The sequence below is a fragment of the Carya illinoinensis genome, chromosome 11, assembly GCF_018687715.1.
Source record: "Carya illinoinensis cultivar Pawnee chromosome 11, C.illinoinensisPawnee_v1, whole genome shotgun sequence".
Classification (NCBI taxonomy): Eukaryota; Viridiplantae; Streptophyta; class Magnoliopsida; order Fagales; family Juglandaceae; genus Carya; species Carya illinoinensis.
In genome coordinates this window covers 16617659-16689747 of record NC_056762.1, presented here as the reverse complement: position 1 = coordinate 16689747, position 72089 = coordinate 16617659, and the positions used below count along the sequence as shown (strand labels likewise).

The following is a 72089-nucleotide window of genomic DNA, read 5'->3' as shown; positions in this document are numbered from 1 at the left end:
CTGATTACAGTGTATTGTGACTGGAACACTAATGAGGTGCTAGAAGTTAATGAATTCTTTGTATTTTATTGTTCAAGTTTGAGACCAAATGGAGAAGCCAAAGGAGAGCTAGGTAGAAGACTTTTTAAATGAGAAGGTAAGTTAAGATGAAGTAAACAAGCTTGGGAAATCTGCTCTGGATAAATTGGAGAAAGCTAGTGAGGAGTCATTCTTTGGTCAAGGTTGGAAGGGTCTTGATAATTTTTTGAAAAGATTACCATCAAAATAAAAATCTATTGTGGATGGGAAGCTAAAACAGGTCCAACAAATAACGACAGATGGGAAGCTAAAATAGGTCCAACAAATTTTCAGTTTGAGTACTGAAAGGGATGGAAGTGAGTCAAATGAAAGGGTTGCTATTGAAGAAGAAGTACTTGCAGAAGTCCCTATAAATTTCAATAAGCTTAAAACTTATATTAGCTTACTTACAAAAGTGTCAAAATATCCTATTAATTTTGAGAAGATGGTTGATGTGCCATCTATAGCACAACCTGGTACAACCTTTTATGGGAAAGATGGGTCATTAAAGTTAAATTGACCTCTCTATCAATACCCACATTTTCAAGCATGGGAAATTGGATACAACATAAGTCAAGCATTGTTAGACATGGTAATAATGTTGTCCCACCAGCTTTGGGGCACCTTGGCAGCTTATTAAAGAATATCGTTGGGAAGGAATGGAGCTTGAGTTATGTTCTCCTCAGCTCTACTAGCTACTTCTTTTAGAAGGGATTGGAAACTTAATCATAGAATTGTATCACAGCTCTTAACCTTGAGGACAAGGTTCTTTAAAGGGAGGGGATTTGTTATGAACCTAATTGGTACGGCATCGTTGGAGTTCAATTGAAGCAACATCATTTTGGGTCCTTATTTACTTGCCATTTGAGTCTTTCATTTACTTGTCGTTTGAGTCCTTGTAGTAGTCTATTTCTATAGTCTATTATTTTACTTTACACATGTCGTTTGGATATTTGTCTAGTTTGTTATTGTCACAACCCCACCCTAACAAGAGCGAGACCGTGATCCTATACCTATTATTTTTCCTATTATAACAGTAAATTTATTTATAAATTAATTCCCATATTGTTATTAGTATTATTATTTTTTTATTATATTAAAGATAATGAGTGACGATTCGAACGCATCACGCATAAATTCTAATTTCTAACTGAAATAAACATCTAATAGACATACCTTTACATTCCTTTACAAAGGACTCTCAGAGTCCGTCATCCATTTATTTAAGATAACTACTTTAAACAAAAAGGGACTCAGTCCCTTTAGTCATTACAAAAGAAAACTAACTTAAAGCAGGAGGGTTTCCATTACCCCACTATGTATATTATACCCGAAGGTATCTTGTCTAGAAGTTAACTCAATACAACATCCCCGTGTGGGGTCCATTATTCAAACATAAGAAACATATATCATCATAGAAGAAACCAAACTACCCAAGGACTACTAAACGTCGGCCTCTCCCTCCTCAGTAATACTCAGCTCCTCAGTAGATTCGTCTGTACCTGGACGTTTAAAACATAAACACAAAGTGAGTCTAATACTCAGTAAGTAGTACACCATGCTGTTAACTTAAAAAAAACATATAGTACTTTCTTTTGAAAACATGCATCCATAAACCAATACTAATTCTGACAATACTTCCATGCATATACTTTCTTTATAACATCATACACACTTACTTCTTACTATCATGCATATACTTACTTCATACTTTCATACAAAAAAACTTTATTTCTTATTTTCATACATACTTATATATCATATCTTCATGCATACACTTCATTTAATCTTTCACTTTCTTGTGGCCAACACACTATTACGCCCCGTGTGTTGGGGTTAGCGGTCCTGTTGGACCTGGATTCCACCCGTGGCCACAGGTTAGGAACCCCTTTCTGTCAGGGAGCAGCACTGGGTGCACTACCAGTACTACTTACCCGGCATTGCAATCTACCCATTTCTTTGATATCATTTCCTTTCATGTGGCCATTACATACTTTCATACATTAATTCGTTCCTTTTCTTTCTTTGAAATCAACATTTTCAATATCTTCCTTAGTCCGATGAATATGCTTTTATTTTGGAAAGAAACATTTTATGTCATGCTTACATATAAATAAAATCTTAGTTATTTCAAGAAGCATGTATAAAAAAATTTCATGACTTAGGATCTATATGCATGCATTACCATATACACATACAATCAATTATAATCGATAGGATACTTAACAGGGGCTACCAAGAAAGGCTTGTACATAATATAAACTCATTTATTCTTTAATTAGAAGAACATTTGGAAAGAGATAGAGATATATTCTTCCACAAGAGAACTTGGCGTGGGCGCATGGTCATAGCTACTTACCTCGATCCGCTGAAATTCCTTTAACTTCAGAAAATCCTAATCCAATAAATAACAAGTGTGTTAAAACTCATCCAACATCCTTTAGATCCCCTTTTTAACGATGGCTAAAATATTATAAATCTAACGTCGTTTTCTACCCTTAATGTTACTTCAAATAACTACCATCTCGACAAATCCTTACAAGAGTAACATAAGAAGATGGTTAATTTAGTTAACATAACATCAAAATAGCTTCATATATGCATTTAATCACTTAAAACAGAATATAATTATATATATATACAAAACACAACATCAAAACAGCCCTATATATAATTAATCCCTTAAAACAGAACATATATGTAGATATACAAAACATAACATCAAAACATCCCCATATAAATACTTAATCCCTTAAAACAGAGTATATATGTATATATATAAAATATAACATCAAAACATCCCCATATAAATACTTAATCCCTTAAAATAGAGCATATATGTAGATATATAAAACATAACATCAAAACATAAACTAAACAATTTAGTTAGCTTCCAAAATCACATAAAATCATCTTAAACAATTTACCTTAAGCTCTTAGATTCTTTCAAGAGGTCAAGTGAAGGTCCAAAGCTTGAAGAAAGTGAGAGGATTGATTTCTTGAAGAGGAGAAGAAAAGAGAGAAGTGGCAATGGCTAGCATGGAAGAGAGATGAAGAAGACTTGTTCTTCATTTGTTAGGTGTAGACCGATGGGTTTGAAGGGGTTCATTTGTTAGGTGTAGACCGATGGGTTTGAAGAGAAAACTCTTCATCTATTAGGTGTAGACCGATGGGTTTGAAGAGAAAACTCTTCATCTATTAGGTGTTAAAAAAAGATCATGTACTTAATTTATTTTAACAACCCACATAAAAAAAAATAAAAACACACCCATCTAAAATGAAATAATAAAAAAAAATCTTTACATGAACATATTTAATTTAAGAAATAAAATAAAATGACGTAAAGACTCACGTAGTTAGACTAGGGTATTACAGTTATCCATGTGAGGATATAAGGGAAATGGGGGAATTCATTAGGGGATTTGAACTTATTGCTTGAAGCTGGAACTATCTGGAGGAATTAGGAGCCTCAAACTTCCCAAGGTGTAGCCAATTTATCTGAAGTATATTTTATACCATTTATCTCATTTTGCTATTTTACTTGTTCATAAATTTTCCTTTTTTGTGTTCTTCATCCACTCTTCAATTGAGGATCTTAACACAGGCTACTAGAAGTGCTAGTGAATGGTGGCCATTAGTGGCATGTGCGCCTCAAATGCTGCAAAGATATTGAACTCAGTTGTGTGATAACTAGTAAAATGGAACTGTGGCTGTGGATTTGATATGGTAGTGCATGAAGCGATTGAGTACAAAAAAGGAAAAGGCAAATCTAACCTCATACAATCAAGAATAATAATACAAAAAAAAGGAAATAAGACAAAAAGAAAAGATATAATGGAGAAAAGAAGACTAGTTCTAGTAAAGACCAACTCATCAAACAGCTGAAAGGGCCTAGAATGCATTGGTGAGTAGCACATGGCAGCGGTTGCACTCCCAGCTCTCAATTGTAGTTCGGTGAAGAACTATGGTACTCGGTGTGTCGCCCTAGCCCCTCCACTAATGCTACCTGCATTACGAGAAAATGCTATGCAAGCTGAATGGCTAAATCCCTTCTTTCGTCAAAATCTTGTGCGCTCATATGTCAGGCATGCGTTTGTATCCAAATCATAGCAAAATATGTAAAAGTTATTTAAAAGGTATAAGTCAAAGACTAATATTAATAATACCAGAAAATTATACAATAGATGATATTCATTTATGAATGAAAATATCTATAAGTCACTATTCCATCATCTCAAATATAATTACATACCAACGTCAGTTTATCACCCATGTCCAAATATAAAACACCATAAATTGTTATTCGCCCAAGGAATCACCCTCTCAACAATACAACATAATCATGCATCATCATACATATCACCAAGTATGGAGAATCACTCCACCCATTCGAGACTGAGAATCTATTTATCCAACCAACACAAGGAACACACTCACCAAAATAACACGAGAAATCACTCCATCTGTTTGATGCGAAGAATCTTTCTATAATATCTCGCTAGCAATTCAATGATAGAATTTCTATAGGCTTTAAGAAACTTGTGAAAATCACGTAAGTTTTCATGAATCAACCAGTTGCATAGGTTTTAATTTGTCAACATAGTCAGTGTTACCACTCACTGTAGTGCCAGAAGTGTAATTTTAATTATTTGAGATAGTTAAAAGTGTCAAAATGAATTATGGTTGGCGCCATTAGACTCAGTTGAATATTTATGATTTTATGCCGCAATAAGTCCATTTTTCTATTTTCAGACAAAGTGCCTATTTAAAACTTTGTTTTTATTTTTAGGGGCACTTCAGAGTTAACTTTCTGTAAACGAACTTCACTATTAGATTTGTATGAATATTTAAGATTTTACAGTACAAAGTTTATTATTCATTTTTTCTGAGTGAATAGTAATTTTGATAAGCGCACCAAGTGCAGTATTTTCAAAATCACAATGTAGAATGTCCAAATTAGACTAGTGAAGTTTTATTTGGACACTTGGCAATATCTTAGTCACACATGGTGAATAGTATTAGATACTTGGTACCAAGAGGAACCATTTGATGGATTTTGAAGGAATCAAGGTATGAGATCATGCCACCTAAGCAAAACCCTATTCCATTCGACTAATCAAATTGTGCCAAAACAAAAACGATTTACACCCTAGTAAAACCCTTTATGGTTGGAATCTAACTAAAAGTCCAAAAGCATGGTTGAAACTGAAACCCCAAATAGTTTTATCCTAACCCTAAATAGTTTTATCCAAACCCTAACTGAATTAGTTTGTAGCCTTGTATTTAATCACTTGATTAAATCACTTCCACATGCTATTCATCCTTAAAATTTATGTTATGGCATTATTCTCCAATCTTTTTAATCTTGGATATTTGATTGAGCCAAGAGAAATTGGATTTGGGCTTGATAGCAACCCAAATCCTCTTAAAACCCTAAATTAAGGCCCATTTGGTTAAGGCCCATGAATTTGGCCACCTTGGTATTACTTCTTGGTTAAGTATTACACTCCCACACAGTAAACCAAATATGCTCAAGAAGTCCCTAGAGTGTACTTGAAGTGAAGGACTAGAAGCCACCTCACTCTTCTCCTTCTACACGATACTAAAAGAGAAATACCTTGGCCTAATTTTTGTATACTAATTTGGTTGGCAAGACCAACACTCAAGGTCACTCTCAACTTTATCATCTTCCCTCGCTTGTTCAAGAAGCCCTCCAGCCCATTTCACACTCATCCCATCTCTTTTTCCCACTTTTCTTACAAAGAAAACAAAAGACTCTCTCAGACAGCTTTTCTAAGTTCTTTTGCACGCCCATTTTGAAGCTTTTATAAGTGTTTTATCACAAAGATTTTTCATGAAAGTTGTTCCTTTTTTAGTCTAGTTTATGTGAATGTCTTATTTTCTCCATTTAAAGGTCATTGGATCCATCAAAAGTGATTTTAACCACAGAAAGGTCATTCTGGGTGATAAACTAGAGAGTGTGTTATATTTTGGAGTTTTTAACCAAACTAATGGATAGATCTTGGTTAATTTTAATGGAATTTTTTTAACATATATATATGATTTATTGGTTGAGGATTTGTTACATGATTAAAATTTTTAATGAAATAGTTTTTTAGGTCAAGAAACTTAGAAACTTAGAAACTGAAAGAGGGAAAACAATTTTTGTTTTAAGAAAGTTTAGATATTTTATGGTTTAAACTTATTCCAATGATTTTGATATTTTTATTTGAGAATCCTAAGCCTCTTATATACATGTTAAGATATTATTTTGAAGATATTTTGTGATGACACATTTTTACGTATATTTTCACTGAAGGAGTTGTTTTTAATTTAATTAATATAATAGTTCTTTTATTTTAAATTATTGTATTTTAAATTGGTTTTAATTTATTTGATGTTGTGTTTAATTTATTTTAGTCGTTTTAAGGTTTTTAAAATCGTTTTCGGCGGAGAGTGAAGATTGGACCTCATTTCTTTTCTTTTCTCTTTTTTCTTTTTACCTTTTTCCTTTTTCCTTTTCCCTTTTCTTACCTTCTTCTTTCTTTCTTTTTCTTCTTCTTTTTCTCTTCTCTCCCCGCACGCCTAAACACCCCTTTTCTCCCCTTCCCGTTGCCGCCCGTTGACCAGCCTAGACCGCTGCCGTCCGGCTGCCGTGTAGTACACCACTCCCACCAAAATCTTCCCCTCCCACCAATGATCATCCCCACCAATTTTTAGGGCCATCCGTCCAGCCGTTAGCCGCCACGCATGGCTGGAAGTCACGGCACCAGCTCTCTCTTCCCTCTCTGTTGCCGGTTGCTTTCTCAGCCCAGAACCGCCACTCGCCGGCGGCGTGGCCTACACCACCCACCCAGTTTTCTTCTCCTTCCACCGGGGAATATCCCCACCAAGTTTCACCTCCATCCGAGCCACCGTTAGCCGCCCCGAGCTGCTCCAAGCCATACGGTTTTTGAGCTTTTCCAGCACCGTCGTTCCACCTCCGGCAGCCACCTCTTCACAGCTTCTTCCCCTACCTCTTGCCAACCTAACCCACCCATTTCCAGCCTCGATCCATTGCCGAAGCAGCTCCCACGAGCTCAACTTCAATTTGGGCTTTTTCCGCTTCCACCCCATTTCCACCACCATTCACGGCCAAAACTCACTTCCTTTAGCTTCACAAACATCTCGAGGCCATTCCCTATCATTTTCATGTCTTGGTTTGTTCCCTTTCGAAAGTAGGTAATTTATCACCCACGGCTATAGTGTAAAATACATTGTTATGTTGTTTTTCCTCCACCTTTTGCAACGCGCGAGCTTTCAAAAATTACCGTATAGCGTTGTAAGTATTTTCCAAACTCTAAGTTTAGATTTAAATATATTTTTGACTCTTACAATAAATATTTGCTATTGGTTGGTTGATTCCGGACTGAGTCCTAGGAGTTCGGGGGTCGGATGGATTGAGGACGGAGTTGCTTGGTTTGTTGATTTTTGATTGGTTGGTTGGTTTGTGCCTTGTGGTTGCATTTACATGGTGCATGCTCGTGCTTTTTATTTTAATTGAGAAAATCATGTTTTGTTGGCGTAAATGGATTTTTGGGTGTGTGTGTCTCACGAGCCCAAGTCAAGATGGGTTATTATCTCGGTGGAGCTCCTCTGGTCACTCGGGAGTGGATAATATTGAGTGACATCCCCTGGGTTGTCGCAAGGTGACGACCGGATCGCACGATACGGTAACGCTGTCATGTCGACTCCGTGATCCCTAGAGTGGCAGGGACTAAAGGATGGCCTGGCCAGGGACGCGTTGGGCGCGAGTTCTAGGCATCGCTCGTTTAGGTGTCACATGCGTAGACATTACCTTGGTGTGGCACAGAGCCAGGGTGTGCGGATGATCCCTAGGAGAGATCATGGTGCATGCATAATTGGATCGTTTTTATGGTTTTGGTTACGGGCCATTTTCTGGGAAAATAGCGAGGTTTGGGTTGAGGCTATGTGATCCATTTTCTAGGAAAATTGTGGTTTCTGTTTTGGGCCATTATCTGGGATAATGGTGAGGAATGTTTTTAAAGGTTATGTTTTTGGGCCAAATGGGTTTTTTTTGGGTGTGCGTGGAAAAAATATGGTTTTACAGGTCATGTGCATTGGCTTTTCTTTCATGCATGTCGTTGGAGTTAATATATTTTTATCTAGTGGTGTTTAGATTTTACTTACCTACGGCACCATTTTTGGTACCGTAGATTTTGGTGCAGAGTTCGAGGAAGAGGAGGAGGCTGAGCCCGAGGATGCGGCTCCGCCGGAGTTTTGAGTTGAAGTTTAAGCTTGTTGTTGGTTTGAACAATATTTGTAGTTTGTAATATTTTATTATGTATGTTTTGAACAGCTTTGTATTAAACAATGAAAATTCTGGTACTTAGTTTATGACTTTGCTATCTGCTGCATGTTTCTTCATGCATATTTGTTGCTTATACACACACTTGGCACTCATCGATAAGGTGGTGACCCGTGATGTCACCATCCGGACGTCTCGATTTCCTCGTGTCCGTGCGTGGGGATTTGGGGGCGTCACATATTTAACTTTAACTTTAAAGATATGAATTTTTATATTATAGGATATTTTGTTAGGCCAAAAGGATTCATGTTCTTGGCTAAATCTATGTTTTGGTTGATTTTTAACCATGTAATTTTGAGTTTAAAGCTTGGATCTATTTTAGGACACAGTTTTAAACAATGTAATGCTTTGGTTTGAAGATCAAATTTTTGTTAAATCATGGATCAAGTGGTTGATCAAAACTATTTAAGAAACAAAATTATGTTTTTGAACTTAGTAGGAGAACAAAAACTCCAAGTGTGGTTTTGGTGATTTTGATAACTTTATAGATGATTCAAAACACGATTATACTTAGGAATATGTTATGAGTATTTAGAAAAAAAATTTGGTTTAATCATGAGTTTTGAAATTTGGAGGATTTGCAACAAAAATAAGGGGAATAGCCTATGCATGTTTCAATCCTTATGAGGTTTTCATAGTTGTGCTTAGTTTTAAACTTTTCTGAGTTGATATTTGAGTTTAGGAAAAAATTTACATCAGGTATGTAAATTTTGGAATTAGGATGCAAAATCATTAAGTTAGGGGTAAAATGGTCATTTTTGCACATGTAGAGGGTAAAATGCTCATTTTACTCTAAGTTAGTATTTTTCCATATTTCTAATTGTTAATGATTAAGTTTATAACTTTTAAAATCACTACTTATAGTTCCTCGTGCTCATGCTTGAGTTTTTTAAAGAAACTCGAAGATCGAGATAAGTTAACTTTTAACTTACTCTTAGTTTACTATATATGTGTGATGGGTAAAGGAATTACAGTTTATGCGTCTATGTTATCACATATGCCATGCTATGCCACGTCATTACATGTTCATCTGTTATACATGATTTATTCTGTTATGAAATATTTATCGGTTACACAATATATTTTGTCATACATTCTTATATGTTGCAAGTATATCATGTTACTGACACACTTTAAAAAGTGTTTTAAGAGCTACACCCAAGTATAAGAGTTGTCAAGTAGTAATAGGGAAGTCCCTAAGTCATTTTCACAAGGAATGATTAGTTTAAAATGCAAATTCATTTACTATCGAAAATAAAAGAAAATTATTAACTAAGGTTATCGACAATAATATTCACAATGAAAATTGATTCTTTTTGGACATTATTAAAAATGCCTTGTTTCCTTTTGTATAAGATGGTGAGTAAAAGCTAAGGGATATGCAAGAAAAAGTAAAGAGAAAATGTGTCGAAAAAATAATATAATCCTCTTCCCACCTAGTCGCACCCTACCGATCACATGCGAACCGGCGATTTGATCGATATCCATCGCTACACGATGGGGTTGGTGTAATTTTCCTAAAAATCCACTCCCGAGCAGTCGTTCTGGTTCATTCAACCAGAGATGTGGTAAAAATAAAAATGGGGGTGCAACACTAGGACTTCCTAGGAGGTCATCTATCCTAGTACTACTATGGCCCAAGCACGCTTACCTGCGGAGTTCTGATGGGAACTGGTGCATTAGTGCTGGTATGATCGCACCCAAGTTACCATCAAAAAACAAATATAATCCTAGTACAACCTAGTCGCACCCTACCGATCCAATGCGAACTGGCGATCTGATCGATACCGATGGCTAATCAATGGGGCTGGTGCGATTTTCCTAAAAATCCATTCTCAGGTGGTCGTTCCGGTTCACTCAACCAGAGATGTGGTAAAAATAAAAATGGGGCGGGTGCAACATGAGGACTTCCCAGGAGGTCACCCAACCGAGTACTACTGTCGCCCAAGCATGCTTGACTGTAGAGTTCTAATGGGATCCGGTGCATTAGTGCTGGCATGATCGCACCCATCAGGTTACCATCGAGAAAAAAAAAATCCTAGTACAAACTAGTCGTGCCCTACCGATCACCCTCGAATTGGGGATCTGGTTAATACCCATGGCTACGCGATGGGGTTGGTGCGATTTTCCTAAAAATCCACTGCAGGGTGGTCATTCCAGTTCATTGGACCAGAGATGTGGTAAAAAAAAATGGGGGGTGCAACATGAGCAATTCCCAGGAGCTCAACCATCCTAGTACTACTCTCGCGCAAGCAGGATTAACTACGGTGTTCTGATAGGATCTGGTGCATGAGTGCTGGTATGATCATACCCTCAGGTTACCATCGAAAAAAAAATATAATCCTATTAACACCTAGTCGCACCCTACCCATCACATGCGAACCGGCGATCAGATTGATACCCATCGCTACGCGATCGAGTTGGTGCGATTTTCCTAAAAATCTACTCCCGAATGGTCATTCCAGTTCATTCGACCAGAGATGTGGTAAACATAAAAATCGGGGGTGCAACATGAGGACTTCCCAGGAGGTCACCCATCCTAGTACTACTCTCGCCCAAGCATGCTTGATTAGTGCTGGTATGATCGCACCAATCAGGTTACCATCGAAAAACAAATATAATCCTAGTACAACCTAGTCACACCCTACTGATTACATGCAAACTAAAGATCTAATTGATACCCATGGCTAATCGATGGGGTTGGTGCAATTTTCCTAAACATCCACCCACGGGTGGTCGTTCCAGTTCATTTGACCAGATATTCGATAAAAATAAAAATGGGGGGTGCAACACAAGGACTTCCCAGGAGGTCACCCATCCTAGTACTACTCTCGCCCAAGCACGATTCACTGCGGAGATCCAATGGGATCCGGTGCATTAATACTAGTATGATCGCACCCATTAGGTTACCATCGAAAAACAAATATAATCCTAGTACGACCTCGTCGCACCCTACCGATCACCTGCGAACCGACGATCTGATCGATACCCATCGCTACGTGATGGGGTTGGTGCTATTTTCCTAAAAATCCACTCTCGGGTGGTCGTTCTAGTTCATTAGACCAGAGATGTGGTAAAAATAAAAATGGGGGGGGGGGGGGGGTGCAAAACGAGGGCTTCCCAAGAGGTCACCCATTCTAGTACTACTCTCGCTCAAACACGCTTAACTGCAGAGTTCTGATGGGATCCGGTTTATTAGTGCTGGTATGATTGCACCCATCAGGTTACCATAAAAAAAAATATAATCCTAGTACAACCTAGTCGCGCCCTACCGATCACCTACGAACCGGTGATCTGATCGATACACATCACAACGCGATGGGGTTGGTGCTATTTTCCTAAAAATCCACTCCTGGGTGGTCGTTCCGGTTCATTCAACCATAGATGTGGTAAAAATAAAAATGGGGGGTGCAACACGAGGACTTCCCAGGAGGTCATCAATTGTAGTACAACCCTCGCCCAAGCACACTTAACTACGGAGTTCTGATGGGATCTGGTGCATTAGTACTGGTATGATCGCACCAATCAGGTTACCTTCGAAAAACAAATATAATCCTAGTACGACTCAGTTGCACCCTACCGATCACATGCGAACCGTCGATCTGATCAATACCCATGGCTAATCGATGGGGTTGGCGCGATTTTCTTAACAATCCACTCCTAGGCAGTCGTTCTGGTTCATTCGACTAGAGATGTGGTAAAAATAAAAATGGGGGTGCAACACTAGGACTTCCTAGGAGGTCATCTATCCTAGTACTAGTATGGCCCAAGCACGGTTACCTGCAGAGTTCTGATGGGATCCGGTGCATTAGTGCTGATATGATTGCACCCATCAAGTTACAATCGAAAAACAAATATAATCCTAGTACGACCTAGTCTCGCCCTACCGATCCAATGCGAACTGGCGATCTGATCGCTACCGATGGCTAATCGATGGGATTGGTGCAATTTTCCTAAACATCCACTCCCGGCTGGTCTTTCCAATTCATTCGAATAGAGAAGTGGTAAAAATAAAACTGGGGGGTGCAACACGAGGACTTCCCAGGAGGTCACCCATCCTAGTACTACTCTCGCCCTAGCACGCTTCACTGCAAAGTTCTGATTGGATCCGGTGCATTATTACTGGTATGATCGCACCCATCAGGTTACCATCAAACAACAAAGATAATCCTAGTACGACCTAGTCGTAAAAGTCATTTTAGAAAAAGTCATCTTTCATGGCATCATTTAAAGTATCATCTTTCATAAGGACATTTTAAAGAAGATAAAACCATTTAAATTAATTTTAGAGTTTTCAACATAAAGTTAAACCTCTTAATCTTTTAAAACAATTAAAATATTTAATTGAAGTAATTATCCACAATTATAATATTTTTAGAGCTCATTAAAATATTATAATTGCATTACTTTAAAAACAAACTTATCTAATAATATTGGAAATATCTTCGATAGATATTTCCATAATACTTAAAATATCCGTAAGCTTTAAAATGTCTATCTTGCTTTGAAATCCGCTGGATAACTTTCAAAACATACCATCGAGGTACAACTCGTAGGATAAGGCTCGAAGCTCGACACGTAGAACGAGACTCAACACGTAGATTGAAACTTGACACATAGAACGAGGCTCATAATTAAAGAAGAAGAAAGAAGGAGTGGATATCACATTCATATCCTGGTTAATCACAAGATCCGGAACATATCATATCATATCACATAATTTATATCATGTGATCCTTTTCATATCATATCGTACCATATCATATGATTCTTATGATGTGAGCCATATCATATCATGTGGATGCATTGCCTTGTGCTTATAACACATGGATACATCATGACTTCCCTATGCACCACATGTTCCATCCAGTTACCACACCACCAACGGTCCATACACAGTGGTAAATACATCTTAAACATATTCATATCATAATAACACAACTATACTTCATCAAGTTAATTGCCTTAGTCATGGCACCCATTAGTGTTAGGTGCTACCTAGCTCTGGTATCCTTTGAAAAAAGATCCATTTGAGGCATGCCGATGGTTCTTTGTTGAGTTAGGGGTTACCAGTCTATTCTTAAGCACTCCAAAGTGAATAGAGGAGTTCCACTTGGACAACCCCTCATCCTAGCATTTGGGGTCGTGATAAAACATTTTGATTCATTTCTTTTTTTTTAAAAGCTCGTACCCAAATGTATGTGACATGAGACTTAAGACCCTTTTACATACTAGGCATGTGACACATGAGATGCTATGCATGAACTCGTTGATCATAACATCTTCAAATCAAGGCATGTTAACATGGGCATGTGAAACATCCAAAACAACTTCATGAACATAACAAGTATGTCATGGCCAAAACATCCAAGGCATGAAATCTAGGAGTTCTTTACTTAACACATTTCATACTTGAATCATATTGACCATAATCATGGCATGGGTGGATTTAACATGAAATCATGGCCATATCATAGAAATCCGAAGCATACAATATGACAATAGCCGAAACTTCAAGATCAACAACATATCAACACAACAACAAGCAAAACTGAAACATAAACATGTGATTCATGGCATTTTCATCATGGATCTGAGACATATGACATCTTCTTATGAAATTAGACAAGTCGAAGCAATAGATTCATCCAAGCAAAGATATAGAACAACTTACAAAGATGAGGGCAAAATAAAAGATTTACACAAGCATATATGTATGTTAAGTGAACTAGGTTGAGCATATACTTACAAAATTTCTTCGTAAAACACATAACAAATCTGAAAATGCAACATAACATATTAGGAATCATCACTAAAATCCTACATTCGAAAACGTGAGTGAGTTAGAGTCTTGTGGAAATTTCAAAATATTTTTCTCAAGCTAAAAACCCTAGGGCTGAAACATTTGACGATAAAACCCTAGTTTGCCTTCCAATTTAAAACCGAATCATTTCTAACTCTAAATCTCATGCTCATGTATTTAATATATAAAGAACACTTTGGGTAACATCTTCCTTAAAGAGAAAACCCTAGTTTCTAGTGTTAAAGTTGTCGGTTGTGTTAAAAACCCTAAAACCGAAAATGAAGAAACGAGTTCCTTCACTTTGGTCATGCATGAACAACATGAAAGGTTGAAAAGATCCTTACCTCCACGTGCTATGCTCCTACTCGAAATATGGAGGAAGATTTATTGGTGATATATGAAAATGGTGATGAGTATAGTGTTGTTTGGCTAGTGAGAAAATGTGAGAAAGTGGAAACTTGAGAGAGAAAGGTGGTGGCCGAAATACTCTAAGAAAACAAGAAACTTTTGGGGGAAAAAAAGGACTTCCCAATTTTTGTTGTCTCTATATATAGTGCCTCTCTATGCTTTTTCACCAACCAATGCATGTAGGACAAGTGTCACTCCTGTTCTTCCCTCTAGCCGAAAATCTCTTCTTCTTCCACACTCTTGGATTTGCCTTGGGAAGGTGGAAGATCTTCTTGGGCTTGTGGCCCCTTTTTGTCCTAGTTAAAATATCTTTTATGCCCCCTGTTGCTTTATCTAGTTACCATGCATCTTTAGGGTAGGAAATTAATTCTCTCTTCATGTCTTTTCATCTCCCAACACAAGGCTTTGCATGTGTGACACTTGGCATGGGAGTGAGCCTTGCCCTAGCCGTCCATCCCTTTCCAAAATCCCATATGCTCCTTCATCTTCCAATGCCTCTTCCCTAGGTGACTCTTCCTTTCCCAAGAACCTTTTTGTGATCCTAAGGTGATAAGTGGTGAGTGGGGGTGTGCTCTTGGGTGTGGTGGCAGAAAAAATGTGGGTAGATTTGTCATTTTTTGTGGTTGTCACATTCCTTCTAGAAGGTTTTTGCATGATTGAAATGGTTCAATTTCTGAAGAAAAAACCTTGGATGGGCATGCAAATGGGTTTGGCCAAATGCCCCTTGGTCTTCCCTAGGAGATCTTGTCATTTGGTCTTCTAGAAGGCTTCTAGCATGAGTGACAAGTGGCATACCCACTAGGGTAGGCATGCAAGTCTTTCCTTTGGCTTCCCAAAAACTCTTCTCTCCCCCTTAGCTCACTATCAAGATTAGATACATAGTGTCTTTCATGTGTGACACATGGCATTAATGGTAAGGATTTGTATCATGAGCCAAAAGCATCTAGGGTTTATGGACTCGGGCTTACTATGGTGGCCGAAATTCACATGGCTTAATTGGCCTTCTTTTGGACTTGGGTTGCTATTCTACAAAACCAAGGCCTAAGTCTAACTAAATATTCTCATGGCCCTAAAATATCACTAAGGTAGTGAAAATAAACAAGGATGCAGTTCTAGTCAAGTCTCAGGTTATCACATTGTCCAATCCCAAGTGGGGGTTAGGGGCATCACAAAGCGGTGGTATCAAAGCAATTACATCTCTGGGCAAACCCACAAGTTGTCCTAGGGATATATGGTACCCAATGTTACGTTTGAAATCTCATAGTTATAGGCTTTAATCTTATAGCTATAGGTTTGAATCTTTGTGGAAGTGCGAATGGAAGTGAAGTATGAAGTTTAGACTACGATTGTGAAGTGAAGAAGAAGTAGTTCTCCTATGAGAAGAAGTAGAAGAATGTTGGTTTTATGCATTTCAAGAGGAAAACAATTGATGGCGCATGGACGACGTGAGGATGCTTCTCCAAGTTTGAGAGATCAAAAGGCTAGGAACCCTCCATTGGAAGGAGGACAAGCAATAGTGGAAGCTATCCGCCAAATGATGGAAGTAGTACGATACCAGATGGAACAAGGACATAATGTTAGGCAAGAATCACATAGAGGAGATAACCAAAAATGTTCATTTGAGAGATTTTTGGTGTATCAATACTTGAACTTCATGGGTACAGAAGGAGCTCTAAGAGCCAATAAGTGGCTCATTAACTTGGATAGGACCTTCAATATTAAAGGCTGTACAAAAGAGTAGAAAGTCTAGTATGCTGGACACTTGCTTCAAGGAGAAGCTGGTATATGGTGGGATATGAAGAGACAACTATTGGCACGAGAGGTGGGGGATACAATTACTCTCACTTGTGAATGATTTAAAAGAGAGTTCGATTAGATGCCCAAGCAACAAAAGACATTGGAGTTTAAAAATTTGACACAAGGCAACATGACGGTGGAACAGTATGCAACTCTATTTATGGAATTAGGAAGATTTGCCCCTCATCTAATTGGTATAGAGACGATGTAGGACAGAAAATTCCAAGATGAACTACAACGATGGATCCAAAATCAAGTCGCATGTTTATAGATTGAGAACTTCCAAGAATTAGTTAACGTTGCTTCGATGGTAAAGGCCTAGTAGTGGAGTCTAATTTCTCAAGTCCACATGGATCAAAAAAGGGGAATGCCTTACTCTCCGAGAAAGAACATGGGAAAGAAGAAATTTCCCAATACCATGAACAAAGGAAAGGGGAAAGGAGTCGGGAATGTAGTACCCATTATGCCACCACCATGCCAAAGATGTGGATGAGGCATAGTAGTGAATGTCGATTCGCCACAGGAGCATGTTTCAAATGCAATCAGACTGGCCACATGATTCGAGGTTGTCCACAGAACACGCCTGGAGGATCAGCAACTCTATGAGTCAAAGGGAAGACCCCCATGAAGGCCAAAGTTTATGCTATCACACCAGGAGAGGTAGACTTGGAAACCAATAAGGCAATTGATGCCGTAGTGATCATTGGTAATATTTCCAACCCTACTTTTGTTGGTAGTGATAAGTGTGATTTTTATTACTCTTTTATTTATAGAAAGTGTCAGTTTTCCTTTAATTATATTGACTTTATTTTTTATTTTTCTATATTTTCTTGGATTTGAAGGAATAAGAAGATTTAGTGCAAAAGAAGAAGAGACTATGAATCCATATCGACGAGAGGCAACAAGATCTGAAGAAAGCTGAAGAGATTCAGGCCAGGAGATCCAAAGGTGAATAGACTTTCCTCTCTATAGGTGAGGAGACTTACTGCTCGGTAATTTATCATCCCAGTTAGGAGTCTTTCATCTTGATCAGGAACCTCACATCTTGGCCATTGGCTGAGTAGACCAGTTCTATTCAACACACACAACATCTACCCAGTGGCATCCACCCGAGATCAGAGCTTCACAAATCAAGCCACCTATCACTGAATCTTCCATTTTTGATAATCTCATTATTCTTGGGATACTTTTCTCTTTTCTTAACATTTATCTTTAGAAACTATTTTCCAGATTCTCAGGCTAGATTATAGTTGTAATTCTCGGATTCCATATTTCAAATTCAACATCTATTTAATCCCGACTGGTAGGATAAATAGGGGATCGGGGGAGTCAAATGTTTTTTTAGTCTAGAGTTCGACATCCAGTTCTTAGTTTAGTTATTATTCTTTAAAGAGGAGGCGGATCTGGAGAGCATAAGAGAGAGTCACATGATTCATCTACCGACTCCAACGAAGAACACTAATTTTATTTTATTTTTCTTTTCAATTTCATTATGAATTAATTTTATTTTCTAGGGCTTTGATATAGTCTGGCATTGAATACACGATCTCTATTCTAAGTTATTTTATTTTCAATATTTCCATGATTGAGTGTTTATTCCCTGTTATTAATGCTTGCAATTTTCTAGCAAGTTATTGTTTAATCTATTGAATTGCAATGAGACCGAGAGGTGATTTGTGATTAGAACTGTAAGATTAAGCACCATTAGTTGAGCAGAGATACTTTATCGCAATTAGTGTGATTTTGAAGAAAAAGCCAAAGAACTTTATGAGTCACCAATTAGTTAAATTCACATAGAGATATGAAGTTATTAGTTTGAGATATTTTTAATATTATTCAAGAGAAAATATTGAATAGTTAGTGGATTTTCATCATCAACTTGGAAAATTTGGAATTTTATAATGAGGAAAAATAAATTGTGTGGGATTTTTTAGGTGAAATCAAATGCTCTAGATATATTCTTAGTATCTTTACAATCTTAATTTTAATACTCTTTTCTCCAGTTTAATTTAGATAATCTATTATTTAAATTTTGGTTTTCCAAATAGTAATTAATTTAGTAAATTTCAGTACTCAATAGCATAATTAATCTCTGTGAGTTCGATATCCATTTTCTTTAAAACACTTTACTGCTTGTTACGATTCTGTGCACTTGTATCTTCATGCGAACAGGTAGCTTGTATTTGTTGAGAATTCTTGAGTAACCTTAGTTAGCCTTTTAGGTTAGGTTAAATTGATGCAACACGTGGCTTGTGCTTTGTTTGACTCTGGAGCATCGCAATCTTTTGTGTCTTATGATTGCATGCAAAGGTGTAAGTCGAGTGTGGAATCCTTGTCCCAAAAACTTTTAGTATCTATTCCAGACGGGAAGATAGTTGGATGCACCGGTATAGTTAAAGACTGTCCATTGGAAGTCGCGGGTTTAGCCTTAATTGCGGATTTGATCTTTTCTCATTTAATGGAATTTGATTTAATTTTAGGAATGGACTAGCTATCAAGGCACTATGCCAATATAGTATGCCAAAGGAGGGAGGTAATTATTGATTTACCTTCGAATGATAGAATATGTTACATGGGGGAAGTAATTAGATTATTTACGTCAATGGTAATGGCGGGATGTGTGATAAAAGTATGATGAAAGGAGCTACCACTTATCTTGTAGTTATAACTAGTTCGACAGAGGAGCCTAAAGGAGTTGAGGGAATTCCAGTGATAGAAGACTTTCCTAAAATTTTTGCTGATCATTTACTTGGATTACCCCCTAGATCAGGAAATGGAGTTTGTGATTGAGCTAGAGCCAGCAACGGCTCCAATCCACAAGGAACCTTATCATATGGCCCTGACAGAATTAAAAGTATTGAATATATAGATTGAGGAACTCCTTCAGAAGGGATTTATTTGCCCTAGTTCATCTTGTTGAGGTGCACCAGTCTTATTTGTGAAGAAGAATGATGGAACCATGAGAATGTGCACCGATTATCGGTATTTGAATAAAGTAACTATCAAGAATAAATATCATTTACCACAAATTGATGATCTATTGGATTAATTACAAGGAGCATCGGTATTTTCTAAGATAGATTTACGATCGGGTTATCATCAACTTAAGATTAAGGACCAAGATGTACCTAAGATGTACCTAATATGAATGCCCCAGCAGCAGTCATGGATTTAATGAATCGAATCTTTAGGTAGTGCTTAGATAGATTTGTGGTAGTGTTCATAGATGATATACTGATATATTCTCGAAGTGACAAGGAGCATAGGGAGCATTTGAAGATAGTGTTGGAGGCTTTGTAAGAGCACCAACTTTACACCAAACTAAGTTTGAGTCTTGGCTTCGAGAAGTGAAATTTTTAGGGCATGTCATTTCTAGCGAAGGAGTGGCTATAGACCCTACCAAGATAAAGGCTATGACAGAATAGCAGAGACTGACCAATGCCCACAAGATACGTAGTTTCCTTGGTTTGGCAGGATACTACCGAAGATTTGTTGAATGGTTTTCTAAACTCTCTAGTCCATTGGTGGAATTGACAAAGAAGAATGCCAAGTATGTTTGGCGTGGGGAATGTGAAAGGATGTTAACCACAGAACAAGTATTGGCTTTAGCGGAACCGCATAAGCCATATGTGGTTTACAGTGATTCCTCTGAGATGGGATTAGGATGCATGCTGATGCAAGAGGAACGACTCGTCACTACTGCCTTGCGATAACTCAAGGATCATGAGCAGAATTATTCTACTCATGACTTGGAGTTAGTTGCTATAGTCTTTGCATTAAAGATTTGGAGACATTATCTATATGGAGAGAAATGCGAGGCATACACAGATCATAAAAGTCTCAAGAACCTGTTTAGTCTGAAGAACTTGAATACGAGGAAAAGAAGATGGGTTGACATAATTAGTGACTATCAGTGTGAGACTAAGTATTATCCTAGAAAGACCAATGTAGTAGCAGATGTCCTTAGTCGCAAGACTCAGGTCGATATGCCATCACTATTGGTAGGAATGATGAACTTGTTGATCAGAAACCCACCAAGAGATGTTGTGTTGACAATAGTACAAGAGATTGTACCGTTAACCAAGGAAGAGATCATAGAAGGGTAAAGTGAGGATGATAAGCTGGAAAAGCTTCACCAAAGGATTTTAAGATCTGAAGGACCACAGCATTTTACGATTGGAAAATGTGGAATGCTATGTTACAAAGGAAGGAAAATAATTCCTAATGTCCCAGAACTGAAGGAGAAAATCTTGAGTGAAGCACATTGTATCCCTTATACTACTCATCTTGCTAGTATGAAGATGTATCAAGATCTGAATGGTTAGTTTTGGTGGGAAGGAATAAAAACGGATGTAGTGGAATTTGTTGCAAAGTGCTCAGTTTGCCAACTAGTGAAGGCTGAACATCAAAGGCCAGTTGGAGAATTGCAACCACTATCGATCCTAAAGTGGAAGTGGGAAGATGTGTGTATGGATTTGATGATAGGTTTGCCAAGAACGACTTCATGGAAGAACTCAACTTGTGTCATAATTGACAGGCTGATGAAGAGTGCACATTTTCTGCCCAAAGCTAATGCCAACTTTATGGATAAGCTCTCTCGAATTTATATTAAAGAGGTAGTTCGATTGCATGGAGTACCTTAGTCCATAGTGCAATAGCCCACTAGAAATTCATTCTTGGAATTTGTACTGACATTAGGAATCTCTTGAAAACCCCATAAGTTTTCACAAATCGACTAATCGCACAGGCTTTAGACTGTCAACATAGTCAGTGTTATCACTCACTATGGTGCCATAAATGTGATTTTAATTCTTTGAGGTAGTTAGAAGTGTCATAATGCATTATACTCTATGCCACTAGACTCAGTTGATTATTTAAGATTTTATAGCGCAATAATTCATTTTCATAATTTCGGACGAAACGCCTGTTTGAAACTATGAAATTATTTTTAGGGGCACTTCGGGGTTGAGTTTTGGTAAACGATTTTCATTTTAGGTTAATATGAATATTTAGGATTTTTTAGTAGTAAGTTTATTACACATTTTTTTGGAGTAAATAGTAACTTTGATAAGAGTACTAAGTGCAGTATTTTCAAAATCATAGTGTGGAATGTCCAAATTAGGTTAGAGAAGTTTTATTTGGACACTTGACAAGATCTTTGCCATACATAGTGAATAGTATTAGACACTTGACACAAAGAGGAATCATTAGATGGATTTGTCATGGAAGTCAAGGTGTGAGATCATGCCACCTAAGCAAAACTATTTTTCATCTGATCAACCAAATTGTTGGAATCCAATTGAAACCCGAAAAGCTTGGTTGAAAACTGAAACCCTAAACGGTTTCTCTAAACCCGAAAGTTGGCCTCTAAGCCCCTTTTGATCCGATTTCTAACATTGTGTTTAATCACTTGATTAAATCACTTTCACATGCTATTAATTCATCAAATTCTTGTTATAACATCATTATCCAACCTTTTAAACCTTGAAAATTTGATTGGGACAAAAAAAATTAGATTTGGGCTTGATAGTATCTCAAACCCTAACCAAACCCCCTTCAAACCCCAAATTGAAGCCCACTTGGTTGAGGCCCACGAATTTGGCCACCTTGGCAAAGCTTCCTGAAGAAATTTCCTCTCCCATATGGCAGATCATCCACTACCCTTGGCTATACCCAACAATGCCTTGATGTGAAGGAGAAATCCACTTCATCAACCTCTGTACCTCACCACTTCTGCAGGCAGTCCTTTGCCTCTCACTATTCTCAACTTTATGTCACATAGCCACCTCCAATCAAGGGTCATTCAAGCTCATATCTCCCCCTCCAGAAGTCTAGAGTCGTGTAAGACACATTTCACTCTATTTCATCACTTCTTCACCCCATTCTTAGAGAGAAACGCAAAAGAGCTCTCTCGGGCAGATTTTTTGGTATTTTTGCGTGGAGATTTTTGACACTTTTTAGGTATTTTCACATGATGAGTCCCTACAAAATTTGTTCTTCTTTGAGTATAGTTTACATAGATATAATATTCGTCTCATTTTATGGTCCTTTGGTTGGTCAAAAGTATTTTTAACCATGAAAAAGTCATTCTAGGTGTAAAACTGGAGAGTATATTATGTTTTGGAATTTTTGACCAAGCTAATGAACATATCTTGATCCAAAACTTTTATGGATTGTTGTTAGCATGTTTTTATGAGTGTTCATTGAGGTTTTGTTGCATGACTAAAGCTTTTGATGATAGATTTTCTTAGATCTAGAAACTTGAAAACTGGAAGTGGAAAAACAGTTTTTATTTAGAGAAAGTTTGAATATTTCATGGTTTGATCTTACTCTAAAAGCTTTGATATTTTTATATGATGATCCTAAGTCTCTTATTTTCATGTTAGGATGTTAGTTTGAAGATATTTAGTATTAGTTTCAAAGATATGGTTTTTCTATGCAAGAGGATTTCAGTTAAGCCTAAGATTTGATGTTTTTGGATTAGATCCATGTTTTATTGACTTTTAGCCATGTGATGAATTCCTAAAAATGTTTTGATTTAGGGTCAAAACATCTATAGAAGAGACAGGTGTATTTTGGGATGATGTTATGTGTTTTCAATTTGGGGTCTGGAGGTTGATTAATACTAATTTCTGTCATCAATCAATAGATGTATTTTTACGGAATATTGATTTTTGATTAGGGCAGCGATGGCCAACTGAGGAATGAGTGGAGATTTGTGATTTTTGAAGGTATATTATTTTCTATGGAAATGTGATAAAGGTTTTCTTGTAATTAGGTGTGGATTGAGCTTGTACTTGATGATATTAATTTATGAGGATATAACCTTAATGTATTTTGACGAGTTATCAGAATGCGTGCGAAAGCATGATTTTTGGAGATATTTAGAAATTCAAATTTTGTATTGATTTTGAGAAATTAGTAGTGATTCAAAGTTTTAATGGGAGATTAATCTTTTGGTCGTGCAAATTTTGGTTATTGATGGTTAACTTTGGAAGTGGCTATTAGGTTACCAAGTTGGAATAGGATGAAAGTTTGGAAGGTAAAGCAAAGACGTTGATATTAGCAATTTATGGTGTGAAGATTATAACTATTGGAATTTTTTGGGAGTTGTCGATGATATGTATCTCTCAATTATGTTCGGAGTTGTATCCTGTATCTTATTTTGGCGCTGATGTTTGACCTCACAAATTTCGAGAACGAAATTTCTTTTTAAGGGGGGGAGGATGTGACATCCCGTTTTTACGTATATTTTCACTGAAGGAGTATTTTAATTTAATTAATATATTGGTACTTTTATTTTAATTTATTTTATTTTAATTGATTTTATTTTAGTTTGATGTGGTGTTTAATTTATTTCAGTCGTTTTATAGTTTTTAAAATTGTTTTCGTCAGATCAGTTTTTGGACTCTAGATGTGAGGATTGGACCTCATTTCTTTTCTCCATATTTTCTTTTCTCTTTTTTTTTTTCCTTTTTTCCTTTTTTTTCTTTCTCTTTTCTTTCTTTTCTTCCTTCTTTCTTTTCTTTCTTCTTCTTTTTCCTTTTCTCCCCCCGTGCGCTACGTCCGCTCCCTCTCTCTTCACTAACGTCGTCCAACTTTGGCCGCCGTCCTGCCGCTGTGCAGTGCACTGCCCCACCGGTTGACTCCCCTCTGGCCAGTGATCACCTCCCTCAATTTTCAAGCCAACCCGTGCAACCGTTAGCCACCACGCACGGCTGGAAGTCACGACACCTTCTCTCCCTCTCTCTGTCGCCGGTTGCTTCCTCAGTCCAGAACCGCCGCTTGCCGGTGACGTGGCTAACACCACCCATCCACAACTTCCCCCTCTGGCAGACACACCTCCCCACCAAACCTCACCTCCATCCGAGCCGCCGTTTGCTGCCTAGAACCCATCTAAACCGCACGGTTTTTGGCCATTTCCACCGCCGTCGCTCCACCTCCGGCCACCATCTCTTCACCACTTCATCACCTACCTCTTGTCGTCCTAACCCACCCATTTTCGGCCCCGATCCGTTGCCGGAGCAGCTCCCACGAGCTCAACTCCGATTTGCCCTTTTTTCGCTTCCACCGCCATTTCCACCGCCACCCACGGCCAAAACTCACTTCCATTAGCTTCATAAACATCTCTAGGCCATTCCCTATCAATTTCAAGTCTCGGTTTGTCCGCATTTGAAAGTGGGTATTTTACAACCCATGGCCACAGCGTATTTTACACTGTTACGTTGCTTTTTCTCTGCCATTTGCAACGCCGTGATCCTTCAAAAAATGCCTTATAGCGCTGTAAGTATTTTTCAAACTTGCTTGAAGATTTAAATGTAACAAATAATTGTGATTGGTTGGTTGCCGAACTGAGTCCGAGGAGTCGGGGGTCGGATGGATTTAAGGATGGAGCTATTTATATTTGGTTGTTGTTGATATATCTTGGAGATATTTGTGCCTTAATGTTTTCATTGTATAGTGCATGCATGTTCATGTTTAAAAAGGGAAAACCGGGTTTTCGTATAGTTGCATGCATGTACATGTGTTTGTAAAATGAAAACTGGGCTTGTAAGCAAGAAATGATTTATGGTATATGTGAACGGTTGGATTAACTGGTTTGAGTCAGAGGCACTTGTAGGAATGGTGGTAAGCAAGGACGATGGTAGAATCCCGCCTGAGGTTCCTGTCTACGGTGCACGCGGCGTAGGGATGGTGGTAAGCAGGGACGGTAGTAGAATCTCGCCTGTGATTCCCACCTACGGTGCACGCGTGGAGACGGTGGTGAGCAGGGATGGTGGTAGAGTCCTGCCTACGATTCCCGCCTGCAGTGCTCTGATGGTCTGGTTTTTGGGCCATTATCGGGGATAATGGCGAGGTTATGTTTAAAGGATATGTTTTGGGCCAAAATGGGATTTTGACATGCGTGGAAAAATGTGGTTTTATGGGCTATGTGCATTTGCATTCTTTCATGCATATTGTTTGAGTTTAATATGTTTTTATCTTGTGACGTTTGGATCTTTACTTACCTGCGGCACCATTTTGGTACCGTAGATTTTGATGCAGAGGTCGAGGAGAAGGATGAGGTTGAGCCCGAGGAGGCGGCTCCGCCTAAGTATTGATTTGAAGTTTTATGCATTGTAGTTTAGTTTGAAACGATATTTGAGGCTTGTAATATTTTATTATGTATGTTTTGAACGGGTTCATATTAAACATAGAAAAAAATTCCGGTACTTAGTTACAAGACTTTATTTATCCGCTGCGTGTTTTTGTTGTACACTTGTTGCATGTACACACTCTTGGCACTTGGCGATAGGGTGGTGATCCGTGTTGTCATCATCCTGACGTCTCGATTTCCACGTGTCCGTACGTGGGATATGGGGGCGTCACAAATTTAGTATATGTGAATAGTTATGGATAAGTAGTGAAGTTTAGGATTAGTATTCTGGTACTTTATGTATTGCTCAAAGAAAACAAAAAATTATCCGTTGCGAATATTGCATATTATTATATGCATGCTAGGTGTGTTGCATCTTTAATTGTTATGAACAGTAGAATGTAACATTGTGTTGCATGTCTCGAAATTTCAGAGTCCGTTCAATTCCAAGCAAAATCTGAGGGTGTCACAAAGTAGAAGTGGGGAACTCTTTTTGCAAAAAGAAAAATAAATATTATTTTTCCATCAACCAAACACACTCTTTCTCTCATGGAAATTTTATTTTTTTCTTTCTTCATTTAATACTTAGCATGAAACAAAGAAATTGAATTTAATGATTCAACTTTTATAAAATAGATATAAATAGAAAAGTTAGTATGGGATGGATTAGGAGGCCAATTCTAAAATTAAAAAGACCAAAAAGCGAGAGAGCTAATTATAGTCTCTTTTAATTGAGTGAAAAATTAAAATCCCTTGGAGATGAGATAGGATCAGGTTCTAAATTAAAAAGCCTTAAGGCATGCTTGGAAAGTGAGATGATCTCTCATCTTAAAATTTCTCATAATTTTATTTCCAAACATCACTCAAATACAAAAATTTTTTATCTTTAAATTTTCAACTTTTTAACTTTTTTATCTAATAATTACCTAACCATTACAAATATTTCTAAATTCCTAAATAAAGCACAAAAAGCGATACTACTTTTATAAATTTTAAAACAAAAATTATATTCTAACTAGGGTTGTTCATGCGGGCCTAATTTTATCCGGCCCGGCCCGGAATCTGATTATACCGGATTTCGATTCCGGTTTTTGGCCCAGGTCAAATCCGGGCCAGAAACCGGATTGAGAAAATCGGATTAATCCGGTCCGGGTACCTCATTTTAAATCCGGGACCCGGGTTTAAAATCTGGTACCCGTTTATAAACTGAAAAAAAAAAAAAAAAAGGAACCCTAATTCTACCCCTCCCCCCCATTTCAGATCGATCTCTCTCTCTCTCTCTCTGCGATGTGAAGTGGGTCTCTCCCTCCCCCAGTTTCCTCTCTCGCGCCAAACCGTCTCCTACCTCTCTCATGCCGAACCCTTTCTCAGTCTCTCCGAAACCATAGCCATCGTCCCTCTTTGAGTCTCTCCGAAACTCTAGCTTCTTCATCCTCGTGCCTCATCATCATCCTCGTGCCGATATATGTAAGTAGATGCTTCTATAATGTGTTTGTTTAGCTTAGACTACCGATAGGATTCGGGTTTATTTTCTTCTCTTTTTTTTTTCTTCTCTGCCGATAGCATTAAGGGATTTTTCTTCTTATATGTTGCCTTTTTTTTTTTCCATCTGTTTGGGTTTTCTAGAAATAGAGGTACCAGATGTATGGCTTTGGTACATGTAGTATTATTTATTTTTTGTCTCTGCTCATTTGGGTTTTCTAGAAATAGAGGTACCAAATTTTATATTGGCTTTACTTGAAAAATGCATCATTTTCAGTCCCAGTTTATGATCTCTGTCATGATTGTAATTTGGATTTGTGACGGTGGCAGAGTAGATATGACATGATGAGTGAGAGCCATGGACTTTTTTGTAGTGTCGTAATTGACTTAGGGAAGCAGTAAATAGAATCTTTCATGCTTGCTAGGACCAATTCATTGGTGGGTACTGTAAAATTGTTAGGGTTTAGTGTTTGGAAAGATGCAACAAACGGCTTAGGATTTAGGGTTGACATCTCTATAAAAGAAGCCAAATTCAGAAGCTGTTCTGGTGCTGTGGACAGCGCCCCAAAACGGTGTTTTTGTGGTTGGTTGTCTCTTTTTTCAAGCTCGTTTTTGATAGGTTGGAAGGGGAAAGAGAAAGGATAAGAGTTAGAAGATAGTATTTTAAGCATATAGAGGTAATTATCTTCGGATCTAAGATCTTATGTCTCCCTCAACACCAGTCCACTTCACTTTTACCTAGCCTACAAGTTTCATCTTTGAACCTCTCTGTTCATTATCAATCATGTCACACAATCTTTAGCATTTCGTTATAGAATAAACAAAATGAGAAGATACCATAAAAATTTAACTTTCTTCATGGTTGGGAACTTCCATCTTTTTCTTCTTTTTGTGATATCCTTAGTGGTATTTGATCTTCTTGCCTCTATAGGTTTCTCCTTGCACACTGGGCATCACACCACCCTTGGTTTGATAGGTTCGGCTTAGATCACATAATCAATTTGTAGTTTCCATCAAGTTGTTCCAGAATTCAAAAAGCGTCTTCCATTGGCTGTTTGTCAATCTCATTTGCACATTGACATCATTATTTAGGCACGAGATTATGTTGTACTTCTCTTTTGCACATTGACATCATTATATCAATGGAAATAGTTATGTGATGATGGATCAGCAGATTAGTATGGGCATCTTTCATTCTCATGAATCCTGCAGTAGAGGATACATTGTTGAAAATAGTTCTCAAGCATGTTTTTCTTGCTAACATTACATGGAAATTGCGGAGATTGTGACATGATTTGTAATTGTAGTCTATGATTGGTGATGGGAGTTAGAGATGATTAATTCTGGATAACTTGAGCACACAGTCTTGGTCAGTACCATAGACACTCTTTGGCTTCCAGTTACTGATGCCTCTGCAGATTTTTGTTGTTTTGAATGCTGGACTGGAAGTTTGGGCGGTATAGTATTACTGACTACTGAGATTTGGAATGGCTGTACCATGCCTTGGGTTGTGAGTGTAGGGAAAGCAGTAGCCAAACTTCTGATGTTGTTGGTTTCTATGGGAGCTCAAGCTCATATTTTTTAGTTCGCTTTTCGATTGGATGAAAGTTTTGGCAGATTATCTTTTTCTGGATTGCAACTCCTTGGGTTTTACCGTTTTATACCCGTGCACTATAGACATGCCTTTTCTATTTTCTTTTCTGTTTCATGCTATCTTTACTACTAACAAGATCGCTTAATGTTTTCTTAATAAGCAATTAGATCTCTAAATGCTGGGGCCTGGGAAGTGTATAACATGGCAAACTAGCATTTCTTGTGTTTGCTTGTTATTGTTGTGTTTTAATTAGTGCTTTGAGAAGCACAATGGCAACCGATTAGGCTTTGAAGGAACATGTGAACATTGGGCTTGAAAAACATTTAGCATGCTTGCGCATATATATTTGCCTTATGAGCTAAGTTCGTAGGACTTCTTGTTTCTCTGTTGATAGCTTTGAGCTAAGTTCCATGAATAATTTGTCTTGTGATTAGTTGGGTACCATAGCGCTATTAGGTTGTACTGATGTTTCAAGATGCACTAAGATATATGTTCAATTTGGATGTGTGACTGATTGATGAACTCCATTATGATTTATGACCTACATGTCATAAATAATAGTTGTTAGAGCTTTCATTGGTGTTGAAGACATGACGTACCAGTTTTTTTAATCATTGTCAAGTGTCTAAACATGCAGGATGGAGATTTTTGCAGGCTCACTTTCAATAGATTACTTGAAGTTGCTACTTGGTGTGAGATTAAATCATTGATAGAAGACCACGCCAATGATGTTGTAGTTCATATTTTGTATTTTGTAATGTAACGTGTAAATAACAAAATAATGTAATATTTAGTTGGCTTGTATGCATTTTATTTTTTCATTTTTATATATTTTTATTAATATGGAAAATGTTAGTATTATGTTTTTTAGTGATTTAGAAAAGCTTTCCACATAATATAGGCTTTTATAAAAAAGTATGATTTTCAATAATTTTTTTAATTTTTAAATAAATATAGCAGAATTATGCTTTGCAACATTTTTTTATAAATATGGGTTTTTATTAATATTAGATTAAATGTTTGAAGAAAAAAATACTAGGCTTTTATTTTTTAAAAAATAAGCTTTAAAAACTTACTTCTATAAGAGGGAGAAATAGGGAAAGAGGTGGGGGGGGGGGGGGGGGGGGGGGGGGAAATCCGGTATCCGGAAAAAAATCTGGGTTTTTGAAATCTGGATTCACCCAGGTTTCGGCCCAGGTCCAATACCGTGTATACTTAGGCCGAAATCCAGACCGGTTTTAACATCCTAGTTCCGGGCCGGGTATATCCAGATTTCCGGTCCGAAACCCGGATGAACAGTCCTAATTCTGACAATATTTTAAATCAATTTTTTTTCTCTCATTTCCAAAATCTAGTAAAACATTTTAACTCAAATAATTTCACTACTTTTCATAAAATTCTTTTTTCATCTCACTTCTCAAGTGAGGTCTTAGAGTTTAAAACAAAGATAATTAACTCGATATCTAGCAGCAGTACCTTTGAGCATTAGTAAAATAGATAAACATTAATATTTGATAAAATAAAGAAAAGAAAAGAAAATTCAACTTTTTTATTTATAAGCATTCACATCCGTTTTCCTATAAGTTTTTGAGGCTATGTTTGGTTACTCAACTCATCTCATCTAATCATTACAATTTTCACAACTTCCAACACAAAATAGAATAAAAATTTTAACTTTTTCAAATTATAAAATAATAATAATATTAAAAAATAATATTCAAATAATATTTTATTCAACTTTTATCACAACCAAACTCAACTCAATATCCAAACCAGCTTACACACTTCTTAAAACTTTTTCTTAAATTTTACCCATCTTTAGAGCTTTCACATTTGGTTCCCAATAATTTTTCCAAAAATTTGGTTATAAATCACACTTCATATAATTTTCTTTTAAATTTTACTCATCTTTCAAAAACTCTCACACATCTCATTTTCTATATTTTCTCTATTCTATTAAAATAATTTATGTCTATTCTTTCTTTATAATTTTCTTCTCTCACTTCCTTTTATATTCTTTCTTTATATTCTATTAAAATATAAGTTTGGAAAAAAAATAATAATTTGGACAGCAACCGTACACATCCTAAAATCAAAACTTCATTTAGGGAATTGGATGTAAATGAGTTTACTTCACTTTTCATGTTTTTTTTTTCCCTATAATTTGGCTAAAGATCATTTTCTATCATTTCTCTATTATATTAAAATAAGAAAAAAATCTATTCATTTTAATTCTCATCATTCTCTCGTCATCATATGATATGGCATTAAATGATAAGTTTACAAATGAAATATAATAAATAATCTTTAATCATCAAATGTCAAATCATAGGATGATGGAAGGATTATGAGAATTAGGATGATGAATAGCATTACTCTTAAAATAATATTTCTCTATTCTTTCTTTATTATTTTTTTCTCACTTTCATTTATAAACTTAACTACTATCTGTACATCTTTAACTACTAATTTTTTTTGTCTTTCAGGGAAAGATCAAAAGAAAATTTTTTAACTTTTTTTTTTTAACATTTTCGTAATTATTTAATTATTTTTTACTCATGTTTTTGATTTTTCATCTATAACGGTTTTTTTAACAACTTATCTCTAAACAATAATACTTTGAAAATACGATGAGCCAAGCAGAGAGAGAGAGAGAGAGAGATAGAGAGAGAGAGAGAGAGAGAGAGAGAGAGAGAGAGAGATTTCAATATCCCAATTAAATACGAAGGAGCCGTTGGCCATATTCTAAGAATGAAGCCATGGCACGTTGAACAATAGCATGGAAAGATAACTAATAACTAGTGCTATCAATTCTCCTCTAAATTCTCTCTGAGAGAGAAAATAGGTGGAGTGAGTACTCTTGGTGCTCGTGGAGTGACTAAGGAAAAGCTTCTCCTTAATTCTTGTAACTGAATTAAGGCGGGAAGGAATGGAGGACCTGGAAACTCGATGGGATCAATTCAGCTTGACTGAAGATGAGAATTCAGTCATAGAAGTGGACTCGATCGACTTGGAAGATGCTGCACAGAAGGAAGAAAGGAGGTTGGCTTGTAAGTTGTGGTCTGATCGTCGAGTGGGAAAAGAGGTGGTCAGATCGACTATGGCTAAGATCTGGAAGGTAAGTAGCTCATTTTCTTTCCAAGAAGTGAGTACAAACTTATTTGTGATTGTATTTGAGTGTAAAGAGGATGCACGACGTGTATTGAAGGGTAGGCCATGGCTATTCAATAGTTATGTCCTGGTCCTCAAGGTGTTTGATGGATTTACTCATCCGAAGCAAATGAATTTTGACAGTGAAGACTTTTGGATCCAATTGATCAATCTACCTCTTGTTTGTATGAACTGAGAGGTAGGGAAACAGATTGGAGATTCAATTGGTGTGGTTAAGGAGATTGATGAGTGGAGAGATGGATCTGGTTGGGAGGGCATTATGAGAGTCAAAGTTGAATTGAATTTAAAAAGAACTATTGCTCGTGGAAGAACTATGAATCTACTTGGAAAAAAATACTGGATTCCTCTAAGATATGAAAAACTGCCTAGAATGTGCTTTAATTGTGGAGTGATTGTTCACGGGGGAGAAGGATGTCCTAAGCCAGGTGTTGGTGCAAATGAAAAACAGTATGGAACTTGGCTTCGGGCTAGCAATCTGATGGGGAGAAGGAGTGGGATTCCAAGTGATGATAAATTCGGTTCTGGCTATGTTAATCATGAAGCTGAACATAGGGAGGGGAAAGGTTATAAAAAGAATGAGGGGGAAGGGGAGGATGAATCACATCCTGATAAATCTGAGCCAACAGGTAGTGATGAGGTGTGTGTTGCAAGTGAGGGGGTTATAGAGCAGAGTAAGCATGCTTTGAAGCCAGAACTGGAAGAAAAAAGGACTAGTATTCCAGTGGTCAATAAAGCAATTGATGAAATGACTGAGAAGCTGGAAAATGAAAAAAGTGAAGGAGGTTTGTGTATGTTAATGGCTAGTAATGAAAGGCCATCAGAGACACTGAATGATGTGGAGGTAAATGAGAGTGGTGGTGTATTAAACAAAGGAAGATGGAAAAGAAGGGCCAGGGTACTCAGAAACTCTGACAGGATTGTGGTGTCTTCTAAAGGCAAGCGTGGTCTACAATTGCTTGATGAGGATCCTGATTTGGAAGAAAACCAGGTGAAGAGAGGGAAGTATGAGGGGGACTATGGAGAGAATATGGTTGCTAAGGACTTGGCGGAGGCTGTTAACCAGCCCCACCAATCATTATGAAAATACTAAGTTGGAATTACCGAGGGCTTGGGAACCCTCGGACAATTCAAGACCTATACCTTTTGGTAAAGGAAAAGAAGCCCGAGATAGTCTTTCTCATGGAAACAAGGCTATTGACAAAGAAGTTTGAGTTTATAAAAAAGAAAATGGACTGTGAGGGTTGTTTTGTGGTGGATGCTAGAGGTAGTAGTGGGGGGCTGGCTTTGTTGTGGAAAAAGAATGTTAGTGTTGAAGTGACTAATTTCACTCAGCACCATATTAGTGTGATGGTGGGGCAGGATGTGTCAAAGACAAAATGGCTTTTGACTAGTTTCTATGCCCATCCCAAGACCTCAAAAAGGAAATCAACTTGGAACATGCTGTCAAGTCTGAAACCAGTGACTAATCAAGGATGGTGTGTGATTGGAGATTTCAATGAAATTGTAGCACAATCTGAGAAAGTGGGGGGGAAAGAAAGGCCAGAGGGACAAATGGATGAGTTTAGACATTGTTTGGAGGGTAACAACTTGTATGATTTGGGGTGGAGGGGAATGAAATTCACATGGTCCAATAAACATGCTGATGAGTCTTTTACTAAAGAGAGGCTTGACAGAGCAGTTGCCAATCCTCAATGGATGGATCTGTTTTCAGATAGGAGGGTGGAGACTTTGATTGCTAGGCAATCTGACCATAAGCCAATTTTGTTGATAATAAAGGAGGTTAATTGTTTTGCTGGTCCCAGAAGAAGATTATTTAGATTTGAAGCCAAATGGACTCTGGAGGAAGAGGGAAGAAATGTTGTTGAAGCTGCTTGGGCAAGAGATAATGCAGGCCAAACACCATTAAAAGAGGTCCAAGGAAAATTAAGAAGATGCAGGGGTGAACTAATTAAGTGGAACTCACTAAGAGTTTCTGAAGGGGAAAAGGAGATTTCAAAGCTGAGTGAGTTGCTGGAAAAAGAGCAGAAATGTGAAGGGGCCCATAATGCATTGATCATAAGAAGATTACAGAAGAAGCTTGGCTTACTTCTTGAAAAGGAAGATTTAAAATGGAAGCAAAGGGCAAAAAGAAATTGGTATAAACTTGGTGATAGAAATACCAAGTTTTTTCATGAGTGTGCTACTCAGAGAAAGAAGAAGAATTGTATTTCTGAAATTCAGGATGCAAATGGAGTAAGGGTGGCTGATCAAAAAGGCATTGAGGAGGTGTTCTCTCAGTATTTCAGAAACCTTTTCACTTCTTCAAATCCATCACCAGAAGATATTGAAGAGGGATTAAGAGGAGTTGAAAGGAGAGTTACTGATGCTATGAACTCAGAACTGCAGAAGGTCTTTGTATTGCTAGAAGTTGAAGCTGCACTTAAAGAAATGGGGCCCCTTAAGTCTCCTGGACCAGATGGTTATGGAGCCTGTTTTTACCAGACCTACTGGAGTGTCGTTGGGCAGGAGGTATGTCAAGCTGTCCTATCCTTTTTGAATGGCAAATGTGAACTTGATTGTAATATTAATTTTACTTATATTGCCTTAATACCTAAAGTTGAAAAACCTGCTGTAGCTAGTGAGTATCGTCCTATAAGCCTATGTAATGTGCTATACAAGATAGTGTCAAAAGTGCTAGCTAACAGATTGAAGAAGGTGCTGCCGGAAGTGATCTCAAAGAACCAAAGTGCATTCATCCCAAGCAGGCTCATTACAGACAATGTCATGGTTGCATATGAAACTTTGCATACCATGAAAACAAGGCAAAAAGGAAGGGTTGGAAGTATGGCTTTGAAGCTGGACATATCCAAAGCCTATGACAGAATTGAATGGGGGTTTTTGGAGGGGGTGATGAGGAAGCTAGGCTTTGGGGAAAAATGGATTAAATTGGTTATGGATTGTGTTACTTCAGTAACATATTCTGCCTTAGTAAATGGACAGCAAAGCAGTATTATAAAGCCATCAAGAGGAATTCGTCAAGGAGATCCTATTTCTCCTTATTTGTTCATCCTTTGTGCTGAGGGTCTGAGTTCACTTGTGGATATGGCTGAAAGAAATGGTGAAATAAAGGGGGTTGCTATAACCAGAGGAGGTATAAGAGTAAATCATTTACTCTTTGCTGATGATTCTGTCATCTATGGAAGAGCAAAACTGACAGAGTGGTACAAGATTCAAAAGCTGTTAGGCACATATGAAAGGGCCTCGGGTCAGTGTTTAAATAGACAAAAAACCACCATTTTCTTTAGCTCCAATACACCTATGGCTGTAAGAAGACAGATTCAGGAAGTGGCAGGGGTAGCTGTTTGTGGCAATTTTGAGAAGTATCTTGGTCTTCCTTCTATTGTAGGTAGATCAAGATATAATGCTTTCAAGCATTTAAAGGAGAGAGTTTGGTTGAAAGTAAATAACTGGAAGAATAAGTTCCTTTCACAGGCAGGGAAGGAAGTGCTGTTAAAAGCTGTGGTCCAAGCAATACCAACGTATTCTATGAGTGTTTTTCTACTCCCAAGGAAATTATGCAAAGAAATAACTGCTGTAATGGCAAGATTTTGGTGGAGTCATATGCAAAATGATAAAAGAGTCCATTGGAGGAGCTGGTCAAAGATGGGTGATGCTAAAGGTAGAGGGGGGTTGGGGTTTAGAGAGCTTGAATGTTTTAATAAAGCCATGTTGGCCAAGCAAGTATGGAGGATCCTGAATAATCCTCACTCTTTGGTGGCAAGAGTAATGCAAGAGAAGTATTTCAAGGGGAAGAGTGTTCTAGATGCTAAGTTGGGATACTCTCCATCTCTGATTTGGAGAAGCCTTTTTTCTTCTGTTGGATTGATAAAAGATGGCCTATCATGGAGGGTTGGAGATGGGAATGTGATAAAAATATGGAAAGACAGATGGGTACCTTCATCTTCTTTCCATTTACTGCAATCTCCTGTGGAAATGATTCCAGCTGAGGCAACTGTTAAGCAGTTAATTAAGGAAGGCAATGGTGAGTGGAATAAAGAGCTTATTAGAGAGATCTTCAACAAAGAAGAGGCTGAGGCCATTGGTAATATTCCTTTAAGTAAGATGGGTACAAAGGATAAAATGAGATGGGGCTGTTCTCAGAATGGCTTATTTTCTGTAAAAAGTGCATATCACCTGGAACACTCACGGATAAGGGCTGAAAAGGGTGAATCCTCAACTATGAATGCAGATGAGTTTGGATGGAAGTCGATATGGAAGCTGAAGGTGCAGGGTGTGTTGAAACAGTTCCTGTGGAAGGCTTGCCATGACTTACTTCCAACCAATCTGAACTTAAAAAGGAAGAAAATAGGTGAAAATAGCCTATGTCCTATCTATGAAAAGGAAGAGGAGACCATTGCACATGCTTTATGGTGCTGTTCAGCTGCTTCAGATGTCTGGGCAGAGAATGGTAGTCCAGTTCATAAGTGGGCTTGTTCTGCAGGTCACTTTATGGAGCTATGGAAGCAAATCAACAGCTGTTTGAAGGAGAATGGGGTAAGTCTTGTGGCTTGCATGATGAGAAGAATATGGTTGAGAAGAAACTCTTTTATTTTTGAGAAAAAGTTTGAGAGTCCAAAAGCTTTAATTCTTGCTGCCATGCAGAATATTGAAGATTTTAATACTATAAACAATTCCTCAAAACCTGATCGAGTTGACAGGAGGCTGGTTAAATGGGAGAAACCTGAGGCTATGGTCTGCAAAGTTAACTGGGATGCTGCACTGGATGTAAAAAACAAACAAGTGGGAATTGGGATCATTGTAAGGGACTCGGAGGGTGAGATTCTTGCCTGTCTGTGTTCAAGACTTTCTGTTGTTGTTAAGGTTGTAGTGGCTGAGGAATATGCACTGAGAAGAGCATTGTTTCTCTGTTTGGAGCTGGGACTGCAGAAAGTGTTGTTGGAGGGTGATTCCCAGGTGGTAGTGAAGGATACAAACAGTGATGCTGTTATATGGGCAGATTATGGTGTAGTAATTGAGGATGTTAGAAGGTTGTTGAAGAACAATAGGTGTTGGTCTGTAAATTTCAGTCATAGAGAGGCTAACAATGTAGCTCATTCATTAGCCAAAATGGCTCTTACTTGTGATGAAGAAATTGTATGGATAGAGGAGGGCCCTCCACAGATTATGAATGCTGTGTTGAGGGAGAAATATTGTAATGATTGATTGTTGATAAATGAAATATACATGTTATACTTTCAAAAAAAAAATAATAATACTTTGAAAATCAGTGCTTTCGTAACAATAATATTTTAAAAGAATCATATTTACACAAATGGTCAGTCAATTTAAAAAATTAAAAAAGTAGGAGGATTATTTCAATGGTGACAGTTTTTCAAATTTCAACTATAACAAATATGAGCATAAGCCAAATTTTAACTCATTTTCCTTTTAAATTTTCTTAACAATTCAGTTATTTATCTTTCTCTTTGTATTTTTATTTGGACTATTAATCTCTAATATTTTCAAAATTTATTATTTTTAATGATAATATTTTTTTCAAAAATCATTTTTTTTTTTCATATTCTAAGATTTTATATATATAAAAAGTTTAATGATTATAAATGATAAAGAAAGGCATGAGAGTGGGGATGTGCAAGAGAATAGAAATGCAGAGGAAATCTTCTCGTGAAAAGAAAAGAAAAAAAAAAGAAAAAGAAAAGAAGAAGAAGAAGAAGAAGAAGAAGACTATTTTGATCAGTTGGATGCAGGGCCGAATTTTACAAAATTAGTCCCAAAATGATTATAATTTAGCAGTTCTGCTATGTACAGTCACGCTGTACAGTCGCCATGCAATCGGCACGCCACGTGAGGTACTTTAAAAAAAAACATTAAAATAGAAGGCAAGACAACGAAACCATTTCATCTTACTATCACCCCTTCATCTTCTCCAAAACAACTGTAGCATACCAATTCTTTTTAATCTTTTTAAAAAGCTTTAATCTGCACATCAGACCTCGATGTCTTTGGATCAGGTTGGGTCCCTTCACCCAAATGAATCTGTAGCGTATCAGAAATCCTCTTTCAAGAAGTAGGACTTTCCACCGTTTCAGTTTCTTCAATCCAGACCTTTCGTTGAGAAATGTAGGAAAGCAAAATAAAATTACTTTCTTCTGTCCAGACCTTTCGTTTTAGCAAAGAAAAAATATATATATTAATTCTATTTAAAAACAAATTCAAATCCTGGAATTTAACAAATCAAAAATAAAAAATTTCTCACCCACTACCATGAATTATTTGTCAAACAACAAAAAGGGAAGATTAGTTCTATTAAAAGCTTTTTATTCTTTTTACATAAAGAAAAATGGTTTTGTGAAATAATTTTTGTTGGCCACGAAAATCATCTCAAATTTTGGGAGATTGAGGGTTTTTAAGATTTTTGGGGAAAAACAGGCGAATGTATCAGTAGCTTTAAGAGGGCAGCCTTGATGCCATTTCTCAGACCAAAACACTTTTTGGGGTTGCGGGTTTGATAAAAAAATGTTGGATCCTACTTGGCATCCTCTTGAAATGAGATATGGGCATGCCCTTTGTGATACTTAAAATGGGTACCTATCACTCGGGTGCTTGAGATCAAAAAGAATTCGACTACCTATTTGCAGTTTTTGTGCACAGGCCTAAGCAGAGGATGGCCTACCACCAGCATCAACACTTCTCCAAAGTTCTTATACCTTGATCTTAGAGCGATAGCTGGATCGACTAGTTTCACTACTGGAAGAGGAAAATGTCACCGGAAACTGTGCAGATCAGGAGCACCAACACAACAATCGATAACCTCCCCACCATTCCCTTCACCCCTCCTTGCTTCATGTGCGGCCTATGATGCCCTTTGCCTTCTCATTTGGAAAGAGTTTTATTCAGAATTTAGCTTTTTTCAATTTCTAAACTGCCATTACTTCTGAGACTTATCACCAGAGACTGAAGTGATTCAAGTGAAAGCGTGTGTGGGCAGGAGGGACAAAATGCAGCGTTGAGTTTTTTGCCAACTCAGCAGCCGTTTACACAGCGCTTGAGGCAGGCGACTACCTTAAGCATTTTTCATAATTTAGACGGGGGAGTTTTGATCAACCAGATGCTAGTGCTCTAACCAAGGCAAAAGCACTGTTTCATTAAAGTGGACTCACCAGATGCTAGTGCTCTAACCAAGGCAAAAGCACTGTTTCATTAAAGTGGACTCGTAACTCCAATCTCGATAGCTTTAGGTCCAACTAGGTTCATGCATGACTGCTTGACCAAAATCCACATAGCCTACAAAATATTGATATGCGTAGAATGGGTCTATTATCAAATAATATTGAAGTCAATTGAGGCCTCCCACTTGAGCTTACTTAAAAGTCGAATGGTAGCACTTGCTGGCACGTAGTTCATGCCTCTCCACACCTACCCAATCAACAATGTACGTTCTACAAATAGCAAGGGAAAAGATTGGTAATTCATTTAAAGTAAACAACTTCAGTATTTACTTTTTTGTTTCTAGCAAGCTTTTTATATAATATTCAACCGATAGAGGAATATATGATTAAAGAGTGGGGGACTTCAACAAACCCCACTTTATAACAAGTATAGTACAAAAAAATGATAAAAAAAAAGGGGCACTGAGAGTAAATAAATATTTCTTACTGTTCCAAAAGCCCCAACGTCCAAGGGAAAGTCAAACAAAGTGACGATTTTTGTACAATCTAATAAGCTAATTGTGAACCTACTTCTGAGGGCCATGGTGATTGGTATGGCTGCACTTTATTGTTCCTATGGTAAAGTAGGACAACTCTTATATTAAAAGGCTAGTTAAAAAATCTAAACTCCATTTATTATATGTCATCACAAAACCCCCACACTCTACCAAATGAGTACAAGTAGAGGCGAAGCCTAGTTTAGTAAGTAGTCTCTTGATCCAGAGTAGTTCACAAAGCCCTTTTGCCATTCCACAAAATTCTGCTTTGGCACTGGAAAGTGCTACCACCTTTTGCTTCTTGCTTCTTCATGTAACAAGATTCCCACCAACAAACATAAAATAACTTGAAGTAGATCTTTTGTCTAAGATATTTCCAGCCCAGTCTGCATTTGTATAGCCATTAATTCTTAAATTACTGTTCTTTGAAAACATAAGTAAGTCCCTTCCCAGGCAAGGACTTCAAGTAACTTAGTATCTAGGTTACAACATCCATGTGATCTTCACTAGGATTATGCATGAATTGACTAACTACGCTTATAGTATATGCAATGTCTGGACGAGTATGTGAAAGGTATATAAGTTTGCCAACTAACCTTTGGTACCTCCCTTTATCCGTTGGTGCTTGATCTAAGTATTCTCCAAATCTGTGGTTTTGAACAATTGGAGTATCCACTAGTTTGCACTCCAACATTTCTATCTCAGTTAACACATCCAACACATACTGTGACACCCCCAAATCCCCACGCCCGAACACGGGGAAATCGAGACGTCCGGATGGTGACAACCCGGGTCACCATCCCATCGACGGGTGCCAAGTGTGTGCAAAGGCAACAGATGTGCACGAAGAGACACGCAGCGGATAAGCAAGTCAATAAATAAGTACCAGAATTTTTTCTTGACGTAATACAAAGATATTCCAAAACATACATAAATAAAATATTACAAAACACGCATATAATAAAATATCAAATACAAAGCATAACTTCAGCAACCCGGCTGAGCCGCATCCTTGGGCTCAGCCTCCTCCTCCTCCTCCTCGAACTCTGCACCAAAAGCTACGGAACCAAAAATGGTACCGCAGGTAAGTAAACCCAAACACCACCAGATAAAAACACATAGAACTCAAACAACATGGATGCAAGAAAAACCAATGCACATGCCCCGTAAAACCACATTTTTTCCACGCACGCCAAAAACCCATTTGGCCAAATAAAAACATATTCTTAAAAACCGCGCCTCGCCATTATCCCAGATAATGGCCCAAACTACCATTTTCCCAGAAAATGGATCAAAAGCCTCAAAACCAAAACTCGCCATTTTCCCAGAAAATGGCCCGCATTCGAAAACCATAAAAACAAACTGGTTATGCATGCACCATGATCTCCCCTAGGGATCATCCGCACACCCTGGCTCTGTGCCACACCGCAGGTAATGACTATGCATGTGACACCTAAACGAGCGATGCCCAGACTCGGTCCCCGCGCATACCTGGCCAGGTCATCCTCTAGCCCTCGCCAGCGAAGGGCCACGGAGTCGGTGAGTAAAGCGATGCCCAGACTCGCGCCCCGCGCGTACCTGGCCGGGCCATCCTCTAGCCCCGCTCCCGTCGTCGCCCAGCGACAACTCAGGGGACGTCACTCAATATTATCCACTCCCGAGTGACCAGAGGAGCTCCACCGAGATAATAACCCATCACGGCTTGGGCTCGTGAGACACACGCACCCGAAAATCCAATCATGCCAGCAAAACAGGGTTTCTCAAATAAAATAAAAATACACGTGCATGCACCATGCAAATGCAATTATCAATGCACAAAACAAACAACCAACCATAAAACAATAAAACAAGCAACTCCGTCCTCCATCCACCCGACCCCCGAACTCCTCGGACTCAGTCCGGAATCAACCAACCAGCAGATTAATTAATTGAAAGAGCAATATATATTTAAATCTGAAAATAGGGTGTGGAAAATACTTACAGCGCTATATGGCAATTTTAGAAAACACGAGGCGTTGCAAACGGCGGCGAAAAAGCAACGTCACAGTGAAAATTCACTGTGGTCGTGGGTTGTGAAAAACCCACTTTTGAACGGGGACAAACTAGGGCTTGGGATTGATAGGGAATGGTCTAGGAATGGTTGTGAAGCTATTGGAAGTGGTGGTTGGCCGTGGGTGGCGGCGGAATCGCCGGAAAGTGGCCGGATTTCCCAAAAAGGAAAGCCAGCTCGTGGGAGCTGTTCCGGTGGTCGTTGGAGGCCGGAAATGGGTGGGTTAGGATGGCAAGGGACCGGTGATGAAGTGGTGAAGAAATGGTGGCCGGAGGTGGAGCGACGGCGGCGGATCGGGGCAAAATCCGTGCAGCCTTTGGAGAGCTTTTTCGGCCAAACGGCCGGCCGGATGGGGGTGGTTTTCGGTGGGGAGGTGCGCCGGAGGGAGACGAAGAGGATGGTGCCGGCGGTGAGCCACACGGTGGCCGGACGGCGGTAGATCGGGGGTAAGAAGTTCCGACGTGAGGGAGAGAGAAGAGAGAGAGAAACCGGGGGGTGCTCGAGCGGGAAGAAAGAAAGAAAAAAAAAAGAAAAGAAAGAAAAAAAGAAAAAGAAAGAAAAAAGAAAGAAGGAAAAAGAAAAAAGGAAAAAGGGAAAAGAAGAGAAAAAGGAAAAGAGATGTAAGGAAAAGATGAGGTCCAATCCTCATTCCGGGAAACAAAACTAAACCGCCAAAAAGAGATTAAAACCCACAAAACAACGAAAAGAAATAAAACACAACATCAATTAAATTAAAAATAATTTTAAAACGCAAATAAATTAAAATAAATAACTAAAATATTAATTAAAATAAAAACAATTATTTCAGCGAAAATACACTCAAAAGCGGGTCATCACACATACTTCCTTTCAGAAAGAAATATTCCTTGTTTGGACTTGGCAACTTCAATTCCCAAAAGTTACTTGAGTCCTCCCAAGTTCTTCATCTCAAATTCGGTGGCCAACTCCTTCTATAGCCTGGATATTTCTTCTTCATCATCTCCTATGATAATCATGTCACCCACATAGACTATCAACACGGTTACCTTGCCCAATTTGTGCTTCAGGAACAATGTATGGTCTGAGTTTCTTTGCTTGAGCCTGTATTTCCTCATTGCCAGACTAAACCATCCAAACCACACTCGAGGTGATTGTTTCAACCATAGAGTGTGACTCGTGGTCGAATGTGCTTCCAAGTGTAGAAGTGTCGAGTTGTATCAAGGATAAGTCCAAGCTCGTATTCCACAGGGACAATGGGTTATCAAAGCGTATAAGAGATTTGTGAGTAACAAATGAATCAAGTATGAGATATGAAAATAAAATTCAAATGCAATGCAAGAAGATAATCGAAGTTGAAATTAGAGTTTCTAAAACAAACAAATTAACGAACACTTGGGTTGGGTATGAGACTCTCTTTATTTTGGATTCTAGATAATTTTCTCGATTAACAATCCAATCAAGGCATTGCTAATCGGAAAGTACAAATTTAAGCTCAAGTTTTGCAATATTTTCCTAATGGATTCTCTACTTTACTAGTCAAACACACATTAACAAACAACTGAGAGAGGCCTTGATAGTTTTCAAGCTTTTGTTGTGCCTTACGTCAACAACAAAACAAGAGCAAGAGCCGCAATCTATTTTCAATTTATATCCGACTAGTAATATGGTGAAATCAACAATCAATCACAAAATATTGCATTAAACTAGAACCTAAAATAAATTAAATCTCGTTCCACAACCCAAGTCTTAGAAATTAGTTACACATGATATTTCTAGCAATAAAAATTAATTTAAGTTGAACCATGATAAAATCTAAGAGAAAATTTCCAAACAAAATAAATCCTAGAGATGCTGCAAACGTAGAGCCTGAGCTTCGTCCTTCCGTAAACGTCCAAACTAAAAACAAAAAAAATAAAAAAAATGAGAGTGCAAATGAGCTTCCGTCTACTCACCCCGGGACTAAAACATAAAATAAAATAAGAAGCAAAACTGAAAGTAAGAACCAGCCACTCCCATGGTCTGAACCGAAGGAAATATTGGAAAAAGAAATAAAACTAAGTAAGAATTACTGAAACAAAAGCTGAAAAGAAATGAAAAAAAATATGAAGAGGACGCCGTTTCCGTCTGAAAATGTTAGAAGAGAGAAAAACTAAAGACTGTTGTAGCCAAATGAAAACCAAAAGAAAACAGCATGAGTAATCCAAAGCAAGCCGCCTACCTCCTAGAAAGAAAAGAAAAATGTTGAAGATGAAGACTCCCAGTACACGAAAAAGGAAAACCAAAAAAAAGAAAGAAGCTACGGAAAGAACATGCAACATCCACCATGAAAATTTTGTTCGTCTGAACCAAAAATAAATCCCAGTCACCTACTATCTACCCCAAGAACGTAAAACCAGGTGAAAAATAAATATCAAACCAGCTACCTCCTGTCTCCAAAATTAAAAGAAGAAGGAATGAAACTCTAAGCTGCCTAGCATCCAAAGCGAAAAATAAGAAGTAAACAAACTGCTCCACTACTCTACTCCAAGTCTAAACGAAAAAGCAAGAAAAAAAAAACTTCAAGCTCAGCTACTGAACTGTCCCTCCTCCTCTCGGTGCTGCTGCTTCCAAAAGCTTTCTGCTGTTGCTGCTTCCCGTCCACATGAAAAAGAAAAAGAAATAAAAAAAGCTCTGCTGCTGCACATTCAACTTCCATGTGCAGAAGCAAGAAAGGTGAAGTGAACAGCTTCCCTTCCAGCCATGTGCTTGGTTCTATTTATCTTGCAATGGTCAGCACGTGTGGTGTGCTGCTATCCGAAGGCTTTCTGCTGCTATACAACGTGTGTGAGCTGGTGTGAGTGGCTGCTCTTTTTTCTGCAACTTGCTGTGTTCCTGCATGTGTGAACTGTATGTGTGAATGGTCTGCATGTTTGAGTCCGAATGCTCTGCTGGTCTGCATGTGTATTGTACTTTTCTGCATGTGTGAATCCAAATGCTTTGCTGGTCTGCATGTGTGAACTGGTCCGAATGATGCTATCTGCTGTAATGTGCTGCATGTGTAAGTCTACTGCATGTGTGTGTTGCATGTGTGAGTCTGAATGCTTTGCTGGTTTTGCATGTGTATTGCATGTTGGTCTGCATGTGTGAGCTAGTCCACGTTTTCTGCATGTGTGCATTTCGAATGATTGCTGTCTGAAGTGGTCTTTTTCTGCATGTGTGATTTGCATGTTTGAGTCCGAAGGCTGCTGTCTGCTGTAACGTCCGAGTGCCTTTCTACATGTGTGAATGGGTTTCTTTCTGCTGTTGTACAGCGTGTGTGAGCTGGTGTGAGTGGTGTCCGAATGAGTGGTTGTTGTCCATGTGATTTTCTTTCTTCATGTGTGAGTTGGTGTGATCCGAATGATGCTGCATTTGATCTCTATTAGATGAGATTCCATAAAACCATAATTAACTTCTCTATTTTCTCATAGGTCTCATTCTTTCTTTCCTTCCATAAAGGCCCTACAATATATAAATGAAATGATATTATAGTTTAAGTATTTCAAGGGCAAATATGAGACTTTGATGTGCAAAAATATTGGCATCAATTAATTTGATATTCAATATTAGAATTTGATGCATAATTAAGTATTCAATCCTTATTTGATAAAATAAATCACTCATTTAAACGACTTAATTATGCAATTCTAACCCTTTATCACACCCCCCCCAACTATCTCTTTGCTAGTCTCTAGCAAAAAGAGTGAAAGAATTCATGCAAATGTGAGATTACCAAATGCAATTTCAGAAAATCCAAGAATCACATGCTATGAAATAGACTTGTTAAGTTTAAGAACACTGGAGATAGATTAATATGAATTTTGCATCAACTGAGAGATTTATACACAATTTAGTTAATCAACCAAGGGAATTACATGTAACAAAGCTTGCTTTCTCTCAAGTGCATGGAAATGGGGTTAGAATTCCAAGATCGACTACCAAGAGACATTAACAGTTTCAATCACAACAACCAATCTGAGAAAACCACATGGTCTTACTCTAATTCAAAACCATTGTAGTGGCGGCTTTCACGCCATTACACTTTGAAAGGCGCTTACTTTTTTTTTTTTTGTAAGGACCCCGGTAATAGGCAGCCTTTTCCACTACACAAATGCAATTTTTGTTTTTTTTATATTTTTAGATTTCCTAGTGGGGTAATCGGACCTATGAATGTGCGCCTACCCACACTTTCACAAGTCAGTCCTTACCACTAGTCTACCTAAAGGATTTTTTTTTTTTTTTTTTGGATCCCTGGCTTGTCCATTTTCTCATTTAATTCATTTCAGATTTCTTCCTAAGCCATTAGGATATGGTTCATTAGAGTCTCAAACAATTGAAGTGTAAATCAACCAACAATGACTCAACGTAGTCTTACTAGGCCTTCCGGGTATGTGTTGTGTGTGTTTTAGCAAAACTTTTAACATCTTTCCCTTGGTTTAACAACTAAATAAAATGGATAAATCCGTCTTTTGACATATACTCTTATTTGCACTATATTCCACATGTTCCATGACCTCAACAAATCTCCTTTTTTTTTTTTTTTTTAAGTGGACCAAAATATGTCTAAGGCATGCAAACAGAGAAATAAATTCTCTTCCACCCCCCAACTAGATTGTAGCATTGTCCTCGATGATGCAAGAGAAACGAAAGAATTTATACAAAGAGAGTAGTTAAGGGGCAAAACAACTAATAGAAGAACCGAAAATTCAAAGAAAAACTGAAGGAAAGAGGAAAAGGAAGTACCTGGATAGCTTTGAAAGGAATGCAGCCAAAATAAAAATAAAAACTGAAGAACAAAAGAAAACAAAGAAAAGAGATGGATAGATCAAGAACCATCAATTAGGATCAAACAAATGTAGAGTAGATTCCTCAGGTGCAAAGTTAGAAATAAAAGGCTTGAGCCTTTGACCATTAACCTTAAAAATGTTACCATTGAGAGGATTCATTATCTCTATAGCACCATGAGGAAAAACAGTTTGTACTACATAAGGCCCATTCCATCAAGACCTTAACTTACCAGGGAACAAGTGTAACCGAGAGTTGTACAATAACACTTTTTGATTCGGCTCAAAAGTCTTATGTTGGATGTGTTTGTCATGGAAGTTCTTCATTCTTTCTTTGGACAACTTAGAGTTGTTGTACGCATCCTTCCTCAACTCAGACAACTGCAATTTTCTCACACAGCCAGCTTTATCAATGTTAAAATTGCATTGCTTAATGGCCCAATACGCTCTATGTTCCAACTCTACAGGCAAATGGCAAGCCTTACCATACACTAGTCTATATGGAGACATGTCCAAAATGGTTTTAAAGGCTGTTCTATAAGCCCACAAGGCATCAGACAATCTCAAAGATCAATCCTTCCTATTTGGGTTAACTGTTTTTTCAAGAATGTTTTTAATCTCCCTATTTGCTAGTTCAGCTTGTCCATTGGTTTGAGGATGATAGGGAGTAGAGATTTTATGATGGATACCATACTTCTTCATTAAGGCCGAGAAATGCTTGTTACAAAAGTGGGTGCCATTATCACTGATTATGGCTTTAGGCATGCCAAACCTTGCAAAAATGTTTTCTTTCAAAAATTTTAAAACAACTTGATGATCATTAGATTTGCAAGGGACTGCCTCAACCTACTTAGAAACATAGTCAACAGCAAGCAAAATGTATAAATAGCCATAAGAAGAAGGAAATGGTCCCATAAAATCTATCCCCCAACAATCAAAAATTTCAATCACTAGTATGGGTTGCATAGGCATCATATTTCTCCTAGTGATTCCTCCTAATTTCTGACAAGGTTCACAAGTTTTACAAAAACTAAAGGCATCCTTGAACATGGTTGGCCAATAAAATCCGCTTTGAAGAATTTTGACCACTGTTTTGTGGGCTGAAAAATGCCCACCACAAGCTTCCGTATGGTAAAAATTTAAGACACCAGAAATTTCATTATTGGGCACACACTTCCTAATGATTTGATCTTAACAATACTTCAAAAGGTAAGGATCATCATAGAAGAACGATCTCACCTCATGCATGAATTTCCGTGTATCTTGAGCGCTCCAATGAGGTGGTGTTTGTCCTGTCACCAAGAAATTTACTATATCAGCAAACCAAGGCAAATTTTCAACTAACATAAGATGTTCATCAGGAAAAGAATCAAGAACAGGTGTCGGTTGTTCAGTTTCAGCAACTGTGAGCCTAGACAAATGGTCGGCTACCACATTCTCTACTCCTTTCTTGTCCTTGATGATAATATTGAACTCCTGGAGTAAAAGTATCCATCTAATCAACCTTGGTTTTGCATCTTTCTTTGTCAATAAATACTTGAGAGCTGCATGGTCAGTAAAGATGACTATAGAGAACCAAGAATATATGCATGAAACTTCTCTAAAGCAAATACCACAGCACGTAATTCTTTTTCAGTAGTAGAATAATTTTTTTGAGCAAAATTCAAAGTTTTACTTGCATAGTAAATGACATAAGGAAGTTTGTTCCTACGCTGTCCAAGAACAGCTCCTACAGCAAAATCACTTGCATCACACAGGATTTCAAAAGAAAGTGACCAATCAGGAAGTTGAAGAATAGGAGCAGTGGTTAGCAAAGTTTTAAGCCAACAAAAAGTTTCTTGACACTTGGGTGTCCAATCAAATTTTACATCATTCATCAATAGCTTACATAGAGGCTTAGAAGTAGAGCTAAAGTCTTTGATAAATCTCCTATAAAAACCCGCATGCCCAAGAAAAGATCTAATGTCTTTTATTGACTTAGGTGTAGGAAGTTTTGAAATCAACTCAATTTTTGCTCTATCTACTTCAAGTCCTCTAGATGAAACAAGATGTCCTAGAACAATGCCATGTTGTACCATGAAATGGCACTTCTCCCAATTAAGTAGCAATTGCTTCTCTTCACACCTGGCCAAAACAGCTTGTAAATTGGTTAAACAACTCTCAAATGAATCACCAAATACAGAAAAATCATCCATAAACACTTCTAGAGTATTCTCAATCATGTCACTAAAGATGCTAAGCATGCATCTTTGAAAAGTTGCTGGTGCATTGCATAAACCAAAAGGCATTCTCCTAAAAGCAAAAGTACCAAAAGGACAAGTAAAGGTGGTCTTTTCTTGATCCTCTGGTGCTATTTCTAATTGATAGTAACTGGAGAATCCATCTAAGAAACAATAAAAGGCATGTCCAGCAACTTTTTCTAACACTTGATCAAGAAAAGGCAAAGGAAAATGATCTTTCCTAGTGGCGGCATTCAACTTCCTATAATCTATACACATGCGCCAACCAGTAGGAATCCTCGTAGGAATCGATTCATTTTGTTCATTTTTAACAATGGTAAGCCCGGATTTTTTTGGAACTACATGAATAGGACTTACCCATTTGTTATCCGAGATGGAGTAAATGATACCCACATCAAGCAATTTCAACACCTCACCTTTAACCACTTCCTTCATTGTGGGATTCAACCTTCTTTGCATTTCGCTCGAAGGCTTTGCATCATCTTATAAATAAATCCTATGGATACACTCCAAGGGACTTATACCTTTTATATCAGCCATTGTCCAACCAATAGATTTTTTATGCTTCTTAAGCACATCTAGCAATTTATCTTCTTGTTCACTAGTTAAGTGAGAAGAAATTACCACAGGGAAGGTGCTTTGTGGTCCTAAGAAAGCATACTTCAACTCCAATGGAAGAAGTTTGAAGTCCAAAGTTGGGGATTGCTCCTCCGAAGGTTTGAGGGTTGATGTCAATGGTGGAAGTTGCTCAAATTTTGGCCTCCATGGTGGTGTAACTTGCTGACCTATTGAGGAAACAAGAGATGAGTTATTATCAAATATTTTCAAATCTTCTTCAAATTCCTCTAAAGAATCAATAAGTTGAAAGTAATGTGCAGAATTTTCATCAATGAAATTTTCCAGCAAATTCACTTCATGAACTTCTTCAACTTCTTGCAGTTGCCTGCAAAGATTAAAAATATTTAGCTCCAAGGTCATATTTCCAAAACTCAACTTTAAAACTCCACTTCTACAATTTATGAGTGCATTAGAAGTAGCCAAGAAGGGTCTTCCTAAGATAACAGGTGCTTGGAAAGTATAATGATTAGTCAATTGCATGTCAAGTACGACAAAGTCTACTGGATAGTAGAATTTGTCTACTTGAACCAAAACATCTTCCACAACACCCCTTGGAATCTTAATAGACCTATCAGCCAACCGCAATGTGCTAGAGGTCGTAGACTTGAGAAGTATCACTGCCATCAAAATAAGTCATAATAATGGCATCCCAAACCGATTTTGCATTGGGAAATAAGATGAAATTGCGAATGAGTGTTGGATCCATAGTTTATCAACCATCATTTGACAATGCCATTATCGGTACGCCATTTTTGAAAGGATGGATTTGTCGGTGATGGTGGTGAACAATCACCATTGATATAGCCCAGTTTGTCTTTGCCTAAGATGTACATCTCGACAACCTGGGACCAAAGGGCGTATTTGGAACCATCCAACTTGATGTCGATTGGGGTGGTCGAGTTTTTGATTATCAAAGTTGGGACCTAGATTTTGGATAAAGCTTCGGTCATTTGGTTGGTAAGGGTGTTGAGGATGGAGTTGGTATGTGGTAGAGGGTCACCAGAGTTGGTGGTAATGCCGGTGTCGTCCATAGCTAGAAAGCACGAATCAAACAAGGAAAGATAAGAGTTTTTTCAGTGGACGGGGGCCAAGGATGGGATTCCTTGCTCTAATACCGTATCACAGCTACACTTTCTGTTATTCATTTCACTTTTTCTTCTGCACTGCTTTACATTGAGAGAATACAAACACATAGAAACTTGCAATTCTATTTTTGCCTATACAGATATCTTGACAAAGATCATGTCATACCTTGTCTGGGATAATTCTATATTTACATCCATAGCTATATCTTTCCTCGGTCTCTGACAGCTAATCTATATTTACGTCTATAGCTATATCTTTCCTAAGTTGGTTTCTAATAGCTCACGCCAACACATTTGTTGTTGTTGTTGTTGTTGTTGGTGGGAGCATTTAGTTTGGTTAGCACATTTGTTTTGTTGTTGTTATTGAGTTTCTTTTGTTGTGGAAATGGGAATTTAGAAAATATTTATTGTAGTAGTTGGTGAAGGAAATATTATTATGATGGATGATGGATGTGAATGATTTTGGATGCGAATGATTTTGGGCATTAATGTTTTGCAGTAGTATGGATGATTTGGATGTGGATAGTTTTGGGTGTGGATGGTGGATATTATTTATTTTTAGATTATAATTTTTTTACAGCTAGCATGCATGCAATAAATATTATGAATTATTAATTATTGAATTATTTATTTTTAGATTGTAATTTTTGAAAAAATTAAAATTTGAAAGCCCACACAATTTGTTTTCTAAATAGACCAAATATGAAGCTAAAAAAAATAAAAAAATAAAAAAAATCCAAAACCCAACTCCGGTCCAATAAGTCAGAGTTAGAGCAAATGATGCACGTTTCAAAGTCAGAGATCAGATTCAACCTCCGACAAAGTTAGAATCGGAGTTAAAGGTAGGTCATACCAACTCCAACTTGATTGGTGCTCAGCCCCCAACCCTACATGTAATGTGCCAGTTTCAATTTTCCTTAAAAATAATAAATTAAATAAAAAATCATAAATTAATTTTTTATAACCGAAATTATTTTTATTTAAAAAGGGAAATAGTAAATCCTCTTTGTATTTAACAACTCAAGTTTCGGAATTTCTGAAAACAAAAACTGTTAAGGTGTTTAACATATGGCAAAAGCAGTTCTTGCTCCGAAGAAGGGGCGAGTTTAGCCGGCTTGGAATCTCCAGAGATTTCATGTGTACAAAAGTCATCGAGTTAACAAGGTTTATAATTAGATCTTTCTACCTCCAATTTACAATTCGATTGTTAGTCCATCTCTTACTTTCGAACTTTTTCTGTTCCGCTTTTTCATTTCTTCTCTTTTTTCAAAGAATAAAAGTTGGTTTTAATAACATAGCACCCGCAGGAGAGCACCACATATTAATACGGAAGTAAAGATAGCCAGCCTCACGAAGTAGTAAAATAACCAGGAAAATCAATTAAGTTCCAAAGAGCCAGCCACTATTATTAAAACAGGGAAAAAATTGTTATTCAACTGTGACCGGCAATTAACAGAGACCAGCAAATCGAATGCAGAAAACTCGGGTCAAATTTAAATTCAACAGAAAACTCAAGACTTGTATGGTCGGTCAATATACAATGGGTCTAAGATTAGAACATGCATTGGCAGAAAGCTTTAAAAAAACACACACACACACACACACCCTAATTACACCACAACCAACCAGTAAATACATGTTCCAGAGTCTTAACAGCGTAATTTGTTCAGGGTATTCTCAGCATCTTTCAAGAAGACCGGCGACCAAGCTACTGCTAAAATATTCAATCCCTCCTTTTCTTCTTCTTCTCACTCTTGTCAACGGAATTCTTCAGCTGCAAAACAAATAAAGTCATGCAAGTATCCTTATCAAAAAATAAGCAGGTAGCAAATAAATGTGATTAAAACAAAGGAAAAAAATGGTTCAGACACAATTCACTTTAACTAAACTGACCATAATGGTGAGAATTCGGACAAAGACGGCAACAAAATCAGTGAAAAGTAGTAGTGCATGATTCACATAGTCTAAGTCACCACGATGTGCTTTCTCAATTATATCCTGAGTGTCGACAACTATGAAGCCTACAAACACCAGAAGCCCAAAATACAGCTGCACAAGTAATCAAGAAAGCAGAGTAAGAAAAACTGCTAGTAGCCACCTATTCCGATCGCCAAAACAGAAGATAACACTATCACATAGAAATATTTCTAGTTACAATCTCGTTACCTCAAACTTGAAGATGGCTGCAGAACCTCCAAAGATTGCAGAAGCAAAGTGCAGCCACAACAGAATGCTGAGGCCAGAAGAAAGCAAGCCACCAAGGTATAGGTACTCCCTACGCCGTGCCAACATGGCTGCTAGGGAGAAACAGCCAAAGGCCACCGCCGTCCCCACAAAGGCGCTAACCAAAATACTGGAAGTAGATAACAAATCTTGTAAAACCATTAAGAAGCAAGCACAGATACGAGTGGTAGACATGATTTATCAAACTAAGATGCATAAATACATCCCCATAATGTGAACTAAACAATACATCGTTATCATAGATAGATAAAACAGTTTAACAGAAATTTACAAGTGTCAGATACAACCATTAAACAAAGAATATGATATCAAAAATATGATATATGTTCACACACCTTGGGTCAATCTCAATCGCTAAATCAATTAGAGGACCGACTGAAGCCCCCTCAAAGAGAGCAGCCACCATCAACAGAGCTACCCTTTTTTGCTGCTTACCAAGAAAATGCAATCCCAAGAAACACAAAATTAAGCAACAAGAAACCAGAAAAAGTGACTGCTAAACTGAAAAAACAGAAGGTAGAGCAAAAGACAAATAATAGGCGATACCTCTTGATGATGAGGGGTCGAGAGTAGCCAGATCATGCTTCCCATGCATGCAAACGTGGTAAGAAGGCCCCCAATGTTCCAGAGAAGATGCAGGTACACCCCCGCAGCCGAAGCAATCAAAGCACAGCATAAAGACAGGTAGACCTGCAAAATATAAGTTCTTTAATAAAATTTTTAAGAAAAATTAACAGTAGTTTAAGCTTCAAATTTTTCTGAAGTATGATAACTGAATACCAAAATCAATTGCTAAATCCTGAATAAATCAACAAGTCAGACAACAGAATTCAAAGAAAATCATTGAACCAAACCAATAAATCAACTCAAACCAAGAAAAATAAGAGAGCTCAATGCCTCAAAAAACCATATGTATTTTCCTTATTATCATTTCAACCCCACAAGTTCTTAGTTACAATTACTGTTCTTCCGTTTTACACATTTATTTCTTCAATCCAAGAATCGTAACACAATGAGAACCGAGACTAGTAAAACCTAACAGAACTAAACTTTGAAATTCAACTAGATAATCAAATTATCTACCAAAAAGTTAAAAATGAAAGACGAGAAAAACACTGCAAAGAAACTTCAAATTTCAATGGTAAAAACACATTTGCAGACAATAATGTTTTCATGTATTTCACTCACTTCTTTATCCGAATTTTCTTAAAAATGAACAGTTCCAAGAAATCGATGAGTCATTCTCACTTTCACAGAAAAATGAAAGCTCTTACATTAATACCAACGATGCCTCTGAATCTCTCAGATTTTTCCGAAATCAACAACGGTTATTATTAACCTCCACAGGTAAACAAATTTGTAACCATGACAATCACACAAAACCCAAAAGATTTTCCCTTCTCATCTTTTCTTTCCTTTCTTCCTTCCTATTATCCCAGTATCAAATAAATTACGATTCAGTCCAACTATTGACAGGACAAAACACAACTAATAGAGCAGAGGTCCATAAAAAAAAACCACACCATACTTCCATTTCTCTTCCCTTCTCACTGTATTTTCAAAACAGAAGTTTGGAAAAAGCTGCATCCAACGCGAATTCATCTCTCCATATCAAAAGAAAAATCCTATAACATGAGATCAATTTATTCTTCAGTCTTTTCTGGTTTTTCATCAGTTTTCGTGGCAACTAAAAGAAAATTTATAAGAGTGGTAATATGTTACACGACCCGTTAACCCAACACATACACGACACGATAGTAATAAGTTAGAGTTTAGTCTTAACGGATTCGGGTCAAAACGGATTGACCCGTTAAGATATGATTGCTTAACGGGTTAATCTATTTTGATTTTGACCCGTTATAACACGTTAAGAAAATTAAAATTACAATTATACCTTTGTATCTAAAAATAAAATTATTAAAATTTTAATTTTGATATTTTTATTATTTGAATTATAATTTTAAACTCATAATTAATTTTATAATTTTTATAAATATTATAATTTTAATATTTATATAAAATTCTGCTAAATTTAATCAAATCAAATTGAAAAATTTCGAATCTATTCAATCTATTTACATAAATAATTTAAAATACATCATATTGTATCGTGTTAAATTATTTTATAATATTTATTAATAGATCAAAAAGATTAACACGACACACAATCAGTCATATTAATAATTTAAATTTCAACATTATAAGTTTAAAAGGTCGAATTAAGATTGACCTATATAATATAATATATATATTTGACACGAATTTATCCGAGAAAATGTCACATAAAAAATTAAAAATTCTAGAATATAATAAACTCGATCATATTCGATAGCTAAAGCTTTCCCCATGAATTTTCAATGTTATAAAAAAGGCCTAAAAAAGAGAACGAACAGGAGAAAACCAGCACCTGTTTGAGGTGAGCCTGGACGATCGGGGAGATCTGGCCAAAACTCTTGAGAGAATCGTAGCCCCAGCGGTTTCGTGTAGACGACTGAGAACCGAAGAAGGATGAGAACGCGTCCATAGCTTTCCGAACAGACAGAGAAAAAGCGCGATAAACTGAAAGAGTGATTTGGATTCGAAACGTCGATAAAGTTTACGCAGACCAAATTGCTTGGAATCGACGGGTGCTTTTCTTAATTTATAGAGATGATTAGAGGAAGGCGCTGGGTGCTGTTGTCTGAACTTTATACTAAAGTTACAGTAATACCCTCAAACGTGTTTCTGTTTTTGAGATCGGGTTTTGGTCCGCACCCGTGAACCTGCCAATAAATAGATTTCAGATTTGAACCGTTGAACGTTGATGAGAAGGAAAAAGATATATATTCAGAGAAATTTATAAATTAATATAATTTTATATTATAAGTTAAATATAATTTATAATAAAAATAATTTTATAATTTAATATATTATACTATTTAAATTTATAAATTTATTTTTATAAATATTTTTTATAAATAAAATATTTTTCTTAAAATTAATTATAACGTGATTACAATTGCTGCTTTTTATTTTAGAATTAATATTTTTCAAAATATAAATGTACCTTTTTTATCCATAATTTTCTTTTCTTTCTTTTTTGTTTTAATAAACGAAAATGTTAAGGGGATTAAAAGTGGAACTACCATTGTACCGATCAATGTAGTTGCATTTTTTTAATATTTTTTAAATACTTTTAAACATTTAAAAAATATATAAAAATTTATTAATAGCTATTTTTTAACTATTACAAAATAAAATAAAATACATCATGGATCCCCTTATCGTTTTTGTTTAATAAAATTGGACTCTTAAGTTAGTGAACGAGTGGTGTTTTGTGGTTCAGTCGGTGGATATCGGGATAGAGATCCGAATGAAGTTTGGACGGGGCAATAAGGGACATTTATCAAGAAAAGGTGGTTCTAGAAAATTCGAGGCCTAGAGGGCATTAATAAGATATATTTAAAACTTCGGACTGAAGAGTCCTTTCATTTATTGTCACGATGGTATACACTGTTTAAAAATGAGATATAATAGTTTGATTATTAAAATATTATATTTTAAAATTATTAAAATTTTATAATTTATAAAATTAAATTATTTATTATATTTTATATAAAAATTTACAAAAATTATAATCATAAGATGATATAAAATATTTTTACTAAATATATATATATATATATATTTATATAATAGTTTAGGAAATGAATATTAATAAATTTTTATTTTTTTAATAATTAAATATATTTAAAAAGAATAATAATATAAATTATATTATCATTTCATTTTTATTATTTAATAATAATAAATATATTATTATATTTTATATAATAAAATAAAAATAAAATAATAATATAGTAAGCAGAATTATTTTTTAATAAATAAATAAAGAGGGCAAACTCTTTAAAAAACTAATAAATGAGAATATCCCGTGAGTTACTCATTCCTGGACGACGGCTGGGAAACACGTCATCTATCCAATAGGATCTTGACATATCGATTTACGTACATTCTAAGTTTAGTTTTTGCGCCCTTTAAAGGAAAAGAATATGGGACGACGTAAAATGTTATAAAACTTTTATTGTAGAGCGTAAAGTACCTAGTAATATTTAATCTAAAAAATAAATTTTAAGATTTAAAATTTATAAATTAAATTTTATTATTTTTAATCAATGTCAAACATTCAAGCATATACCACGTACCAAATAAATGTAAAAGTACAAACCATCATTTTAAGGTAATGAATTTAGATAAAATTAAAAGTTAAATAAAATATTATTTTTTTAATATTATTATTCTAAGATTTGAAAATTTTGAAATTTTTATTATATTTTGTATATGAATTTAAGAAATTATAATGATAAAATAAGATGAAATAAGATAAACACTTATTATATTCAAACATGACCTAAAATATTACTTATCCTTGTCCAGTTACACTACCATTCAAAATCACATCAAGACATGTATGTCGCCATTGGGTTGTATCTGCATTGTTATGTGCATATCTGACTAATAAATATGCAGCTTCATTACCCTGTCTATCAGGTCCCTTTGCAGACAAAGAAATTTTCCTGGACTTTGACAGCTTCAATACATTACTGAATCCGCTTCCAAGATGAGACTAGAAATACCCAAATGGAGTATCATCAGTAAACCCTCAATGCCACCAAGGCTTCAACATCATCCACATAAAAAACACCAAATTCTTTGCTACTCAACGCAAATACCACCTCCCCATTATAATCACGCAAAACAACACCAATACCAGCAGTATTTGTACTGCTAAACACAAGTCCCCATCAAAATTTAACTTCACTATTCCTTGTGGTGGGGGCTGGCATGAAAGAATTTTCTCCTTTCTAACAATCAGTTGGGAGTTTTTAATAGCATTGAAGCTGGACACATATTCAAGACAATGATCAACTACATCCCAAAGCGTGCTATTTGAATCCTCAAACAATCCGAGATTTCTATATTTCCAAATTCACCAAGAGAAACTATAGACATATTCAACTCCATCAATTTCCACAACACAACATCAAATTGAATCTCTCTCCACTAAGACTGAACTACAGTAGGACATTTAGTAAGCCATACCTTAGTAATATTGGAGCAGCAACACAAAGCATGAAATACATCTTCAGTTTGCAGCTGGCGGTTTGGACAGATACCGTGGAATACATAGCAAAGATATTTCGCCACACAGATGACGGATTACAACGAAGTGTTGATTGCAAAAAGGAATTATGTGGGAAATATTTAATCTTAAACACCTTATAAAATAAGGACTTGGGATTGGTGAGCAGCCTCCATCCCTGTTTAGCAAACAATGAAAAGTCAAACATTTCCAAGTTATGAAAACCCATGCCACCATTCAATTTTGAATCACACATTGTAGCCCAACTAACCCAATGTATCTTACGTTGAGATCCTTGTTGTCCCCACCAAACCGTGCACACATACATTCCAATTCCTTACACAATAACTTTGAAAGTTTAAAACAACTTATGGTGTATGTCGGTAGAGCTTGAGACACAACTTTAATTAAGATTTCCCTTCCTACTTGTGATAGGATGAAAACCCATGCCACCATTCAATTTTGAATCACACATTGTAGCCCAACTAACCCAATGTATCTTACATTTAAATCCTTGTTGTTCCCACCAAACCGTGCACACATACATTCGAATTCCTTACACAATAACTTTGAAAGTTTAAAACAACTTATGGTATATGTCGGTAGAGCTTGAGACACAACCTTAATTAAGATTTCCCTTCCTGCTTGTGATAGGAGTTTCTTTTTCCAATCTTGCAATTTATGCCATACCTTCGACTTCAACTCTTAAAAAGTCAAAGACCTGTCACGCCCAACAAAAGACGGTAATCCAAAAAATCTATCATGATGGTGAATAGAATCCATATTCCACAGTGTTTTAATAGTATTTGCATCAACCTCTCCCAAATTTTTACTAAATAATAATTCAGTTTTATCAAAGTTTAACTGTTGTCTAGAAGCATCCCCATAAATCTAATAACATAATTTTATCATTTAAGCGATTTAGATGATATGCTCTACACACCAACTTAATAATATAATAAATCTAATTTTAAACCCAAGAAACTTGACTAACAATGAGAAGACGTATTTTATCAAAAATTTGTCTTTTCTATATAATAAATATTTGTTATTCTTATTATTTTTGTTTTTATTTTATTTTTTCGTCTTTTTGACGTATATGTGTGACGCCCCCAAATCCTCACGTACGGATACGGGAAAATCGAGACATCCGGATGGTGACATCACGGGTCACCACCCTATCGACGGGTGCCAAGTGTATGTAAAAGCAACAAATGTGTACGAAGAAACACGTAGCGGATAGCAAAGTCATAAACTAAGTACCAGAATTTTCATTAGTTTAATACAAAACTGTTCAAAACATACATATTAAAATATTACAAACTACAAATATTATTCAAATCCAACAACAAGACATTAACTTCCACTCAATACTCCGGCGGAGCCGCATCCTCGAGCTCAGCCTCCTCCTCCTCTTCGATCTTTGCACCAAAATCTACAGTACCAAAAATGGTGACGAAGGTAAGTAAGATCCAAACACCACTAGATAAAAACATATTAACTCAAACAACATGCATGAAAGAATGCAATGCATATGTCCCATAAAATCATATTTTTCCATGCATGCCAAAAATCTCATTTGGCCCCAAAAACATATTATTTTCCAAAACTCGCCAAAAGTCTCATTTGGCCCAAAACCAACTCATATCCAATAACCAATTAATCCGTATGCACCATAACCTCCCCTAGGGGTCATCCGCACACCCTAACTCATGTGTCACACTGCAGGTAACAGCCACGCGTGTGACACCTAAACGAGCGATGCCCAGTTCCGCGCTCGACTAGTTCGTAACCAAGCATCCTCTAGCCCTCGCCAGCGAAGGGCCACGGAGTCGGTACGAGGAGCGTTACCATCCCGCCCGCTCCAGTTGTTGCCCAGCAACAACTCAGGGGACATCACTCAGTATATTACGCTCCCGAGTGAACAGAGGAGCTCCACCGAGATAATAACCCATCTCGGCTTGGGGTCGTGATACACACGCACCCGAAAATCTATTTACGCCAACAAAACATGATTTTCTCAATTAAATAAAATGCACATGTATGCTCCATGTAATGCACGCCTCAAGGGATAAATAACCAACCAATCATAAAATCAACCAAAACAAGCAACTCCATCCTCAATCCATCCGACCCCCAAACTCCTCGGACTCAGTCTGGAATCAACCAACCAGCAGATAAATAATTATTGTAAGGGAAAAATATATTTAAATTTAAAAGTAGAGTTTGGAAAATACTTACAACGCTATACGGTATTTTTTGAAAGCTAGCGGCGTTGCAAACGGTGGAGGAAAAGCAACGTAACAGTGTATTTTACACTGTGGCCGTGGGTAATAAATTACCCACTTTCGAACGGGGACAAACCAAGAAATGAAATTGATAGGGAATGGCCTTGAGATGTTTATGAAGCTAAAAGAAGTGAGCTTTGGCCGTTGGTGGTGGTGGAAACGACGGTGGAAGCAGAAAAAGTCCAAATTGGAGTTGAGCTCGTGGGAGCTACTCCGGCAACGGATCGGGGCCAGAATTGGGTGGGTTAGGACGGAAAGAGGTAGGGGAAGAAGCTGTGAAGAGATGGTGGCCAGAGATGGAATGACGGCACCGAAAAATCTCAAAAATCGTGTGGCTTGGAGGAGCTCGTGGCGGCTAACGGTGGCTCGGATGGAGGTGAAACTTGGTGGGGATGTTCACCGGTGGAAGGGGAAGAAAAATGGGTGGGTGGTGTAAGCCACGCCGCCAGCGAGCGACGGTTCTGGGCTAAGAAAGCAACCGGCGACAGAGAGGGAAAAGAGGGCTGGTGCCGTGACTTCCAGCCGTGTGTGGCGGCTAACGGTTGGTCGGATGGCCCTGAAAATTGGTGGGGGTGATCACCGGTGGGAGGGGAAGATTTTGGTGGGGGTGGTGTACTACACGGCAGCCGGACGGTGGCGGTCTGGGCTAGTCAACAGGTGGCGACGGGAAGGAGAGGGAGAGCTGTTTGGCGTACGCGAGAGAGAAGGAAGAAGAAAGAAAAAGAAAAGAAAGAAAAAGAAAGGAAAAGGAAAAAGAAAAAGAAAAAAGAGAAAAGAAAATAAAAGATGAGGGAAAAGAAATGAGGTCCAGTCCTCACTCCAGAATCCAAAAACTGATCCGCCGAAAACGATTTTAAAAACCGTAAAACGACTAAAATAAATTAAACACAACATCAAATAAATTAAAACCAATTTAAAATACAATAATTTAAAATAAAATGACTACTATATTAATTAAATTAAAAACACTCCTTCAGTGAAAATACACGTAAAAACGGGTCATCACAATATGTTTTAAGTACTAAAATAACTCACGAGATTTTTATTTTGGACATTTTTCTATATAAATTAGCCCTTGGGTTTTCATTTTAACTTTCCACTCCATTACTTTGAGTTTTGATCAATTGATTTTTTAACTCCTTACATGTTTTTGGTATTATTACCTTGTTACATATCATCTTATGCATGGACATAAGTTACTATCTTATACTAGTTGAAGAGTAGGGTAGATTTTTTATTAGAACCTAGCCCAGGATTGGATAAATCATTAGGCTTGAGTATTTTCATTAAAGTAAATAGAAATCATTAAGGTTTGGATTGGGAGTAGTGCTCGGGGTTATAATATTGGGGTTTTGAGAGTCATGGAGAAAGGAATTGAACTAAGAGATCAGTAAGATTCAGGTTGAGTTGGTGTTATACGGGTAGGAGACCAAGATTTTTTGTTGTTTTGAGTGAAGGGAATCTAGGTTAAACAGTGTAAGAGTTGGGTGAGATTAGGCAAACAATGTATTAAGCCGAGTGAGGTTAGGTAATGTGATGCCCCCAACCTCCACTTGGAATGGAACAAAGGCTAAGTGTCAAAACATGTAACATAAGGTTACATACCTCCGTACATGAAAATTAACATCCAATGCATCCTATGGCCCCCATTTGGGATTTGGTGGTGACTGAGACACTGGAGCGTGCAACACAAGGCTACACACCCCTTATTCATGACAGATAATATGCAATACTCCTAAATATTCTAGCAGTATGTAATAAATGTTTAGTGGAAAACAGTAAAAATATAACAAGAAATCTAAGCAATGTCGTAGGCAATTACAAAGTAGATGATACAAAAAAACTTGTACCCCAAACCTTGTCCCAAACATCAACATCCATAACAAGAGAGTTTCAAAATATAGAAATAGTTTGCATTTCCCAAAACATGGGACCAAAATGTTTCTTTTCTAGAAATGGGTAGACCACCTAAACCTCCCTAGGTTCTCATTATACAGTCTCCCCACTATCAAGGATCCATCAGGAGAGAGAATTAAGCAAGCTCATGTCGACTTCCGCATTTTAGGCGATGGGAGTCCTAACTCCATAATGAGCCTCATTCCATCCATGTAGGCTTCACTAACTTCCCTAAGAAGTCACGTTACTTGGTCCAGGTTCCAAGAAAACTTCAATACCCATAAGGGATCCAAAAACAAAATGTCAAAATTAGGGTCATGAAGGCCCTTCAATAATTCTTGGAGAAATGGAATAGTGCACTCCAACAGAGCCGATGCATAGCGTATACGCCCCCAAATGGTGTACTTGTCTTGTACCATGTACTGTCTAGATTCATGCTTTGGGGTTATCAGGCGTACTTGTAACTACTTCTACTATTCCGGAAAGGGATTGATAGTGGAAAAATGCAACAGTAAGTGTAACAGCCCGCTAGAAATTCAATGGTGAAATTTCTATAGATTTTAGGAATCTCATGAAAACTCTGTAAATTTTCATGAATCGACTAATCGTAAAGGTTTTAGTATGTCAACATAGTCAGTGTTATCACTCACTATGGTGCCAAAAATGCAATTTTAATTGTTTGAAGTAGTTAGAAGTTTCAGAATATGTTATGGTCTGCGCCACTAGACTCAGTTGATTATTTAGAATTTTATAGCACAATAACTCATTTTCATAATTTCAAAAGAAATGTCTGTTCGAAACTGTGAAATTATTTTAAGGGCATTTAGGGATTGAGTTTTGGTAAACGATTTTTACTGTAGGTTAATATAAATATCTAGGATTTTTCAATACTAAGTTTATTATACATTTTTTTAGAGTAAATAGTAACCTCGATAAGCATACTAAATGCAGTATTTTCAAAATCACAATGTCGAATGTCTAAATTAGGATAGAGAAGTTTTATTTAGACACTTGGCAAGATCTTAGCCACACATAATGAATAATATTAGACAGTTGATATAAAGAGCAACCATTAGATAGATTTGTTAAGGAAATCATGGTGTGAGATTATGACACCTAAGCAAAACTTTTTTTCATCTGATCAACCAAATTGAGCTAGATCAAAGAGGGTTTCAACCCTAGTAAAACCCTAAATGGTTGGAATCCAATTGAAACTCCCAAAGTTTGGCTGAAACCAAAACTCTAAACGGTTTTCCCAAATCCTAAAGTTGGCCTTCAAACCCTTTTTGATCCAATTTCTAGTATTGTATTTAATCACTTGATTAAATCATTTACACATGCTATTAATTTCTCAAATTCTTATTATGACATCATTATCCAACCTTTTAAACGTTGAAAATTTGATTGGGCCAATAAAAATTGAATTTGGGCTTGATAGTATCTCAAAACCTAACCAAACCCCCTTTAAATCCCAAATTGAAGTCCACTTGGTTGAAGACCACCAAGGCCAATGAATTTGGCCACCTTGGCAAAGTTTCTTGAAAAAGTTTCCTCTCCCATATGACAGACCATCCACTGCCCTTGGCTACACCCAATAGTGCCTTGATGTGAAGGAGAATCCACCTCATCAACCTTCATACCTCACAGCTTCTGTAGGCAGTTTTTTACCCCTCACTATTCTCCACTTTTTGTCATATAGTTACCTCTAATCAAATTTCATTCAAGCCCATATCTCCCCCCTCCAGGCTAAAGTCATGCACGACACATTTCTTTCCCTTTCATCACTTCTTCACCCCGTTCTTAGAGAGAAACCCAAAAGAGCTTTCTGGGGTAGATTTCTGGATACTTTTGCGTGGAGCTTTTCGACCCTTTGTAAGTATTTTCACATGATGAATCCACCATAAAAGTTGTTTTTATTTGAGTTTAGTTTCCGTAGATATATTATTCATCTCATTCCATGGTCATTGGATTGGCCAAAAGTTTTTTAACCATGGAAAGGTCATTCTAGGAGTAAAACTGGGGAGTATGTTATGTTTTGGAGTTTTTGACTAAGCTAATGGACATATCTTGGTGCAAAAATTTTATGGAGTGTTTTTAGCATATGTTTATAAGTTTTCATTTAGCTTTTGTTGCATGAATAAAGTTTTTGATGATAGCTTTTTGTAGATCTATAAACTTGAAAACTGAAAGTAGAAAAACAGTTTTTATTTGGAGAAAGTTTAAATATTTCGTAGTTTGATCTTACTCTAAAGGCTTTGATATTTTTATATGATTATCCCAAGTCTCTTATTTTCATGTTATGATGTTATTTTTAAGATATTTAGTATTAGTTTTAAAGATATGGTTTTTCTATGCAAGAGATTTTTTGTTAGGCCTAAGATTTGATATTTTTGGGTTAGATCCATATTTTATTGAATTTTAGTCATGTGATTTTAAGTTTTATGGTTAGATCTTCTTTTGAACACATTTTTAAATCATGTGATGTTTTAGTTTAAAGATCTCATCTTTTTAAGCCATGGATCAAGAGATTGATCAAAGCTAGTTAAGAAAAAAGCTTCTGTTTTTGGACTGAGTGTAAAACTAAAAACTCCAAGTGTTATTTTGTAATTTTGGTGACTTTAGTTTGATGATTTAAAGCATAATTGATCTTAAGATGATGTTATGAATATGTTAGAAGTAAGATTTGATTCTTTGAAATTCTTGGAGATGTTTTGATTTAGGGTCAAAGCTTGTGATTCAAGGATTTAGATCTTTTTACAAAAAGTTTGGTGTTGATTATTAGTTTTTTCTAAATGGATGTTTTAAGTATAGTTTTAAACTGGGGATTGGAAGATCTTTGTTGCAAAATTTTGGTTTAAGCATGAGTTTTGAAGTTGGAAGGAATTGCAATAAAAACAAAGAGAAATGGCATATAGATGTTTCAGACATAATGTGTTTTCCATAGTTGTAATTTGTTTTAAATTTTTCTAAATTGATATTTGAGTTTAGGACAAAATTTACATGAGGAATGTAAATTTTAAAAATTTTTGGAGTTAGGATGTGAAATCTTCAAGTTATGGATAAAATGATTATTTTTTCACATGTAGAGGGTAAAATGGTAATTTTACTCTAATTTAGCTTGTTTTCATGTTTCCAATTGTTAGTAATTAAATTTCTAACTTTTAGAATACCATCTTATAGTTTCTCGTGTTTCGCGCTTTATTATCGTAAAACGAGACGATCGAGGTAAGTTAAATTCTAACTTACTATCAATTTACTGTATATGTATGATGGGTAAGAGAACTACAATTTATGTATATATGTTATCATATATGTCATGTCATGCCACGTCATTATATGTTTATCTATTATGCATCATTTATGCTGACACGTATTGCTATATGTTACAAGTATGTCATGTTATGTTATGCCATCTATTACATGTATGCCATGTGAAATGTTGTCTGTTACATGTTATGTCATACTACAAAATATTTCTATCATAAGTAAGTCATGTCTCTCAAGTTACGTTCAATTCATGTTATGTGACGTCAAGACTTCTGTTCTTTCATATTCCAGTCACGTTTCATCTCGAACACAGTTGTGTATTTTAAAAACAGTTAAGTTTTAGTTATCAGTTAATTTGTAATACGGTCAAGAATGATACGCGCTGCCTGGTATTGCGGTCAAGGATATGCGTTGCCGAGTACTAAGGTGAAAGAGTATAATCTACCATACTACAGATGGTTAAATCAGTTAAATTATGTTATGGTCAAGGATAATAAGTGTTGCCTAGTACTGCGGTTAAGGCTATGCGCTGCCGAGTACTATAGTGAAGGAGTATAATCTACCGTTATGTTAAGTTATTCATATCAATCACGACCCTAAGTGCTAGGATGGGGTAATATCCTAATGTAACTCATTTGTTCATGTTGGAGCGTTTAAATAGGTGTGAAATTTTCTAAATTGACAAAGTACAGTCAACAGGTTGCGAATTGGGCCTAACTAACTTGTCACCGGAGTGCGCCAGGCACTAACGCCTATAGAGCCATATTTTTATTTTACGTGTGTTCACAGCAAGTGTGGCACAAATAATTCATTGGGCCACAACAACTGTGAAGCATACATTACATAAGACACAACAATTATAACACGTAGAATACGTGGGGTCACAACAACTGTGGAGTACATATTAATGCACTCACAACTAGCGTAGATACCTGTGTTGTGATGCGGTAATTGGTAAGACACACAACTCAAGGGGACCTATGTAGCACCCATATAGTCACTTTATTACTTAAGTCTATTGAATAAGATTCCAAGTTTATGTATTTCACGTTCAAGTCATGTTTCACGTTACGTTATGTTCAAGTTTACTTTCATGTCAAGCTTCAAGTTCACGTCCATGTTATGTTTCAAGTTCACATCCATGTTATGTTTCAAGTTCACGTACATGTTATGTTCATGTTCATATTATGTTATGTTCACGTTTATGTTATCTTCAATTTCACATTCATGTTATATTATGTTCATGTTCATATCATGTTGTGTTCAAATTTATGTTATGTTCAAGCTCACGTTCATGTTGTGTTATGTTCATATTCACGTTATGTTTCAAGTTCACGTTCATGTCATGTTATGCTCACGTACATGTTATGTTCAAGTTCACATTCATGTTATATTATGTTCACATTCACATTATGTCTCAAGTTCACATTTATGTCATGTTATGCTTAGGTTTATGTTAAGTTCAAGTTCATGTTTATGTTATGTATGTTCACGTTCATGCTGTGTTTCAAGTCTATGTTATGTTTCAAGTTCACATTCTTGTTATGTTGCTAGTCCATGTTATGTTTTAAGTTCAAATTCATGTCATGTCAAGTTAAGTTCGGTTCACATTTCAATTTAGGTTATGTCAGTTATGTCATACTCTATGTCAAGTTATGTTATGCTTACTTACGACTTTAATTTTACATTCATGATTTTACTACCATGCATGCATCATTAACCTGTATGGGAATTTCCTATTAACTTATTGAGATTTGTAATCAAATCTCACCGTGGTAGTCCCAACTACCATTCCTCTCGAATGGTAGGCGATGCGTCAGGATCAGAGCAAAGAGCAGACACTAGTAGACTGGAGAAGGTTGACTAGATGCCTTAGACACGATGCGGAGCTTACAGCTTCCATAGTTAGTTTTTAGACAGTATTTTGGTCTCGTTAGTCGAATTACTCGATGAACTTCCTCAATATTGTATTTTGCTAATGTAAATATAAAGTCTGGTCTCCCACATTTTTTAGATTATAGTCTTCTGAGACTTGTACTAAAATCGTGGATGTTTATTTTGTTAAATATGCTTGGATTACGATTTAACTATTTGGGATATTAAAAGTTTGGTGCATAGTATTGCTCAAAAAAAAATTATCCGATGAAAATATTGCATAATTCTAGATTCATGTTAGGAATATTGCATCTTATATGTCATGAACGGGGGTAGGTAACCATGTGTTGCATGTCCCGACACTTCAGATGTCCGTTCGATCCCAAAAGGAATCTGGGGGCGTCACAGTAAGATTTCAAGAAATAACTCATGACTAAGACTGAACTAAGACTCATGCTTTGACCATTCTTTATACTTGAAACAAAGACTTGGCTTTTTTAGAAAAACATACTTTCATCATCTTTCATATCTTAATTAATCACATGATCCGGAACATATCATATCATCTTTGTCGGGTTACATGCCTTGTGCACCCACTAGCGTTAGGCACTATCCCGCTCTGGCATTTTTTAAAAAAAATCCATCCGAAGCACGTCAATAGTTCTTTGACGACCCAGGAGTTACCACTTCATTCTTAAGCACTCCAGAGTGGACAGAAGAGTTCCACTAGGACATTCCCCTAAGGCATTGGAGTCATGATAAAACTTTTTAAAAACATTACTTCATTCCCAAAACAAAAACCCTTTTTGTTCTTGAAAACGTTTCTCTTTGAAATCACTCTTCTCAAATACATGTGACATGAGACTTAAGACATACATTCTTATACTTGACATATGACACATGAAATGCCGTGCATGAAATAACCAATCATAACATGTTTGATTCATGGCATGATAACATAGAACACATGAAATATCAAAATACATACATGAAACTAAGAGATTAAGCCTTAGCCAAAACATACGTGCATAAAAACATAGAAGATCATCATTTAAACATGCTTCAAACTTTATCCAAGATACTTAAAATTCATGAAATAGTAAAACAAGACATGGAATCATGACATTTGAACAAGATCCGAGTCACTCAAGGCATGGTAAAACTGAATCATCACAAATCTTAAAACATCAATATCTTCTTCCTCAAAACCGAAACATGTAAGGAAATCTTATCACCATTTTTCATCGTAAACTGATTCATATTGGTCATTCCATATTCATATTCCAAGTTCATGTAAGAGTATTCAATCAAGCAAATAAGAATAGCAACCAAAGTAATAGAAACAAACCAAGGATTTACACAAAAGTATACATGCATTAACAAGAAGTAAGTTGAGTGTATACTTACAAAAATTCACGTAAAGAAATGTATAGCAAGCTATAAATCAACGTGTAACTAGTTAGAATGAAGGTTCTAAAAATCCTAATTCATGACTCTTAAGTGTGTGTGATTTCTAGGGTTATCACTAGGCTCAAACCAAACTTAGACCATTCGGCCTCTAGGGTTTTGAGTCAAGAAATCCCTTGTTTCACTCCTAGACTCAAACCAAAATTAAAATGAGACAAGAACATATGATGGGGATTGAAAATAGGAAACATAGACACCTTCCATCAATCTGCTTCATGGGTTTCCAAGAAACCCTAATTCAATTTTTGAGAAAATGTGAAGGATACTTGTGTGCTTCATCACCTTTGAACTCTCTTGAGATTTACATGTCATCTTTGAGTTAGAATGATGAAGAGTGAGTGTAAAGGACTAAGAAAAACCTAGCCTTGCCTTCTTTTTTTTTAAGATGTCGAAACCTTCTTCTTGGATGAACTTCCCTTGTTTGGTTGAAGAGAAAATGTAAGAAAGTGTGGGGGTTTTCAAGTGAATAGGTGGATTCGGTTTGGAGAGGATGAAGATTCATACAAGTTTCAAAAATGGCAAGAAGAAAAGCCCTTAGGCATGTTCTCCTCCCCTTTTATATACTTGGTCCCTTCATCTCCTTCTTCCTTCAAGGGTACTTAGGTAAAACAGCTCATGCCTCTTCCTTTTCCAACAAGCAAACTCTTGGCATGAAAGACAAGTGGCATAGGCATGTGCCTTGCCCATGGCCGCCCACCATCTTTTCATCTCCCTCCATTTTGTTGCTTTATCTTCCCAAGATGACTTCCCATGTGTCATTAGTTCACTTTTGAAATAACATGACAAGTGGCAAGCAAGGGTTAAACTTGGACTAGTAGTGGCTGAAAATTCAAGGGTAAATTAGTCCATTGCACAAATGTCTCTTCTTCAAATCTTCTAGAAACCCATGGCATGTTGGACACTTGGAAAAATCTGAAAACATTTTGAGTGTAAGCCAAGAAATTCGTAACCCCCTTGTGTCCCTTCAGTTTCCCCATGCAAATCTCCTTGGAACTCCATTTTTATCTTCCTTAGGCTCCCTTTTCTAGAGGCATCAACATAGGAACTTGGTTTTGGGCCAATTGGGTGGTTCTAGGCGTGTAGGGAAGGCAAATCTGAAAATCCGTTGGTCTTCCCTAGCTCATCTTGTCACTTTGTTCTTCTAGAAGCTCCATGCATGTAGGACAAGTGACAAGGGCTTGGGTCATGGGCTTTGGGCTTTAGGCCATTGGGCTTGGGTTTCTTGTAGGGGCTGAAATTCACTAAGAATTTTGGGGCTAGCTCTCTCTCTTGGGCTCAAGTTTCTCTACTAAACTTCTAAGGCCTCATCTTTACCCAAAATACTAAGGCCCTAAAATACTATGGCTTTTTGAAATGAAACTATGGCCCATGCTCTACTAGGTTCGAGTTATCACATATCCTATAAGTGCATCTAGCAAAATGCAATATTTGCAACGGATTAAGGGTGACTAGATAAAACTTATGCCAAAATAACTAAAATATCCTAATGTCATTCGTAATCATCATAAGTTCAAATCATATGGTAGCATAATCTTAATACAGTTATTCATGATAAGAAGTCTCTATAGCTAAATTAACTACTTTATGTGTTCTAATGCACAAAGGGTTAGGGCTATAAATATCAAGATGACGTCTAGTCTTTTGTTGAGATTCGGCTCCTCTTCAATCACTTGGATCAACTAGTCCATCCAGTCCATCCTCGCTGGGTCCTAACACAACTTCTATCATTCCGAATTGAATGGTAGTAGATCCACAAGGGGTGAGATTTACTTGAAATCTCAGTAACTTAGACAACCAACGTGCACATAGATAAATTATGCAAGATGAATGATAAATATAAAATGCATGCAGTGCACAAAATCAGTGTATGTCTCACATCCAGATTCCTCAACATTTTCAGAAAAATTGAGACGCACATTTTCTTACAGAGAATATTTTTTACTTCAACTAACAAAATCATGGTTTCATCATTATTTGTAATTTATACTTAATCATAACATTAACAACATAATGTGTGGTATCGTCACAGTTCCTCATATGCATTGTGAGTACCTGTAGGTGACCATAGTACACTCACGTTGAAACTACATTGTCTGTAGACTCATTCTCAATGCATTGGTAACATAACATAATATCATCATAGCATCATAACATGTACACCCACTAGCCTTAAGTGTCATAACATTTGACTTCGCTCTGGCATTCTTTAAAAAGAATCCATTCAAAGCTCGCTAACTGTTCTTCATCTACTAGGGGTTACTACTCGATTCTTAATCAGTCCAAAGTGGACAAAGGAGTTTCACTAGATAATTTCTCATCCTAGCCTTTGGGGTTATGACAAAAATTATTTGCATGCTATGTTTGAAAAATGTAGTTCATGACATGTGCATATGTAGAAAGCTTTCATGTAAAAATGACATTTATATGAAATATGCTAAAAATGGTGAAAATATCACATGTCATATAGGTATGTACTCAATGTATCATATAACATGAAGTTTCATGCTCAAAATGAGAATTATAACATGAATGTGGCATTTATCAATAAATCATAAATAACTTATCAAGGTGTAAGTTAGAGGCCAACTTACAAATTGCCTGGGTTTGAAACATCGTAGCAACTAAAATCAAATTTGTACTAAGTTTGGATTTGTACTACTACGTATGATGTTCATAATTAAAAGGCTTAAAAATGAATATTTACAAAAATACCTCTAAACTCTCAAAAATTGCCACTAAGGCCTTAATACAAAACTAAAATATGACCAAAATTCATGGACCTTATATTGTTCATATTCTAAAACCATATATATCCTTAGAATTGTAAAATTAAAAGTGGAACTAGATCAAACACACTCAACCCACGGCATGCAGTCTAGTTGATGCACAAGTATAATTTCAACTATTGATCCCTATGAATGCATGCATATATAATTTTCTTTAATAAAAAATAATCCATATAGTCCTAAATGACATGATAAAAGCTAAACCTTAGGTGAGAAAGTTTATCCCAAAACTTAATCATGGCTAAAACCCCTTAATCTTCATTAATCATCAATTAATCAAGCATGATTCTTTTAGTCTAAATCACAAAGGCATGCTTCCAAAATTCACCCAAAACATGTACTTTCATTCTTATCCCAACCACAAGGTTTTCTAAATGCTCATTTACCAAGATTAGGTGACATAAATCAAAACTTCATGCCTTAATCACAAACTTAATTAAAACTCATGCATGCTTTGATGATCAAATCAAAATAGATTTGAAACCTATCATGGCATGCTTCTAATCTCAAAATAAAACCTTCAATGATCATTCTAAGAAATTAATAAATTATATCAAAATATGCTAAGACATGCCATGGCTAAAATTTTCACTTAAAACAATTTAAACTCTTAATCCATCCTTAATGAGCCCAGTTTTGAATTAAGCATGGTAACCTTTTCTAAACTCAATCAAAATTTTCTTTAACACTTAAAATCAAGACTTAAATGCAAACTAAGATCTAGGGCTAGAGAACTTATAATTTTTGTGGCCCTCTAAAGCTCCCAACACAAGAACTCTCAAAAACTCCCAACAACACTCAAGAACACACCTCTAAAATTCACTCTAGATTCTTTGAAGGAAGAAGGAT

At 36.7% G+C, this 72089-nt stretch overlaps 1 protein-coding gene, 4 non-coding genes and 3 pseudogenes across 6 annotated transcripts; all 8 read right to left on the bottom strand.

The window, feature by feature from the left end:
* Positions 1–10008: 10008 nt before the first annotated feature.
* LOC122283411 lies at positions 10009–10127 on the bottom strand (annotated as a pseudogene).
* Positions 10128–10315: 188 nt separating this feature from the next.
* LOC122283424 lies at positions 10316–10434 on the bottom strand (annotated as a pseudogene).
* Positions 10435–11206: 772 nt separating this feature from the next.
* On the bottom strand, positions 11207–11325 carry LOC122283278. The gene has a single exon (XR_006230752.1). It is a non-coding gene; the product is annotated as a 5S ribosomal RNA (ribosomal RNA).
* Positions 11326–11524: 199 nt separating this feature from the next.
* Positions 11525–11643, bottom strand: LOC122283316. Its single transcript, XR_006230790.1, has one exon. It is a non-coding gene; the product is annotated as a 5S ribosomal RNA (ribosomal RNA).
* Positions 11644–11830: 187 nt separating this feature from the next.
* On the bottom strand, positions 11831–11949 carry LOC122283327. The gene has a single exon (XR_006230801.1). It is a non-coding gene; the product is annotated as a 5S ribosomal RNA (ribosomal RNA).
* A 188-nt stretch (positions 11950–12137) lies between these two features.
* On the bottom strand, positions 12138–12256 carry LOC122283430 (annotated as a pseudogene).
* A 189-nt stretch (positions 12257–12445) lies between these two features.
* LOC122283295 lies at positions 12446–12564 on the bottom strand. Its single transcript, XR_006230769.1, has one exon. It is a non-coding gene; the product is annotated as a 5S ribosomal RNA (ribosomal RNA).
* A 39111-nt stretch (positions 12565–51675) lies between these two features.
* On the bottom strand, positions 51676–55184 carry LOC122282729 (bax inhibitor 1-like). Of its 2 annotated transcripts, none has more exons than XM_043094726.1 (6): positions 54947–55184; positions 53086–53229; positions 52875–52969; positions 52462–52648; positions 52189–52344; positions 51676–52069 (listed from the first exon to the last, which is right to left on the bottom strand). In XM_043094726.1, exons 1-6 carry the CDS (start codon positions 55061–55063, stop codon positions 52019–52021), a joined length of 750 nt encoding a protein of 249 aa, XP_042950660.1. In that variant the 5' UTR covers positions 55064–55184; the 3' UTR covers positions 51676–52018. The 2 variants fall into 2 exon arrangements, with proteins under 2 accessions (XP_042950660.1, XP_042950661.1); XM_043094727.1 differs by having other exon boundaries at positions 52875–52966; positions 54947–55180.
* Between the last annotated feature and the right edge of the window lie 16905 nt (positions 55185–72089).

Coding starts and splice junctions, on each gene's coding strand:
- LOC122282729 (XM_043094726.1), bottom strand. CDS start 55,063: ATGGACGCGTTCTCATCCTTCTTCGGTTCTCAGTCGTCTACACGAAAC. Junction 52,970..53,085: donor CGACCCCTCATCATCAAGAG/GTATCGCCTATT, acceptor TTTCTTGGTAAG/CAGCAAAAAAGGGTAGCTCT. Junction 52,345..52,461: donor CAGCCATCTTCAAGTTTGAG/GTAACGAGATTG, acceptor TTACTTGTGCAG/CTGTATTTTGGGCTTCTGGT.